The sequence below is a fragment of the Lissotriton helveticus genome (assembly GCF_964261635.1).
Source record: "Lissotriton helveticus chromosome 3_1 unlocalized genomic scaffold, aLisHel1.1 SUPER_3_unloc_1, whole genome shotgun sequence".
Lineage (NCBI taxonomy): Eukaryota > Metazoa > Chordata > Amphibia > Caudata > Salamandridae > Lissotriton > Lissotriton helveticus.
In genome coordinates this window covers 5,479,214-5,551,302 of record NW_027611740.1, presented here as the reverse complement: position 1 = coordinate 5,551,302, position 72,089 = coordinate 5,479,214, and positions in this window count along the sequence as shown.

Genomic DNA, 72,089 nt, shown 5'->3' with positions numbered 1-72,089 from the left:
AATGACGTAATGGGGGGTGTTATCTCTTTTGTCAAAAATCAGCCGTTTTTGCTTGAACATTAAATGCCTCCAAATGGTATTTAATTCACTTCCCGGGCCCCTGAAAGCATGAAAATGACTTTAAACATGCTAATTTTAGCTCTAAAACTAATAATCCACCTACAAATGTGAACTGACGTTCAAAAATAAAACATTTCAAAACAGACCATTTTTCACCTTTCTGAAGAATGACGTAATGGGGGGGTGTTATCTCTTTCGTCAAAAATCAGCTGTTTTTGCTTGAACATTAAATGCCTCCAAATGGTATTTAATTCACTTCCCGGGGTGAAGAAACACTTTTTGAGACCTCAGAGTGAGCAAATTGGCCATTTTCATGCACTTTTTACCATTCCACAAATCTTGTGTTTAGAGCCCCTGGAAGCATGAAAATCACTTTAAACATGCTAATTTTAGCTCTAAAACTAATAATCCACCTACAAATGTGAACTGACGTTCAAAAATAAAACATTTGAAAACGGATCATTTTTCACCTTTCTGAAGAATGACGTAATGGGGGGTGTCATCTCTTTTGTCAAAAATCAGCCGTTTTTGCTTTAACATTAAATGCCTCCAAATGGTATTTAATTCACTTCCCGGGCCCCTGAAAGCATGAAAATGACTTTAAACATGCTAATTTTAGCTCTAAAACTAATAATCCACCTACAAATGTGAACTGACGTTCAAAAATAAAACATTTGAAAACGGACCATTTTTCACTTTTCTGAAGAATGACGTAATGGGGGGGGTGTAATCTCTTTTGTCAAAAATCAGCTGTTTTTGCTTGAACATTAAATGCCTCCAAATGGTATTTAATTCACTTTCTGGGGTGAAGAAACACTTTTTGAGACCTCAGAGTGAGCAAATTGGCCATTTTCATGCACTTTTAACCATGCCACAAATCTTGTGTTTAGAGCCCCTGAAAGCATGAAAATCACTTTAAACATGCTAATTTTAGCTCTAAAACTAATTATCCACCTACAAATATGAACTGACATTCAAAAATAAAACATTTGAAAACGGACCATTTTTCACCTTTCTGAAGAATGACGTAATGGGGGGGTGTTATCTCTTTCGTCAAAAATCAGCTGTTTTTGCTTGAACATTAAATGCCTCCAAATGGTATTTAATTCACTTCCCGGGGTGAAGAAACACTTTTTGAGACCTCAGAGTGAGCAAATTGGCCATTTTCATGCACTTTTAACCATTCCACAAATCTTGTGTTTAGAGCCCCTGGAAGCATGAAAATCACTTTAAACATGCTAATTTTAGCTCTAAAACTAATAATCCACCTACAAATGTGAACTGACGTTAAAAAATAAAACATTTGAAAACGGACCATTTTTCACCTTTCTGAAGAATGACGTAATGGGGGGTGTTATCTCTTTTGTCAAAAATCAGCTGTTTTTGCTTGAACATTAAATGCCTCCAAATGGTATTTAATTCACTTCCCGGGCTCCTGGAAGCATGAAAATCACTTTAAACATGCTAATTTTAGCTCTAAAACTAATAATCCACCTACAAATGTGAACTGACGTTCAAAAATAAAACATTTGAAAAGGGACCATTTTTCACCTTTCTGAAGAATGACGTAATGGGGGGGTGTTATCTCTTTTGTCAAAAATCAGCTGTTTTTGCTTGAACATTAAATGCCTCCAAATGGTATTTAATTCACTTTCCCGGCCCCTGGAAGCATGAAAATCACTTTAAACATGATAATTTTAGCTCTAAAACTAATAATCCACCTACAAATGTGAACTGACGTTAAAAAATAAAACATTTGAAAACGGACAATTTTTCACCTTTCTGAAGAATGACGTAATGGGGGGGGTGTTATTTCTTTTGTCACAAATCAGCCGTTTTTGCTTGAACATTAAATGCCTCCAAATGGTATTTAATTCACTTCCCGGGGTGAAGAAACACTTTTTGCGACCTCAGAGCGAGCAAATTGGCCATTTTCATGCACTTTTAACCATTCCACAAATCTTGTGTTTAGAGCCCCTGGAAGCATGAAAATCACTTTAAACATGCTAATTTTAGCTCTAAAACTAACAATCCACCTACAAATGTGAAGTGACGTTCAAAAATAAAACATTTGAAAACGGACCATTTTTCACCTTTCTGAAGAATGACGTAATGGGGGGTGTTATCTCTTTTGTCAAAAATCAGCTGTTTTTGCTTGAACATTAAATGCCTCCAAATGGTATTTAATTCACTTCCCCGGCCCCTGGAAGCATGAAAATCACTTTAAACATGCTAATTTTAGCTCTGAAACTAATAATCCACCTACAAATGTGAACTGACGTTAAAAAATAAAACATTTGAAAACGGACCATTTTTTTCACCTTTCTGAAGAATGACGTAATGGGGGGGTGTTATCTCTTTTGTCAAAAATCAGCCGTTTTTGCTTGAACATTAAATGCCTCCAAATGGTATTTAATTCACTTCCCGGGCCCCTGAAAGCATGAAAATGACTTTAAACATGCTAATTTTAGCTCTAAAACTAATAATCCACCTACAAATGTGAACTGACGTTCAAAAATAAAACATTTCAAAACAGACCATTTTTCACCTTTCTGAAGAATGACGTAATGGGGGGGTGTTATCTCTTTCGTCAAAAATCAGCTGTTTTTGCTTGAACATTAAATGCCTCCAAATGGTATTTAATTCACTTCCCGGGGTGAAGAAACACTTTTTGAGACCTCAGAGTGAGCAAATTGGCCATTTTCATGCACTTTTTACCATTCCACAAATCTTGTGTTTAGAGCCCCTGGAAGCATGAAAATCACTTTAAACATGCTAATTTTAGCTCTAAAACTAATAATCCACCTACAAATGTGAACTGACGTTCAAAAATAAAACATTTGAAAACGGATCATTTTTCACCTTTCTGAAGAATGACGTAATGGGGGGTGTCATCTCTTTTGTCAAAAATCAGCTGTTTTTGCTTGAACATTAAATGCCTCCAAATGGTATTTAATTCACTTCCCCGGCCCCTGGAAGCATGAAAATCACTTTAAACATGCTAATTTTAGCTCTAAAACGAATAATCCACCTACAAATGTGAACTGACGTTCAAAAATAAAACATTTGAAAACGGACCATTTTTTTCACCTTTCTGAAGAATGACGTAATGGGGGGGTGTTATCTCTTTTGTCAAAAATCAGCCGTTTTTGCTTTAACATTAAATGCCTCCAAATGGTATTTAATTCACTTCCCGGGCCCCTGAAAGCATGAAAATGACTTTAAACATGCTAATTTTAGCTCTAAAACTAATAATCCACCTACAAATGTGAACTGACGTTCAAAAATAAAACATTTGAAAACGGACCATTTTTCACTTTTCTGAAGAATGACGTAATGGGGGGGGTGTTATCTCTTTTGTCAAAAATCAGCTGTTTTTGCTTGAACATTAAATGCCTCCAAATGGTATTTAATTCACTTTCTGGGGTGAAGAAACACTTTTTGAGACCTCAGAGTGAGCAAATTGGCCATTTTCATGCACTTTTAACCATGCCACAAATCTTGTGTTTAGAGCCCCTGAAAGCATGAAAATCACTTTAAACATGCTAATGTTAGCTCTAAAACTAATTATCCACCTACAAATATGAACTGACATTCAAAAATAAAACATTTGAAAACGGACCATTTTTCACCTTTCTGAAGAATGACGTAATGGGGGGGTGTTATCTCTTTCGTCAAAAATCAGCTGTTTTTGCTTGAACATTAAATGCCTCCAAATGGTATTTAATTCACTTCCCGGGGTGAAGAAACACTTTTTGAGACCTCAGAGTGAGCAAATTGGCCATTTTCATGCACTTTTAACCATTCCACAAATCTTGTGTTTAGAGCCCCTGGAAGCATGAAAATCACTTTAAACATGCTAATTTTAGCTCTAAAACTAACAATCCACCTACAAATGTGAAGTGACGTTCAAAAATAAAACATTTGAAAACGGACCATTTTTCACCTTTCTGAAGAATGACGTAATGGGGGGGTGTTATCTCTTTTGTCAAAAATCAGCTGTTTTTGCTTGAACATTAAATGCCTCCAAATGGTATTTAATTCACTTCCCCGGCCCCTGGAAGCATGAAAATCACTTTAAACATGATAATTTTAGCTCTGAAACTAATAATCCACCTACAAATGTGAACTGACGTTAAAAAAAAAAACATTTGAAAACGGACAATTTTTCACCTTTCTGAAGAATGACGTAATGGGGGGGTGTTATTTCTTTTGTCAAAAATCAGCCGTTTTTGCTTGAACATTAAATGCCTCCAAATGGTATTTAATTCACTTCCCGGGGTGAAGAAACACTTTTTGAGACCTCAGAGTGAGCAAATTGGCCATTTTCATGCACTTTTAACCATTCCACAAATCTTGTGTTTAGAGCCCCTGAAAGCATGAAAATCACTTTAAACATGCTAATTTTAGCTCTAAAACTAATTATCCACCTACAAATATGAACTGACATTCAAAAATAAAACATTTGAAAATGGACCATTTTTCACCTTTCTGAAGAATGACGTAATGGGGGGGTGTTATCTCTTTTGTCAAAAATCTGCTGTTTTTGCTTGAACATTAAATGCCTCCAAATGGTATTTAATTCACTTCCCCGGCCCCTGGAAGCATGAAAATCACTTTAAACATGATAATTTTAGCTCTGAAACTAATAATCCACCTACAAATGTGAACTGACGTTAAAAAAAAAAACATTTGAAAACGGACAATTTTTCACCTTTCTGAAGAATGACGTAATGGGGGGGTGTTATCTCTTTCGTCAAAAATCAGCCGTTTTTGCTTGAACATTAAATGCCTCCAAATGGTATTTAGTTCACTTCCCCGGCCCCTGGAAGCATGAAAATCACTTTAAACATGCTAATTTTAGCTCTAAAACTAATAATCCACCTACAAATGTGAACTGACGTTCAAAAATAAAACATTTGAAAACTGACCATTTTTCACCTTTCTGAAGAATGACGTAATGGGGGGGGTGTTATCTCTTTTGTCAAAAATCATCTGTTTTTGCTTGAACATTAAATGCCTCCAAATGGTATTTAATTCACTTCCCCGGCCCCTGGAAGCATGAAAATCACTTTAAACATGCTAATTTTAGCTCTAAAACTAATAATCCACCTACAAATGTGAACTGACGTTCAAAAATAAAACATTTGAAAACGGACCATTTTTTTCACCTTTCTGAAGAATGACGTAATGGGGGGGTGTTATCTCTTTTGTCAAAAATCAGCCGTTTTTGCTTGAACATTAAATGCCTCCAAATGGTATTTAATTCACTTCCCGGGCCCCTGAAAGCATGAAAATGACTTTAAACATGCTAATTTTAGCTCTAAAACTAATAATCCACCTACAAATGTGAACTGACGTTCAAAAATAAAACATTTGAAAACTGACCATTTTTCACTTTTCTGAAGAATGACGTAATGGGGGGGGTGTTATCTCTTTTGTCAAAAATCAGCTGTTTTTGCTTGAACATTAAATGCCTCCAAATGGTATTTAATTCACTTTCTAGGGTGAAGAAACACTTTTTGCGACCTCAGAGTGAGCAAATTGGCCATTTTCATGCACTTTTAACCATTCCACAAATCTTGTGTTTAGAGCCCCTGGAAGCATGAAAATCACTTTAAACATGCTAATTTTAGCTCTAAAACTAACAATCCACCTACAAATATGAACTGACATTCAAAAATAAAACATTTGAAAATGGACCATTTTTCACCTTTCTGAAGAATGACGTAATGGGGGGGTGTTATCTCTTTTGTCAAAAATCAGCTGTTTTTGCTTGAACATTAAATGCCTCCAAATGGTATTTAATTCACTTCCCCGGCCCCTGGAAGCATGAAAATCACTTTAAACATGATAATTTTAGCTCTGAAACTAATAATCCACCTACAAATGTGAACTGACGTTAAAAAAAAAAACATTTGAAAACGGACAATTTTTCACCTTTCTGAAGAATGACGTAATGGGGGGGTGTTATCTCTTTCGTCAAAAATCAGCCGTTTTTGCTTGAACATTAAATGCCTCCAAATGGTATTTAGTTCACTTCCCCGGCCCCTGGAAGCATGAAAATCACTTTAAACATGCTAATTTTAGCTCTAAAACTAATAATCCACCTACAAATGTGAACTGACGTTCAAAAATAAAACATTTGAAAACGGACCATTTTTTTCACCTTTCTGAAGAATGACGTAATGGGGGGGTGTTATCTCTTTTGTCAAAAATCAGCCGTTTTTGCTTGAACATTAAATGCCTCCAAATGGTATTTAATTCACTTCCCGGGCCCCTGAAAGCATGAAAATGACTTTAAACATGCTAATTTTAGCTCTAAAACTAATAATCCACCTACAAATGTGAACTGACGTTCAAAAATAAAACATTTGAAAACGGACCATTTTTCACTTTTCTGAAGAATGACGTAATGGGGGGGGTGTTATCTCTTTTGTCAAAAATCAGCTGTTTTTGCTTGAACATTAAATGCCTCCAAATGGTATTTAATTCACTTTCTAGGGTGAAGAAACACTTTTTGCGACCTCAGTGTGAGCAAATTGGCCATTTTCATGCACTTTTAACCATTCCACAAATCTTGTGTTTAGAGCCCCTGGAAGCATGAAAATCACTTTAAACATGCTAATTTTAGCTCTAAAACTAACAATCCACCTACAAATGTGAAGTGACGTTCAAAAATGAAACATTTGAAAACGGACCATTTTTCACCTTTCTGAAGAATGACGTAATGGGGGGGTGTTATCTCTTTTGTCAAAAATCAGCTGTTTTTGCTTGAACATTAAATGCCTCCAAATGGTATTTAATTCACTTCCCCGGCCCCTGGAAGCATGAAAATCACTTTAAACATGATAATTTTAGCTCTGAAACTAATAATCCACCTACAAATGTGAACTGACGTTAAAAAAAAAAGCATTTGAAAACGGACAATTTTTCACCTTTCTGAAGAATGACGTAATGGGGGGGTGTTATTTCTTTTGTCAAAAATCAGCCGTTTTTGCTTGAACATTAAATGCCTCCAAATGGTATTTAATTCACTTCCCGGGGTGAAGAAACACTTTTTGAGACCTCAGAGTGAGCAAATTGGCCATTTTCATGCACTTTTAACCATTCCACAAATCTTGTGTTTAGAGCCCCTGGAAGCATGAAAATCACTTTAAACATGCTCATTTTAGCTCTAAAACTAATAATCCACCTACAAATGTGAACTGACGTTTAAAAATAAAACATTTGAAAATGGACCATTTTTCACCTTTCTGAAGAATGACGTAATGGGGGGGTGTTATCTCTTTTGTCCAAAATCAGCCGTTTTTGCTTGAACATTAAATGCCTCCAAATGGTATTTAGTTCACTTCCCCGGCCCCTGGAAGCATGAAAATCACTTTAAACATGCTAATTTTAGCTCTAAAACTAATAATCCACCTACAAATGTGAACTGACGTTCAAAAATAAAACATTTGAAAACTGACCATTTTTCACCTTTCTGAAGAATGACGTAATGGGGGGGGGTGTTATCTCTTTTGTCAAAAATCAGCTGTTTTTGCTTGAACATTAAATGCCTCCAAATGGTATTTAATTCACTTCCCGGGCCCCTGGAAGCATGAAAATCACTTTAAACATGCTAATTTTAGCTCTAAAACTGATGATCCACCTACAAATGTGAACTGACATTCAAAAATAAAACATTTGAAAAAGGAAAATGTTTCACCTTTCTGAAGCATGACGTAATGGGGGGTGTTATCTCTTTTGTCAAAAATCAGCTGTTTTTGCTTGAACATTAAATGCCTCCAAATGGTATTTAATTCACTTCCCGGGTTGAAGAAACAATTTTTGAGACCTCAGAGTGAGTAAATTGGCCATTTTCATGCACTTTTAACCATTCCACAAATCTTGTGTTTAAGGTCCCTGGAAGCATGAAAATCACTTTAAACATGCTAATTTTAGCTGTAAAACTAATAATCCACCTGCAAATGTGAACTGACGTTCTAAAATAAAACATTTGAAAACGGATCATTTTTCACCTTTCTGAAGAATGACGTAATGGGGGGGTGTTATCTCTTTTGTCAAAAATCAGCTGTTTTTGCTTGAACATTAAATGCCTCCAAATGGTATTTAATTCACTTCCCGGGGTGAAGAAACACTTTTTGAGACCTCAGAGTGAGCAAATTGGCCATTTTCATGCACTTTTAACCATTCCACAAATCTTGTGTTTAAGGTCCCTGGAAGCATGAAAATCACTTTAAACATGCTAATTTTAGCTCTAAAACTGATGATCCACCTACAAATGTGAACTGACATTCAAAAATAAAACATTTGAAAACGGAAAAATTTTCACCTTTCTGAAGCATGACGTAATGGGGGGTGTTATGTCTTTTGTCAAAAATCAGCTGTTTTTGCTTGAACATTAAATGCCTCCAAATGGTATTTAATTCACTTCCCGGGATGAAGAAACACTTTTTGAGACCTCAGAGTGAGTAAATTGGCCATTTTCATGCACTTTTAACCATTCCACAAATCTTGTGTTTAAGGTCCCTGGAAGCATGAAAATCACTTTAAACATGCTAATTTTAGCTGTAAAACTAATAATCCACCTACAAATGTGAACTGACGTTAAAAAATAAAACATTTGAAAACGGATCATTTTTCACCTTTCTGAAGAATGACGTAATGGGGGGGTGTTATCTCTTTTGTCAAAAATCTGCTGTTTTTGCTTGAACATTAAATGCCTCCAAATGGTATTTAATTCACTTCCCCGGCCCCTGGAAGCATGAAAATCACTTTAAACATGCTAATTTTAGCTCCAAAACTAATAATCCACCTACAAATGTGAACTGACGTTCAAAAATAAAACATTTGAAAACAGACCATTTTTCACCTTTCTGAAGAATGACGTAATGGGGGGTGTTATCTCTTTTGTCAAAAATCAGCTGTTTTTGCTTGAACATTAAATGCCTCCAAATGGTATTTAATTCACTTCCCGGGCCCCTGGAAGCATGAAAATCACTTTAAACATGCTAATTTTAGCTCTAAAACTAATAATCCACCTACAAATGTGAACTGACGTTCAAAAATAAAACATTTGAAAACGGACCATTTTTCACCTTTCTGAAGAATGACGTAATGGGGGGTGTTATCTCTTTTGTCAAAAATCAGCTGTTTTTGCTTGAACATTAAATGCCTCCAAATGGTATTTAATTCACTTCCCCGGCCCCTGGAAGCATGAAAATCACTTTAAACATGCTAATTTTAGCTCTAAAACTAATAATCCACCTACAAATGTGAACTGACGTTCAAAAATAAAACATTTGAAAACGGACCATTTTTTCACCTTTCTGAAGAATGACGTAATGGGGGGGTGTTATCTCTTTTGTCAAAAATCAGCCGTTTTTGCTTGAACACTAAATGCCTCCAAATGGTATTTAATTCACTTCCCGGGCCCCTGAAAGCATGAAAATGACTTTAAACATGCTAATTTTAGCTCTAAAACTAATAATCCACCTACAAATGTGAACTGACGTTCAAAAATAAAACATTTCAAAACGGACCATTTTTCACCTTTCTGAAGAATGACGTAATGGGGGGGTGTTATCTATTTCGTCAAAAATCAGCTGTTTTTGCTTGAACATTAAATGCCTCCAAATGGTATTTAATTCACTTCCCGGGGTGAAGAAACACTTTTTGAGACCTCAGAGTGAGCAAATTGGCCATTTTCATGCACTTTTTACCATTCCACAAATCTTGTGTTTAGAGCCCCTGGAAGCATGAAAATCACTTTAAACATGCTAATTTTAGCTCTAAAACTAATAATCCACCTACAAATGTGAACTGACGTTCAAAAATAAAACATTTGAAAACGGATCATTTTTCACCTTTCTGAAGAATGACGTAATGGGGGGTGTCATCTCTTTTGTCAAAAATCAGCTGTTTTTGCTTGAACATTAAATGCCTCCAAATGGTATTTAATTCACTTCCCCGGCCCCTGGAAGCATGAAAATCACTTTAAACATGCTAATTTTAGCTCTAAAACTAATAATCCACCTACAAATGTGAACTGACGTTCAAAAATAAAACATTTGAAAACGGACCATTTTTTTCACCTTTCTGAAGAATGACGTAATGGGGGAGTGTTATCTCTTTTGTCAAAAATCAGCCGTTTTTGCTTGAACATTAAATGCCTCCAAATGGTATTTAATTCACTTCCCGGGCCCCTGAAAGCATGAAAATGACTTTAAACATGCTAATTTTAGCTCTAAAACTAATAATCCACCCACAAATGTGAACTGACGTTCAAAAATAAAACATTTGAAAACGGACCATTTTTCACTTTTCTGAAGAATGACGTAATGGGGGGGGGGTTATCTCTTTTGTCAAAAATCAGCTGTTTTTGCTTGAACTTTAAATGCCTCCAAATGGTATTTAATTCACTTTCTGGGGTGAAGAAACACTTTTTGAGACCTCAGAGTGAGCAAATTGGCCATTTTCATGCACTTTTAACCATGCCACAAATCTTGTGTTTAGAGCCCCTGAAAGCATGAAAATCACTTTAAACATGCTAATTTTAGCTCTAAAACTAATTATCCACCTACAAATATGAACTGACATTCAAAAATAAAACATTTGAAAACGGACCATTTTTCACCTTTCTGAAGAATGACGTAATGGAGGGGTGTTATCTCTTTCGTCAAAAATCAGCTGTTTTTGCTTGAACATTAAATGCCTCCAAATGGTATTTAATTCACTTCCCGGGGTGAAGAAACACTTTTTGAGACCTCAGAGTGAGCAAATTGGCCATTTTCATGCACTTTTAACCATTCCACAAATCTTGTGTTTAGAGCCCCTGCAAGCATGAAAATCACTTTAAACATGCTAATTTTAGCTCTAAAACTAATAATCCACCTACAAATGTGAACTGACGTTAAAAAATAAAACATTTGAAAACGGACCATTTTTCACCTTTCTGAAGAATGACGTAATGGGGGGGGGGGGTGTTATCTCTTTTGTCAAAAATCAGCTGTATTTGCTTGAACATTAAATGCCTCCAAATGGTATTTAATTCACTTCCCGGGCCCCTGGAAGCATGAAAATCACTTTAAACATGCTAATTTTAGCTCTAAAACTGATGATCCACCTACAAATGTGAACTGACATTCAAAAATAAAACATTTGAAAACGGAAAATGTTTCACCTTTCTGAAGCATGACGTAATGGGGGGTGTTATCTCTTTTGTCAAAAATCAGCTGTTTTTGCTTGAACATTAAATGCCTCCAAATGGTATTTAATTCACTTCCCGGGGTGAAGAAACACTTTTTGAGACCTCAGAGTGAGTAAATTGGCCATTTTCATGCACTTTTAACCATTCCACAAATCTTGTGTTTAAGGTCCCTGGAAGCATGAAAATCACTTTAAACATGCTAATTTTAGCTGTAAAACTAATAATCCACCTGCAAATGTGAACTGACGTTCTAAAATAAAACATTTGAAAACGGATAATTTTTCACCTTTCTGAAGAATGACGTAATGGGGGGGTGTTATCTCTTTTGTCAAAAATCAGCTGTTTTTGCTTGAACATTAAATGCCTCCAAATGGTATTTAATTCACTTCCCGGGGTGAAGAAACACTTTTTGAGACCTCAGAGTGAGTAAATTGGCCATTTTCATGCACTTTTAACCATTCCACAAATCTTGTGTTTAAGGTCCCTGGAAGCATGAAAATCACTTTAAACATGCTAATTTTAGCTCTAAAACTGATGATCCACCTACAAATGTGAACTGACATTCAAAAATAAAACATTTGAAAACGGAAAAATGTTCACCTTTCTGAAGCATGACGTAATGGGGGGTGTTATGTCTTTTGTCAAAAATCAGCTGTTTTTGCTTGAACATTAAATGCCTCCAAATGGTATTTAATTCACTTCCCGGGGTGAAGAAACACTTTTTGAGACCTCAGAGTGAGTAAATTGGCCATTTTCATGCACTTTTAACCATTCCACAAATCTTGTGTTTAAGGTCCCTGGAAGCATGAAAATCACTTTAAACATGCTAATTTTAGCTGTAAAACTAATAATCCACCTACAAATGTGAACTGACGTTAAAAAATAAAACATTTGAAAACGGATCATTTTTCACCTTTCTGAAGAATGACGTAATGGGGGGGTGTTATCTCTTTTGTCAAAAATCAGCTGTTTTTGCTTGAACATTAAATGCCTCCAAATGGTATTTAATTCACTTCCCCGGCCCCTGGAAGCATGAAAATCACTTTAAACATGCTAATTTTAGCTCTAAAACTAATAATCCACCTACAAATGTGAACTGACATTCAAAAATAAAACATTTGAAAACGGACCATTTTTCACCTTTCTGAAGAATGACGTAATGGGGGGTGTTATCTCTTTTGTCAAAAATCAGCTGTTTTTGCTTGAACATTAAATGCCTCCAAATGGTATTTAATTCACTTCCCGGGCCCCTGGAAGCATGAAAATCACTTTAAACATGCTAATTTTAGCTCTAAAACTAATAATCCACCTACAAATGTGAACTGACGTTCAAAAATAAAACATTTGAAAACGGACCATTTTTCACCTTTCTGAAGAATGACGTAATGGGGGTGTTATCTCTTTTGTCAAAAATCAGCTGTTTTTGCTTGAACATTAAATGCCTCCAAATGGTATTTAATTCACTTCCACGGCCCCTGGAAGCATGAAAATCACTTTAAACATGCTAATTTTAGCTCTAAAACTAATAATCCACCTACAAATGTGAACTGACGTTCAAAAATAAAACATTTGAAAACGGACCATTTTTTTCACCTTTCTGAAGAATGACGTAATGGGGGGGTGTTATCTCTTTTGTCAAAAATCAGCCGTTTTTGCTTGAACATTAAATGCCTCCAAATGGTATTTAATTCACTTCCCGGGCCCCTGAAAGCATGAAAATGACTTTAAACATGCTAATTTTAGCTCTAAAACTAATAATCCACCTACAAATGTGAACTGACGTTCAAAAATAAAACATTTCAAAACGGACCATTTTTCACCTTTCTGAAGAATGACGTAATGGGGGGGTGTTATCTCTTTCGTCAAAAATCAGCTGTTTTTGCTTGAACATTAAATGCCTCCAAATGGTATTTAATTCACTTCCCGGGGTGAAGAAACACTTTTTGAGACCTCAGAGTGAGCAAATTGGCCATTTTCATGCACTTTTTACCATTCCACAAATCTTGTGTTTAGAGCCCCTGGAAGCATGAAAATCACTTTAAACATGCTAATTTTAGCTCTAAAACTAATAATCCACCTACAAATGTGAACTGACGTTCAAAAATAAAACATTTGAAAACGGATCATTTTTCACCTTTCTGAAGAATGACGTAATGGGGGGTGTCATCTCTTTTGTCAAAAATCAGCTGTTTTTGCTTGAACATTAAATGCCTCCAAATGGTATTGAATTCACTTCCCCGGCCCCTGGAAGCATGAAAATCACTTTAAACATGCTAATTTTAGCTCTAAAACTAATAATCCACCTACAAATGTGAACTGACGTTCAAAAATAAAACATTTGAAAACGGACCATTTTTTTCACCTTTCTGAAGAATGACGTAATGGGGGGGTGTTATCTCTTTTGTCAAAAATCAGCCGTTTTTGCTTGAACATTAAATGCCTCCAAATGGTATTTAATTCACTTCCCGGGCCCCTGAAAGCATGAAAATGACTTTAAACATGCTAATTTTAGCTCTAAAACTAATAATCCACCTACAAATGTGAACTGACGTTCAAAAATAAAACATTTGAAAACGGACCATTTTTCACTTTTCTGAAGAATGACGTAATGGGGGGGGTGTTATCTCTTTTGTCAAAAATCAGCTGTTTTTGCTTGAACATTAAATGCCTCCAAATGGTATTTAATTCACTTTCTGGGGTGAAGAAACACTTTTTGAGACCTCAGAGTGAGCAAATTGGCCATTTTCATGCACTTTTAACCATGCCACAAATCTTGTGTTTAGAGCCCCTGAAAGCATGAAAATCACTTTAAACATGCTAATTTTAGCTCTAAAACGAATTATCCACCTACAAATATGAACTGACATTCAAAAATAAAACATTTGAAAACGGACCATTTTTCACCTTTCTGAAGAATGACGTAATGGGGGGGTGTTATCTCTTTCGTCAAAAATCAGCTGTTTTTGCTTGAACATTAAATGCCTCCAAATGGTATTTAATTCACTTCCCGGGGTGAAGAAACACTTTTTGAGACCTCAGAGTGAGCAAATTGGCCATTTTCATGCACTTTTAACCATTCCACAAATCTTGTGTTTAGAGCCCCTGGAAGCATGAAAATCACTTTAAACATGCTAATTTTAGCTCTAAAACTAATAATCCACCTACAAATGTGAACTGACGTTAAAAAATAAAACATTTGAAAATGGACCATTTTTCACCTCTCTGAAGAATGACGTAATGGGGGGTGTTATCTCTTTTGTCAAAAATCAGCTGTTTTTGCTTGAACATTAAATGCCTCCAAATGGTATTTAATTCACTTCCCGGGCCCCTGGAAGCATGAAAATCACTTTAAACATGCTAATTTTAGCTCTAAAACTAATAATCCACCTACAAATGTGAACTGACGTTCAAAAATAAAACATTTGAAAAGGGACCATTTTTCACCTTTCTGAAGAATGACGTAATGGGGGGGTGTTATCTCTTTTGTCAAAAATCAGCTGTTTTTGCTTGAACATTAAATGCCTCCAAATGGTATTTAATTCACTTTCCCGGCCCCTGGAAGCATGAAAATCACTTTAAACATGATAATTTTAGCTCTAAAACTAATAATCCACCTACAAATGTGAACTGACGTTCAAAAATAAAACATTTCAAAACGGACCATTTTTCACCTTTCTGAAGAATGACGTAATGGGGGGGTGTTATCTCTTTCGTCAAAAATCAGCTGTTTTTGCTTGAACATTAAATGCCTCCAAATGGTATTTAATTCACTTCCCGGGGTGAAGAAACACTTTTTGAGACCTCAGAGTGAGCAAATTGGCCATTTTCATGCACTTTTTACCATTCCACAAATCTTGTGTTTAGAGCCCCTGGAAGCATGAAAATCACTTTAAACATGCTAATTTTAGCACTAAAACTAATAATCCACCTACAAATGTGAACTGACGTTCAAAAATAAAACATTTGAATACGGATCATTTTTCACCTTTCTGAAGAATGACGTAATGGGGGGTGTCATCTCTTTTGTCAAAAATCAGCTGTTTTTGCTTGAACATTAAATGCCTCCAAATGGTATTTAATTCACTTCCCCGGCCCCTGGAAGCATGAAAATCACTTTAAACATGCTAATTTTAGCTCTAAAACTAATAATCCACCTACAAATGTGAACTGACGTTCAAAAATAAAACATTTGAAAAGGGACCATTTTTCACCTTTCTGAAGAATGACGTAATGGGGGGGTGTTATCTCTTTTGTCAAAAATCAGCTGTTTTTGCTTGAACATTAAATGCCTCCAAATGGTATTTAATTCACTTTCCCGGCCCCTGGAAGCATGAAAATCACTTTAAACATGATAATTTTAGCTCTAAAACTAATAATCCACCTACAAATGTGAACTGACGTTAAAAAATAAAACATTTGAAAACGGACAATTTTTCACCTTTCTGAAGAATGACGTAATGGGGGGGGTGTTATTTCTTTTGTCAAAAATCAGCCGTTTTTGCTTGAACATTAAATGCCTCCAAATGGTATTTAATTCACTTCCCGGGGTGAAGAAACACTTTTTGAGACCTCAGAGTGAGCAAATTGGCCATTTTCATGCACTTTTAACCATTCCACAAATCTTGTGTTTAGAGCCCCTGGAAGCATGAAAATCACTTTAAACATGCTAATTTTAGCTCTAAAACTAATAATCCACCTACAAATGTGAAGTGACGTTCAAAAATAAAACATTTGAAAACGGACCATTTTTCACCTTTCTGAAGAATGACGTAATGGGGGGGTGTTATCTCTTTTGTCAAAAATCAGCTGTTTTTGCTTGAACATTAAATGCCTCCAAATGGTATTTAATTCACTTCCCCGGCCCCTGGAAGCATGAAAATCACTTTAAACATGATAATTTTAGCTCTGAAACTAATAATCCACCTACAAATGTGAACTGACGTTAAAAAAAAAAACTTTTGAAAACGGACAATTTTTCACCTTTCTGAAGAATGACGTAATGGGGGGGTGTTATTTCTTTTGTCAAAAATCAGCCGTTTTTGCTTGAACATTAAATGCCTCCAAATGGTATTTAATTCACTTCCCGGGGTGAAGAAACACTTTTTGAGACCTCAGAGTGAGCAAATTGGCCATTTTCATGCACTTTTAACCATTCCACAAATCTTGTGTTTAGAGCCCCTGGAAGCATGAAAATCACTTTAAACATGCTCATTTTAGCTCTAAAACTAATAATCCACCTACAAATGTGAACTGACGTTCAAAAATAAAACATTTGAAAATGGACCATTTTTCACCTTTCTGAAGAATGACGTAATGGGGGGGTGTTATCTCTTTTGTCCAAAATCAGCCGTTTTTGCTTGAACATTAAATGCCTCCAAATGGTATTTAGTTCACTTCCCCGGCCCCTGGAAGCATGAAAATCACTTTAAACATGCTAATTTTAGCTCTAAAACTAATAATCCACCTACAAATGTGAACTGACGTTCAAAAATAAAACATTTGAAAACTGACCATTTTTCACCTTTCTGAAGAATGACGTAATGGGGGGGGTGTTATCTCTTTTGTCAAAAATCAGCTGTTTTTGCTTGAACATTAAATGCCTCCAAATGGTATTTAATTTACTTCCCGGGCCCCTGGAAGCATGAAAATCACTTTAAACATGCTAATTTTAGCTCTAAAACTGATGATCCACCTACAAATGTGAACTGACATTCAAAAATAAAACATTTGAAAACGGAAAATGTTTCACCTTTCTGAAGCATGACGTAATGGGGGGTGTTATCTCTTTTGTCAAAAATCAGCTGTTTTTGCTTGAACATTAAATGCCTCCAAATGGTATTTAATTCACTTCCCGGGGTGAAGAAACACTTTTTGAGACCTCAGAGTGAGTAAATTGGCCATTTTCATGCACTTTTAACCATTCCACAAATCTTGTGTTTAAGGTCCCTGGAAGCATGAAAATCACTTTAAACATGCTAATTTTAGCTGTAAAACTAATAATCCACCTGCAAATGTGAACTGACGTTCTAAAATAAAACATTTGAAAACGGATCATTTTTCACCTTTCTGAAGAATGACGTAATGGGGGGGTGTTATCTCTTTTGTCAAAAATCAGCTGTTTTTGCTTGAACATTAAATGCCTCCAAATGGTATTTAATTCACTTCCCGGGGTGAAAAAACACTTTTTGAGACCTCAGAGTGAGTAAATTGGCCATTTTCATGCACTTTTAACCATTCCACAAATCTTGTGTTTAAGGTCCCTGGAAGCATGAAAATCACTTTAAACATGCTAATTTTAGCTCTAAAACTGATGATCCACCTACAAATGTGAACTGACATTCAAAAATAAAACATTTGAAAACGGAAAAATTTTCACCTTTCTGAAGCATGACGTAATGGGGGGTGTTATGTCTTTTGTCAAAAATCAGCTGTTTTTGCTTGAACATTAAATGCCTCCAAATGGTATTTAATTCACTTCCCGGGGTGAAGAAACACTTTTTGAGACCTCAGAGTGAGTAAATTGGCAATTTTCATGCACTTTTAACCATTCCACAAATCTTGTGTTTAAGGTCCCTGGAAGCATGAAAATCACTTTAAACATGCTAATTTTAGCTGTAAAACTAATAATCCACCTACAAATGTGAACTGACGTTAAAAAATAAAACATTTGAAAACGGATCATTTTTCACCTTTCTGAAGAATGACGTAATGGGGGGGGTGTTATCTCTTTTGTCAAAAATCAGCTGTTTTTGCTTGAACATTAAATGCCTCCAAATGGTATTTAATTCACTTCCCCGGCCCCTGGAAGCATGAAAATCACTTTAAACATGCTAATTTTAGCTCTAAAACTAATAATCCACCTACAAATGTGAACTGACGTTCAAAAATAAAACATTTGAAAACGGACCATTTTTCACCTTTCTGAAGAATGACGTAATGGGGGGTGTTATCTCTTTTGTCAAAAATCAGCTGTTTTTGCTTGAACATTAAATGCCTCCAAATGGTATTTAATTCACTTCCCGGGCCCCTGGAAGCATGAAAATCACTTTAAACATGCTAATTTTAGCTCTAAAACTAATAATCCACCTACAAATGTGAACTGACCTTCAAAAATAAAACATTTGAAAACGGACCATTTTTCACCTTTCTGAAGAATGACGTAATGGGGGGTGTTATCTCTTTTGTCAAAAATCAGCTGTTTTTGCTTGAACATTAAATGCCTCCAAATGGTATTTAATTTACTTCCCCGGCCCCTGGAAGCATGAAAATCACTTTAAACATGCTAATTTTAGCTCTAAAACTAATAATCCACCTACAAATGTGAACTGACGTTCAAAAATAAAACATTTGAAAACGGACCATTTTTTTCACCTTTCTGAAGAATGACGTAATGAGGGGGTGTTATCTCTTTTGTCAAAAATCAGCCGTTTTTGCTTGAACATTAAATGCCTCCAAATGGTATTTAATTCACTTCCCGGGCCCCTGAAAGCATGAAAATGACTTTAAACATGCTAATTTTAGCTCTAAAACTAATAATCCACCTACAAATGTGAACTGACGTTCAAAAATAAAACATTTCAAAACGGACCATTTTTCACCTTTCTGAAGAATGACGTAATGGGGGGGTGTTATCTCTTTCGTCAAAAATCAGCTGTTTTTGCTTGAACATTAAATGCCTCCAAATGGTATTTAATTCACTTCCCGGGGTGAAGAAACACTTTTTGAGACCTCAGAGTGAGCAAATTGGCCATTTTCATGCACTTTTTACCATTCCACAAATCTTGTGTTTAGAGCCCCTGGAAGCATGAAAATCACTTTAAACATGCTAATTTTAGCACTAAAACTAATAATCCACCTACAAATGTGAACTGACGTTCAAAAATAAAACATTTGAAAACGGATCATTTTTCACCTTTCTGAAGAATGACGTAATGGGGGGTGTCATCTCTTTTGTCAAAAATCAGCTGTTTTTGCTTGAACATTAAATGCCTCCAAATGGTATTTAATTCACTTCCCCGGCCCCTGGAAGCATGAAAATCACTTTAAACATGCTAATTTTAGCTCTAAAACTAATAATCCACCTACAAATGTGAACTGACGTTCAAAAATAAAACATTTGAAAACGGACCATTTTTTTCACCTTTCTGAAGAATGACGTAATGGGGGAGTGTTATCTCTTTTGTCAAAAATCAGCCGTTTTTGCTTGAACATTAAATGCCTCCAAATGGTATTTAATTCACTTCCCGGGCCCCTGAAAGCATGAAAATGACTTTAAACATGCTAATTTTAGCTCTAAAACTAATAATCCACCCACAAATGTGAACTGACGTTCAAAAATAAAACATTTGAAAACGGACCATTTTTCACTTTTCTGAAGAATGACGTAATGGGGGGGGTGTTATCTCTTTTGTCAAAAATCAGCTGTTTTTGTTTGAACTTTAAATGCCTCCAAATGGTATTTAATTCACTTTCTGGGGTGAAGAAACACTTTTTGAGACCTCAGAGTGAGCAAATTGGCCATTTTCATGCACTTTTAACCATGCCACAAATCTTGTGTTTAGAGCCCCTGAAAGCATGAAAATCACTTTAAACATGCTAATTTTAGCTCTAAAACTAATTATCCAGCTACAAATATGAACTGACATTCAAAAATAAAACATTTGAAAACGGACCATTTTTCACCTTTCTGAAGAATGACGTAATGGAGGGGTGTTATCTCTTTCGTCAAAAATCAGCTGTTTTTGCTTGAACATTAAATGCCTCCAAATGGTATTTAATTCACTTCCCGGGGTGAAGAAACACTTTTTGAGACCTCATAGTGAGCAAATTGGCCATTTTCATGCACTTTTAACCATTCCACAAATCTTGTGTTTAGAGCCCCTGGAAGCATGAAAATCACTTTAAACATGCTAATTTTAGCTCTAAAACTAATAATCCACCTACAAATGTGAACTGACGTTAAAAAATAAAACATTTGAAAACGGACCATTTTTCACCTTTCTGAAGAATGACGTAATGGGGGGTGTTATCTCTTTTGTCAAAAATCAGCTGTTTTTGCTTGAACATTAAATGCCTCCAAATGGTATTTAATTCACTTCCCCGGCCCCTGGAAGCATGAAAATCACTTTAAACATGCTAATTTTAGCTCTAAAACTAATAATCCACCTACAAATGTGAACTGACGTTCAAAAATAAAACATTTGAAAACGGACCATTTTTTTCACCTTTCTGAAGAATGACGTAATGGGGGGGTGTTATCTCTTTTGTCAAAAATCTGCTGTTTTTGCTTGAACATTAAATGCCTCCAAATGGTATTTAATTCACTTCCCGGGCCCCTGAAAGCATGAAAATGACTTTAAACATGCTAATTTTAGCTCTAAAACTAATAATCCACCTACAAATGTGAACTGACGTTCAAAAATAAAACATTTGAAAACGGACCATTTTTCACTTTTCTGAAGAATGACGTAATGGGGGGGTGTTATCTCTTTTATCAAAAATCAGCTGTTTTTGCTTGAACATTAAATGCCTCCAAATGGTATTTAATTCACTTCCTGGGGTGAAGAAACACTTTTTGAGACCTCAGAGTGAGCAAATTGGCCATTTTCATGCACTTTCAACCATTCCACAAATCTTGTGTTTAGAGCCCCTGAAAGCATGAAAATCCCTTTAAACATGCTAATTTTAGCTCTAAAACTAATTATCCACCTACAAATATGAACTGACATTCAAAAATAAAACATTTGAAAACGGACCATTTTTCACCTTTCTGAAGAATGACGTAATGGGGGGGTGTTATCTCTTTCGTCAAAAATCAGCTGTTATTGCTTGAACATTAAATGCCTCCAAATGGTATTTAATTCACTTCCCGGGGTGAAGAAACACTTTTTGAGACCTCAGAGTGAGCAAATTGGCCATTTTCATGCACTTTCAACCATTCCACAAATCTTGTGTTTAGAGCCCCTGGAAGCATGAAAATCACTTTAAAAATGCTAATTTTAGCTCTAAAACTAGTAATGCACCTACATATGTGAACTGACGTTAAAAAATAAAACATTTGAAAACGGAAAAATTTTCACCTTTCTGAAGCATGACGTAATGGGGGGTGTTATGTCTTTTGTCAAAAATCAGCTGTTTTTGCTTGAACATTAAATGCCTCCAAATGGTATTTAATTCACTTCCCGGGGTGAAGAAACACTTTTTGAGACCTCAGAGTGAGTAAATTGGCAATTTTCATGCACTTTTAACCATTCCACAAATCTTGTGTTTAAGGTCCCTGGAAGCATGAAAATCACTTTAAACATGCTAATTTTAGCTGTAAAACTAATAATCCACCTACAAATGTGAACTGACGTTAAAAAATAAAACATTTGAAAACGGATCATTTTTCACCTTTCTGAAGAATGACGTAATGGGGGGGTGTTATCTCTTTTGTCAAAAATCAGCTGTTTTTGCTTGAACATTAAATGCCTCCAAATGGTATTTAATTCACTTCCCCGGCCCCTGGAAGCATGAAAATCACTTTAAACATGCTAATTTTAGCTCTAAAACTAATAATCCACCTACAAATGTGAACTGACGTTCAAAAATAAAACATTTGAAAACGGACCATTTTTCACCTTTCTGAAGAATGACGTAATGGGGGGTGTTATCTCTTTTGTCAAAAATCAGCTGTTTTTGCTTGAACATTAAATGCCTCCAAATGGTATTTAATTCACTTCCCGGGCCCCTGAAAGCATGAAAATGACTTTAAACATGCTAATTTTAGCTCTAAAACTAATAATCCACCTACAAATGTGAACTGACGTTCAAAAATAAAACATTTCAAAACGGACCATTTTTCACCTTTCTGAAGAATGACGTAATGGGGGGGTGTTATCTCTTTCGTCAAAAATCAGCTGTTTTTGCTTGAACATTAAATGCCTCCAAATGGTATTTAATTCACTTCCCGGGGTGAAGAAACACTTTTTGAGACCTCAGAGTGAGCAAATTGGCCATTTTCATGCACTTTTTACCATTCCACAAATCTTGTGTTTAGAGCCCCTGGAAGCATGAAAATCACTTTAAACATGCTAATTTTAGCACTAAAACTAATAATCCACCTACAAATGTGAACTGACGTTCAAAAATAAAACATTTGAATACAGATCATTTTTCACCTTTCTGAAGAATGACGTAATGGGGGGTGTCATCTCTTTTGTCAAAAATCAGCTGTTTTTGCTTGAACATTAAATGCCTCCAAATGGTATTTAATTCACTTCCCCGGCCCCTGGAAGCATGAAAATCACTTTAAACATGCTAATTTTAGCTCTAAAACTAATAATCCACCTACAAATGTGAACTGACGTTCAAAAATAAAACATTTGAAAAGGGACCATTTTTCACCTTTCTGAAGAATGACGTAATGGGGGGGTGTTATCTCTTTTGTCAAAAATCAGCTGTTTTTGCTTGAACATTAAATGCCTCCAAATGGTATTTAATTCACTTTCCCGGCCCCTGGAAGCATGAAAATCACTTTAAACATGATAATTTTAGCTCTAAAACTAATAATCCACCTACAAATGTGAACTGACGTTAAAAAATAAAACATTTGAAAACGGACAATTTTTCACCTTTCTGAAGAATGACGTAATGGGGGGGGTGTTATTTCTTTTGTCAAAAATCAGCCGTTTTTGCTTGAACATTAAATGCCTCCAAATGGTATTTAATTCACTTCCCGGGGTGAAGAAACACTTTTTGAGACCTCAGAGTGAGCAAATTGGCCATTTTCATGCACTTTTAACCATTCCACAAATCTTGTGTTTAGAGCCCCTGGAAGCATGAAAATCACTTTAAACATGCTAATTTTAGCTCTAAAACTAATAATCCACCTACAAATGTGAAGTGACGTTCAAAAATAAAACATTTGAAAACGGACCATTTTTCACCTTTCTGAAGAATGACGTAATGGGGGGGTGTTATCTCTTTTGTCAAAAATCAGCTGTTTTTGCTTGAACATTAAATGCCTCCAAATGGTATTTAATTCACTTCCCCGGCCCCTGGAAGCATGAAAATCACTTTAAACATGATAATTTTAGCTCTGAAACTAATAATCCACCTACAAATGTGAACTGACGTTAAAAAAAAAAACTTTTGAAAACGGACAATTTTTCACCTTTCTGAAGAATGACGTAATGGGGGGGTGTTATTTCTTTTGTCAAAAATCAGCCGTTTTTGCTTGAACATTAAATGCCTCCAAATGGTATTTAATTCACTTCCCGGGGTGAAGAAACACTTTTTGAGACCTCAGAGTGAGCAAATTGGCCATTTTCATGCACTTTTAACCATTCCACAAATCTTGTGTTTAGAGCCCCTGGAAGCATGAAAATCACTTTAAACATGCTCATTTTAGCTCTAAAACTAATAATCCACCTACAAATGTGAACTGACGTTCAAAAATAAAACATTTGAAAATGGACCATTTTTCACCTTTCTGAAGAATGACGTAATGGGGGGGTGTTATCTCTTTTGTCCAAAATCAGCCGTTTTTGCTTGAACATTAAATGCCTCCAAATGGTATTTAGTTCACTTCCCCGGCCCCTGGAAGCATGAAAATCACTTTAAACATGCTAATTTTAGCTCTAAAACTAATAATCCACCTACAAATGTGAACTGACGTTCAAAAATAAAACATTTGAAAACTGACCATTTTTCACCTTTCTGAAGAATGACGTAATGGGGGGGGTGTTATCTCTTTTGTCAAAAATCAGCTGTTTTTGCTTGAACATTAAATGCCTCCAAATGGTATTTAATTTACTTCCCGGGCCCCTGGAAGCATGAAAATCACTTTAAACATGCTAATTTTAGCTCTAAAACTGATGATCCACCTACAAATGTGAACTGACATTCAAAAATAAAACATTTGAAAACGGAAAATGTTTCACCTTTCTGAAGCATGACGTAATGGGGGGTGTTATCTCTTTTGTCAAAAATCAGCTGTTTTTGCTTGAACATTAAATGCCTCCAAATGGTATTTAATTCACTTCCCGGGGTGAAGAAACACTTTTTGAGACCTCAGAGTGAGTAAATTGGCCATTTTCATGCACTTTTAACCATTCCACAAATCTTGTGTTTAAGGTCCCTGGAAGCATGAAAATCACTTTAAACATGCTAATTTTAGCTGTAAAACTAATAATCCACCTGCAAATGTGAACTGACGTTCTAAAATAAAACATTTGAAAACGGATCATTTTTCACCTTTCTGAAGAATGACGTAATGGGGGGGTGTTATCTCTTTTGTCAAAAATCAGCTGTTTTTGCTTGAACATTAAATGCCTCCAAATGGTATTTAATTCACTTCCCGGGGTGAAAAAACACTTTTTGAGACCTCAGAGTGAGTAAATTGGCCATTTTCATGCACTTTTAACCATTCCACAAATCTTGTGTTTAAGGTCCCTGGAAGCATGAAAATCACTTTAAACATGCTAATTTTAGCTCTAAAACTGATGATCCACCTACAAATGTGAACTGACATTCAAAAATAAAACATTTGAAAACGGAAAAATTTTCACCTTTCTGAAGCATGACGTAATGGGGGGTGTTATGTCTTTTGTCAAAAATCAGCTGTTTTTGCTTGAACATTAAATGCCTCCAAATGGTATTTAATTCACTTCCCGGGGTGAAGAAACACTTTTTGAGACCTCAGAGTGAGTAAATTGGCAATTTTCATGCACTTTTAACCATTCCACAAATCTTGTGTTTAAGGTCCCTGGAAGCATGAAAATCACTTTAAACATGCTAATTTTAGCTGTAAAACTAATAATCCACCTACAAATGTGAACTGACGTTAAAAAATAAAACATTTGAAAACGGATCATTTTTCACCTTTCTGAAGAATGACGTAATGGGGGGGTGTTATCTCTTTTGTCAAAAATCAGCTGTTTTTGCTTGAACATTAAATGCCTCCAAATGGTATTTAATTCACTTCCCCGGCCCCTGGAAGCATGAAAATCACTTTAAACATGCTAATTTTAGCTCTAAAACTAATAATCCACCTACAAATGTGAACTGACGTTCAAAAATAAAACATTTGAAAACGGACCATTTTTCACCTTTCTGAAGAATGACGTAATGGGGGGTGTTATCTCTTTTGTCAAAAATCAGCTGTTTTTGCTTGAACATTAAATGCCTCCAAATGGTATTTAATTCACTTCCCGGGCCCCTGGAAGCATGAAAATCACTTTAAACATGCTAATTTTAGCTCTAAAACTAATAATCCACCTACAAATGTGAACTGACCTTCAAAAATAAAACATTTGAAAACGGACCATTTTTCACCTTTCTGAAGAATGACGTAATGGGGGGTGTTATCTCTTTTGTCAAAAATCAGCTGTTTTTGCTTGAACATTAAATGCCTCCAAATGGTATTTAATTTACTTCCCCGGCCCCTGGAAGCATGAAAATCACTTTAAACATGCTAATTTTAGGTCTAAAACTAATAATCCACCTACAAATGTGAACTGACGTTCAAAAATAAAACATTTGAAAACGGACCATTTTTTTCACCTTTCTGAAGAATGACGTAATGAGGGGGTGTTATCTCTTTTGTCAAAAATCAGCCGTTTTTGCTTGAACATTAAATGCCTCCAAATGGTATTTAATTCACTTCCCGGGCCCCTGAAAGCATGAAAATGACTTTAAACATGCTAATTTTAGCTCTAAAACTAATAATCCACCTACAAATGTGAACTGACGTTCAAAAATAAAACATTTCAAAACGGACCATTTTTCACCTTTCTGAAGAATGACGTAATGGGGGGGTGTTATCTCTTTCGTCAAAAATCTGCTGTTTTTGCTTGAACATTAAATGCCTCCAAATGGTATTTAATTCACTTCCCGGGGTGAAGAAACACTTTTTGAGACCTCAGAGTGAGCAAATTGGCCATTTTCATGCACTTTTTACCATTCCACAAATCTTGTGTTTAGAGCCCCTGGAAGCATGAAAATCACTTTAAACATGCTAATTTTAGCACTAAAACTAATAATCCACCTACAAATGTGAACTGACGTTCAAAAATAAAACATTTGAAAACGGATCATTTTTCACCTTTCTGAAGAATGACGTAATGGGGGGTGTCATCTCTTTTGTCAAAAATCAGCTGTTTTTGCTTGAACATTAAATGCCTCCAAATGGTATTTAATTCACTTCCCCGGCCCCTGGAAGCATGAAAATCACTTTAAACATGCTAATTTTAGCTCTAAAACTAATAATCCACCTACAAATGTGAACTGACGTTCAAAAATAAAACATTTGAAAACGGACCATTTTTTTCACCTTTCTGAAGAATGACGTAATGGGGGAGTGTTATCTCTTTTGTCAAAAATCAGCCGTTTTTGCTTGAACATTAAATGCCTCCAAATGGTATTTAATTCACTTCCCGGGCCCCTGAAAGCATGAAAATGACTTTAAACATGCTAATTTTAGCTCTAAAACTAATAATCCACCCACAAATGTGAACTGACGTTCAAAAATAAAACATTTGAAAACGGACCATTTTTCACTTTTCTGAAGAATGACGTAATGGGGGGGGTGTTATCTCTTTTGTCAAAAATCAGCTGTTTTTGTTTGAACTTTAAATGCCTCCAAATGGTATTTAATTCACTTTCTGGGGTGAAGAAACACTTTTTGAGACCTCAGAGTGAGCAAATTGGCCATTTTCATGCACTTTTAACCATGCCACAAATCTTGTGTTTAGAGCCCCTGAAAGCATGAAAATCACTTTAAACATGCTAATTTTAGCTCTAAAACTAATTATCCAGCTACAAATATGAACTGACATTCAAAAATAAAACATTTGAAAACGGACCATTTTTCACCTTTCTGAAGAATGACGTAATGGAGGGGTGTTATCTCTTTCGTCAAAAATCAGCTGTTTTTGCTTGAACATTAAATGCCTCCAAATGGTATTTAATTCACTTCCCGGGGTGAAGAAACACTTTTTGAGACCTCATAGTGAGCAAATTGGCCATTTTCATGCACTTTTAACCATTCCACAAATCTTGTGTTTAGAGCCCCTGGAAGCATGAAAATCACTTTAAACATGCTAATTTTAGCTCTAAAACTAATAATCCACCTACAAATGTGAACTGACGTTAAAAAATAAAACATTTGAAAACGGACCATTTTTCACCTTTCTGAAGAATGACGTAATGGGGGGTGTTATCTCTTTTGTCAAAAATCAGCTGTTTTTGCTTGAACATTAAATGCCTCCAAATGGTATTTAATTCACTTCCCCGGCCCCTGGAAGCATGAAAATCACTTTAAACATGCTAATTTTAGCTCTAAAACTAAATAATCCACCTACAAATGTGAACTGACGTTCAAAAATAAAACATTTGAAAACGGACCATTTTTTTCACCTTTCTGAAGAATGACGTAATGGGGGGTGTTATCTCTTTTGTCAAAAATCTGCTGTTTTTGCTTGAACATTAAATGCCTCCAAATGGTATTTAATTCACTTCCCGGGCCCCTGAAAGCATGAAAATGACTTTAAACATGCTAATTTTAGCTCTAAAACTAATAATCCACCTACAAATGTGAACTGACGTTCAAAAATAAAACATTTGAAAACGGACCATTTTTCACTTTTCTGAAGAATGACGTAATGGGGGGGTGTTATCTCTTTTATCAAAAATCAGCTGTTTTTGCTTGAACATTAAATGCCTCCAAATGGTATTTAATTCACTTCCTGGGGTGAAGAAACACTTTTTGAGACCTCAGAGTGAGCAAATTGGCCATTTTCATGCACTTTCAACCATTCCACAAATCTTGTGTTTAGAGCCCCTGAAAGCATGAAAATCCCTTTAAACATGCTAATTTTAGCTCTAAAACTAATTATCCACCTACAAATATGAACTGACATTCAAAAATAAAACATTTGAAAACGGACCATTTTTCACCTTTCTGAAGAATGACGTAATGGGGGGGTGTTATCTCTTTCGTCAAAAATCAGCTGTTATTGCTTGAACATTAAATGCCTCCAAATGGTATTTAATTCACTTCCCGGGGTGAAGAAACACTTTTTGAGACCTCAGAGTGAGCAAATTGGCCATTTTCATGCACTTTCAACCATTCCACAAATCTTGTGTTTAGAGCCCCTGGAAGCATGAAAATCACTTTAAAAATGCTAATTTTAGCTCTAAAACTAGTAATGCACCTACATATGTGAACTGACGTTAAAAAATAAAACATTTGAAAACGGAAAAATTTTCACCTTTCTGAAGCATGACGTAATGGGGGGTGTTATGTCTTTTGTCAAAAATCAGCTGTTTTTGCTTGAACATTAAATGCCTCCAAATGGTATTTAATTCACTTCCCGGGGTGAAGAAACACTTTTTGAGACCTCAGAGTGAGTAAATTGGCAATTTTCATGCACTTTTAACCATTCCACAAATCTTGTGTTTAAGGTCCCTGGAAGCATGAAAATCACTTTAAACATGCTAATTTTAGCTGTAAAACTAATAATCCACCTACAAATGTGAACTGACGTTAAAAAATAAAACATTTGAAAACGGATCATTTTTCACCTTTCTGAAGAATGACGTAATGGGGGGGTGTTATCTCTTTTGTCAAAAATCAGCTGTTTTTGCTTGAACATTAAATGCCTCCAAATGGTATTTAATTCACTTCCCCGGCCCCTGGAAGCATGAAAATCACTTTAAACATGCTAATTTTAGCTCTAAAACTAATAATCCACCTACAAATGTGAACTGACGTTCAAAAATAAAACATTTGAAAACGGACCATTTTTCACCTTTCTGAAGAATGACGTAATGGGGGGTGTTATCTCTTTTGTCAAAAATCAGCTGTTTTTGCTTGAACATTAAATGCCTCCAAATGGTATTTAATTCACTTCCCGGGCCCCTGAAAGCATGAAAATGACTTTAAACATGCTAATTTTAGCTCTAAAACTAATAATCCACCTACAAATGTGAACTGACGTTCAAAAATAAAACATTTCAAAACGGACCATTTTTCACCTTTCTGAAGAATGACGTAATGGGGGGGTGTTATCTCTTTCGTCAAAAATCAGCTGTTTTTGCTTGAACATTAAATGCCTCCAAATGGTATTTAATTCACTTCCCGGGGTGAAGAAACACTTTTTGAGACCTCAGAGTGAGCAAATTGGCCATTTTCATGCACTTTTTACCATTCCACAAATCTTGTGTTTAGAGCCCCTGGAAGCATGAAAATCACTTTAAACATGCTAATTTTAGCACTAAAACTAATAATCCACCTACAAATGTGAACTGACGTTCAAAAATAAAACATTTGAATACGGATCATTTTTCACCTTTCTGAAGAATGACGTAATGGGGGGTGTCATCTCTTTTGTCAAAAATCAGCTGTTTTTGCTTGAACATTAAATGCCTCCAAATGGTATTTAATTCACTTCCCCGGCCCCTGGAAGCATGAAAATCACTTTAAACATGCTAATTTTAGCTCTAAAACTAATAATCCACCTACAAATGTGAACTGACGTTCAAAAATAAAACATTTGAAAAGGGACCATTTTTCACCTTTCTGAAGAATGACGTAATGGGGGGGTGTTATCTCTTTTGTCAAAAATCAGCTGTTTTTGCTTGAACATTAAATGCCTCCAAATGGTATTTAATTCACTTTCCCGGCCCCTGGAAGCATGAAAATCACTTTAAACATGATAATTTTAGCTCTAAAACTAATAATCCACCTACAAATGTGAACTGACGTTAAAAAATAAAACATTTGAAAACGGACAATTTTTCACCTTTCTGAAGAATGACGTAATGGGGGGGGTGTTATTTCTTTTGTCAAAAATCAGCCGTTTTTGCTTGAACATTAAATGCCTCCAAATGGTATTTAATTCACTTCCCGGGGTGAAGAAACACTTTTTGAGACCTCAGAGTGAGCAAATTGGCCATTTTCATGCACTTTTAACCATTCCACAAATCTTGTGTTTAGAGCCCCTGGAAGCATGAAAATCACTTTAAACATGCTAATTTTAGCTCTAAAACTAATAATCCACCTACAAATGTGAAGTGACGTTCAAAAATAAAACATTTGAAAACGGACCATTTTTCACCTTTCTGAAGAATGACGTAATGGGGGGGTGTTATCTCTTTTGTCAAAAATCAGCTGTTTTTGCTTGAACATTAAATGCCTCCAAATGGTATTTAATTCACTTCCCCGGCCCCTGGAAGCATGAAAATCACTTTAAACATGATAATTTTAGCTCTGAAACTAATAATCCACCTACAAATGTGAACTGACGTTAAAAAAAAAAACTTTTGAAAACGGACAATTTTTCACCTTTCTGAAGAATGACGTAATGGGGGGGTGTTATTTCTTTTGTCAAAAATCAGCCGTTTTTGCTTGAACATTAAATGCCTCCAAATGGTATTTAATTCACTTCCCGGGGTGAAGAAACACTTTTTGAGACCTCAGAGTGAGCAAATTGGCCATTTTCATGCACTTTTAACCATTCCACAAATCTTGTGTTTAGAGCCCCTGGAAGCATGAAAATCACTTTAAACATGCTCATTTTAGCTCTAAAACTAATAATCCACCTACAAATGTGAACTGACGTTCAAAAATAAAACATTTGAAAATGGACCATTTTTCACCTTTCTGAAGAATGACGTAATGGGGGGGTGTTATCTCTTTTGTCCAAAATCAGCCGTTTTTGCTTGAACATTAAATGCCTCCAAATGGTATTTAGTTCACTTCCCCGGCCCCTGGAAGCATGAAAATCACTTTAAACATGCTAATTTTAGCTCTAAAACTAATAATCCACCTACAAATGTGAACTGACGTTCAAAAATAAAACATTTGAAAACTGACCATTTTTCACCTTTCTGAAGAATGACGTAATGGGGGGGGTGTTATCTCTTTTGTCAAAAATCAGCTGTTTTTGCTTGAACATTAAATGCCTCCAAATGGTATTTAATTTACTTCCCGGGCCCCTGGAAGCATGAAAATCACTTTAAACATGCTAATTTTAGCTCTAAAACTGATGATCCACCTACAAATGTGAACTGACATTCAAAAATAAAACATTTGAAAACGGAAAATGTTTCACCTTTCTGAAGCATGACGTAATGGGGGGTGTTATCTCTTTTGTCAAAAATCAGCTGTTTTTGCTTGAACATTAAATGCCTCCAAATGGTATTTAATTCACTTCCCGGGGTGAAGAAACACTTTTTGAGACCTCAGAGTGAGTAAATTGGCCATTTTCATGCACTTTTAACCATTCCACAAATCTTGTGTTTAAGGTCCCTGGAAGCATGAAAATCACTTTAAACATGCTAATTTTAGCTGTAAAACTAATAATCCACCTGCAAATGTGAACTGACGTTCTAAAATAAAACATTTGAAAACGGATCATTTTTCACCTTTCTGAAGAATGACGTAATGGGGGGGTGTTATCTCTTTTGTCAAAAATCAGCTGTTTTTGCTTGAACATTAAATGCCTCCAAATGGTATTTAATTCACTTCCCGGGGTGAAAAAACACTTTTTGAGACCTCAGAGTGAGTAAATTGGCCATTTTCATGCACTTTTAACCATTCCACAAATCTTGTGTTTAAGGTCCCTGGAAGCATGAAAATCACTTTAAACATGCTAATTTTAGCTCTAAAACTGATGATCCACCTACAAATGTGAACTGACATTCAAAAATAAAACATTTGAAAACGGAAAAATTTTCACCTTTCTGAAGCATGACGTAATGGGGGGTGTTATGTCTTTTGTCAAAAATCAGCTGTTTTTGCTTGAACATTAAATGCCTCCAAATGGTATTTAATTCACTTCCCGGGGTGAAGAAACACTTTTTGAGACCTCAGAGTGAGTAAATTGGCAATTTTCATGCACTTTTAACCATTCCACAAATCTTGTGTTTAAGGTCCCTGGAAGCATGAAAATCACTTTAAACATGCTAATTTTAGCTGTAAAACTAATAATCCACCTACAAATGTGAACTGACGTTAAAAAATAAAACATTTGAAAACGGATCATTTTTCACCTTTCTGAAGAATGACGTAATGGGGGGGTGTTATCTCTTTTGTCAAAAATCAGCTGTTTTTGCTTGAACATTAAATGCCTCCAAATGGTATTTAATTCACTTCCCCGGCCCCTGGAAGCATGAAAATCACTTTAAACATGCTAATTTTAGCTCTAAAACTAATAATCCACCTACAAATGTGAACTGACGTTCAAAAATAAAACATTTGAAAACGGACCATTTTTCACCTTTCTGAAGAATGACGTAATGGGGGGTGTTATCTCTTTTGTCAAAAATCAGCTGTTTTTGCTTGAACATTAAATGCCTCCAAATGGTATTTAATTCACTTCCCGGGCCCCTGGAAGCATGAAAATCACTTTAAACATGCTAATTTTAGCTCTAAAACTAATAATCCACCTACAAATGTGAACTGACCTTCAAAAATAAAACATTTGAAAACGGACCATTTTTCACCTTTCTGAAGAATGACGTAATGGGGGGTGTTATCTCTTTTGTCAAAAATCAGCTGTTTTTGCTTGAACATTAAATGCCTCCAAATGGTATTTAATTTACTTCCCCGGCCCCTGGAAGCATGAAAATCACTTTAAACATGCTAATTTTAGCTCTAAAACTAATAATCCACCTACAAATGTGAACTGACGTTCAAAAATAAAACATTTGAAAACGGACCATTTTTTTCACCTTTCTGAAGAATGACGTAATGAGGGGGTGTTATCTCTTTTGTCAAAAATCAGCCGTTTTTGCTTGAACATTAAATGCCTCCAAATGGTATTTAATTCACTTCCCGGGCCCCTGAAAGCATGAAAATGACTTTAAACATGCTAATTTTAGCTCTAAAACTAATAATCCACCTACAAATGTGAACTGACGTTCAAAAATAAAACATTTCAAAACGGACCATTTTTCACCTTTCTGAAGAATGACGTAATGGGGGGGTGTTATCTCTTTCGTCAAAAATCTGCTGTTTTTGCTTGAACATTAAATGCCTCCAAATGGTATTTAATTCACTTCCCGGGGTGAAGAAACACTTTTTGAGACCTCAGAGTGAGCAAATTGGCCATTTTCATGCACTTTTTACCATTCCACAAATCTTGTGTTTAGAGCCCCTGGAAGCATGAAAATCACTTTAAACATGCTAATTTTAGCACTAAAACTAATAATCCACCTACAAATGTGAACTGACGTTCAAAAATAAAACATTTGAAAACGGATCATTTTTCACCTTTCTGAAGAATGACGTAATGGGGGGTGTCATCTCTTTTGTCAAAAATCAGCTGTTTTTGCTTGAACATTAAATGCCTCCAAATGGTATTTAATTCAGTTCCCCGGCCCCTGGAAGCATGAAAATCACTTTAAACATGCTAATTTTAGCTCTAAAACTAATAATCCACCTACAAATGTGAACTGACGTTCAAAAATAAAACATTTGAAAACGGACCATTTTTTTCACCTTTCTGAAGAATGACGTAATGGGGGAGTGTTATCTCTTTTGTCAAAAATCAGCCGTTTTTGCTTGAACATTAAATGCCTCCAAATGGTATTTAATTCACTTCCCGGGCCCCTGAAAGCATGAAAATGACTTTAAACATGCTAATTTTAGCTCTAAAACTAATAATCCACCCACAAATGTGAACTGACGTTCAAAAATAAAACATTTGAAAACGGACCATTTTTCACTTTTCTGAAGAATGACGTAATGGGGGGGGTGTTATCTCTTTTGTCAAAAATCAGCTGTTTTTGTTTGAACTTTAAATGCCTCCAAATGGTATTTAATTCACTTTCTGGGGTGAAGAAACACTTTTTGAGACCTCAGAGTGAGCAAATTGGCCATTTTCATGCACTTTTAACCATGCCACAAATCTTGTGTTTAGAGCCCCTGAAAGCATGAAAATCACTTTAAACATGCTAATTTTAGCTCTAAAACTAATTATCCAGCTACAAATATGAACTGACATTCAAAAATAAAACATTTGAAAACGGACCATTTTTCACCTTTCTGAAGAATGACGTAATGGAGGGGTGTTATCTCTTTCGTCAAAAATCAGATGTTTTTGCTTGAACATTAAATGCCTCCAAATGGTATTTAATTCACTTCCCGGGGTGAAGAAACACTTTTTGAGACCTCATAGTGAGCAAATTGGCCATTTTCATGCACTTTTAACCATTCCACAAATCTTGTGTTTAGAGCCCCTGGAAGCATGAAAATCACTTTAAACATGCTAATTTTAGCTCTAAAACTAATAATCCACCTACAAATGTGAACTGACGTTAAAAAATAAAACATTTGAAAACGGACCATTTTTCACCTTTCTGAAGAATGACGTAATGGGGGGTGTTATCTCTTTTGTCAAAAATCAGCTGTTTTTGCTTGAACATTAAATGCCTCCAAATGGTATTTAATTCACTTCCCCGGCCCCTGGAAGCATGAAAATCACTTTAAACATGCTAATTTTAGCTCTAAAACTAATAATCCACCTACAAATGTGAACTGACGTTCAAAAATAAAACATTTGAAAACGGACCATTTTTTTCACCTTTCTGAAGAATGACGTAATGGGGGGGTGTTATCTCTTTTGTCAAAAATCTGCTGTTTTTGCTTGAACATTAAATGCCTCCAAATGGTATTTAATTCACTTCCCGGGCCCCTGAAAGCATGAAAATGACTTTAAACATGCTAATTTTAGCTCTAAAACTAATAATCCACCTACAAATGTGAACTGACGTTCAAAAATAAAACATTTGAAAACGGACCATTTTTCACTTTTCTGAAGAATGACGTAATGGGGGGGTGTTATCTCTTTTATCAAAAATCAGCTGTTTTTGCTTGAACATTAAATGCCTCCAAATGGTATTTAATTCACTTCCTGGGGTGAAGAAACACTTTTTGAGACCTCAGAGTGAGCAAATTGGCCATTTTCATGCACTTTCAACCATTCCACAAATCTTGTGTTTAGAGCCCCTGAAAGCATGAAAATCCCTTTAAACATGCTAATTTTAGCTCTAAAACTAATTATCCACCTACAAATATGAACTGACATTCAAAAATAAAACATTTGAAAACGGACCATTTTTCACCTTTCTGAAGAATGACGTAATGGGGGGGTGTTATCTCTTTCGTCAAAAATCAGCTGTTATTGCTTGAACATTAAATGCCTCCAAATGGTATTTAATTCACTTCCCGGGGTGAAGAAACACTTTTTGAGACCTCAGAGTGAGCAAATTGGCCATTTTCATGCACTTTCAACCATTCCACAAATCTTGTGTTTAGAGCCCCTGGAAGCATGAAAATCACTTTAAAAATGCTAATTTTAGCTCTAAAACTAGTAATGCACCTACATATGTGAACTGACGTTAAAAAATAAAACATTTGAAAACGGACCATTTTTCACCTTTCTGAAGAATGACGTAATGGGGGGTGTTATCTCTTTTGTCAAAAATCAGCTGTTTTTGCTTGAACATTAAATGCCTCCAAATGGTATTTAATTCACTTCCCGGGCCCCTGGAAGCATGAAAATCACTTTAAACATGCTAATTTTAGCTCTAAAACTAATAATCCACCTACAAATGTGAACTGACGTTCAAAAATAAAACATTTGAAAACGGACAATTTTTCACCTTTCTGAAGAATGACGTAATGGGGGGGGGGGGTGTTATTTCTTTTGTCAAAAATCAGCCGTTTTTGCTTGAACATTAAATGCCTCCAAATGGTATTTAATTCACTTCCCGGGGTGAAGAAACACTTTTTGAGACCTCAGAGTGAGCAAATTGGCCATTTTCATGCACTTTTAACCATTCCACAAATCTTGTGTTTAGAGCCCCTGGAAGCATGAAAATCACTTTAAACATGCTCATTTTAGCTCTAAAACTAATAATCCACCTACAAATGTGAACTGACGTTCAAAAATAAAACATTTGAAAATGGACCATTTTTCACCTTTCTGAAGAATGACGTAATGGGGGGGTGTTATCTCTTTTGTCAAAAATCAGCCGTTTTTGCTTGAACATTAAATGCCTCCAAATGGTATTTAATTCACTTCCCCGGCCCCTGGAAGCATGAAAATCACTTGAAACATGCTAATTTTAGCTCTAAAACTAATAATCCACCTACAAATGTGAACTGACGTTCAAAAATAAAACATTTGAAAACTGACCATTTTTCACCTTTCTGAAGAATGACGTAATGGGGGGGGGGGTGTTATCTCTTTTGTCAAAAATCAGCTGTTTTTGCTTGAACATTAAATGCCTCCAAATGGTATTTAATTCACTTCCCGGGCCCCTGGAAGCATGAAAATCACTTTAAACATGCTAATTTTAGCTCTAAAACTGATGATCCACCTACAAATGTGAACTGACATTCAAAAATAAAACATTTGAAAACGGAAAATTTTTCACCTTTCTGAAGCATGACGTAATGGGGGGTGTTATCTCTTTTGTCAAAAAATCAGCTGTTTTTGCTTGAACATTAAATGCCTCCAAATGGTATTTAATTCACTTCCCGGGGTGAAGAAACACTTTTTGAGACCTCAGAGTGAGTAAATTGGCCATTTTCATGCACTTTTAACCATTCCACAAATCTTGTGTTTAAGGTCCCTGGAAGCATGAAAATCACTTTAAACATGCTAATTTTAGCTGTAAAACTAATAATCCACCTACAAATGTGAACTGACGTTCAAAAATAAAACATTTGAAAACGGATCATTTTTCACCTTTCTGAAGAATGACGTAATGGAGGGGTGTTATCTCTTTTGTCAAAAATCAGCTGTTTTTGCTTGAACATTAAATGCCTCCAAATGGTATTTAATTCACTTCCCGGGGTGAAGAAACACTTTTTGAGACCTCAGAGTGAGTAAATTGGCCATTTTCATGCACTTTTACCCATTCCACAAATCTTGTGTTTAAGGTCCCTGGAAGCATGAAAATCACTTTAAACATGCTAATTTTAGCTCTAAAACTGATGATCCACCTACAAATGTGAACTGACATTCAAAAATAAAACATTTGAAAACGGAAAATTTTTCACCTTTCTGAAGCATGACGTAATGGGGGGTGTTATGTCTTTTGTCAAAAATCAGCTGTTTTTGCTTGAACATTAAATGCCTCCAAATGGTATTTAATTCACTTCCCGGGGTGAAGAAACACTTTTTGAGACCTCAGAGTGAGTAAATTGGCCATTTTCATGCACTTTTAACCATTCCACAAATCTTGTGTTTAAGGTCCCTGGAAGCATGAAAATCACTTTAAACATGCTAATTTTAGCTCTAAAACTAATAATCCAACTACAAATGTGAACTGACGTTCAAAAATAAAACATTTGAAAACGGACCATTTTTCACCTTTCTGAAGAATGACGTAATGGGGGGTGTTATCTCTTTTGTCAAAAATCAGCTGTTTTTGCTTGAACATTAAATGCCTCCAAATGGTATTTAATTCACTTACCCGGCCCCTGGAAGCATGAAAATCACTTTAAACATGCTAATTTTAGCTCTAAAACTAATAATCCACCTACAAATGTGAACTGACGTTCAAAAATAAAACATTTGAAAACGGACCATTTTTTTCACCTTTCTGAAGAATGACGTAATGGGGGGGTGTTATCTCTTTTGTCAAAAATCTTCCGTTTTTCCTTGAACATTAAATGCCTCCAAATGGTATTTAATTCACTTCCCGGGCCCCTGAAAGCATGAAAATGACTTTAAACATGCTAATTTTAGCTCTAAAACTAATAATCCACCTACAAATGTGAACTGACGTTCAAAAATAAAACATTTGAAAACGGACCATTTTTCACTTTTCTGAAGAATGACGTAATGGGGGGGTGTTATCTCTTTTGTCAAAAATCAGCTGTTTTTGCTTGAACATTAAATGCCTCCAAATGGTATTTAATTCACTTCCTGGGGTGAAGAAACACTTTTTGAGACCTCAGAGTGAGCAAATTGGCCATTTTCATGCACTTTCAACCATTCCACAAATCTTGTGTTTAGAGCCCCTGAAAGCATGAAAATCCCTTTAAACATGCTAATTTTAGCTCTAAAACTAATTATCCACCTACAAATATGAACTGACATTCAAAAATAAAACATTTGAAAACGGACCATTTTTCACCTTTCTGAAGAATGACGTAATGGGGGGGTGTTATCTCTTTCGTCAAAAATCAGCTGTTATTGCTTGAACATTAAATGCCTCCAAATGGTATTTAATTCACTTCCCGGGATGAAGAAACACTTTTTGAGACCTCAGAGTGAGCAAATTGGCCATTTTCATGCACTTTCAACCATTCCACAAATCTTGTGTTTAGAGCCCCTGGAAGCATGAAAATCACTTTAAAAATGCTAATTTTAGCTCTAAAACTAGTAATGCACCTACAAATGTGAACTGACGTTAAAAAATAAAACATTTGAAAACGGACCATTTTTCACCTTTCTGAAGAATGACGTAATGGGGGGTGTTATCTCTTTTGTCAAAAATCAGCTGTTTTTGCTTGAACATTAAATGCCTCCAAATGGTATTTAATTCACTTCCCGGGCCCCTGGAAGCATGAAAATCACTTTAAACATGCTAATTTTAGCTCTAAAACTAATAATCCACCTACAAATGTGAACTGACGTTCAAAAATAAAACATTTGAAAACGGACAATTTTTCACCTTTCTGAAGAATGACGTAATGGGGGGGGGGTGTTATTTCTTTTGTCAAAAATCAGCCGTTTTTGCTTGAACATTAAATGCCTCCAAATGGTATTTAATTCACTTCCCGGGGTGAAGAAACACTTTTTGAGACCTCAGAGTGAGCAAATTGGCCATTTTTATGCACTTTTAACCATTCCACAAATCTTGTGTTTAGAGCCCCTGGAAGCATGAAAATCACTTTAAACATGCTCATTTTAGCTCTAAAACTAATAATCCACCTACAAATGTGAACTGACGTTCAAAAATAAAACATTTGAAAATGGACCATTTTTCACCTTTCTGAAGAATGACGTAATGGGGGGGTGTTATCTCTTTTGTCAAAAATCAGCCGTTTTTGCTTGAACATTAAATGCCTCCAAATGGTATTTAATTCACTTCCCCGGCCCCTGGAAGCATGAAAATCACTTTAAACATGCTAATTTTAGCTCTAAAACTAATAATCTACCTACAAATGTGAACTGACGTTCAAAAATAAAACATTTGAAAACTGACCATTTTTCACCTTTCTGAAGAATGACGTAATGGGGGGGGGGTGTTATCTCTTTTGTCAAAAATCAGCTGTTTTTGCTTGAACATTAAATGCCTCCAAATGGTATTTAATTCACTTCCCGGGCCCCTGGAAGCATGAAAATCATTTTAAACATGCTAATTTTAGCTCTAAAACTGATGATCCACCTACAAATGTGAACTGACATTCAAAAATAAAACATTTGAAAACGGAAAATTTTTCACCTTTCTGAAGCATGACGTAATGGGGGGTGTTATCTCTTTTGTCAAAAAATCAGCTGTTTTTGCTTGAACATTAAATGCCTCCAAATGGTATTTAATTCACTTCCCGGGGTGAAGAAACACTTTTTGAGACCTCAGAGTGAGTAAATTGGCCATTTTCATGCACTTTTACCCATTCCACAAATCTTGTGTTTAAGGTCCCTGGAAGCATGAAAATCACTTTAAACATGCTAATTTTAGCTCTAAAACTGATGATCCACCTACAAATGTGAACTGACATTCAAAAATAAAACATTTGAAAACGGAAAATTTTTCACCTTTCTGAAGCATGACGTAATGGGGGGTGTTATGTCTTTTGTCAAAAATCAGCTGTTTTTGCTTGAACATTAAATGCCTCCAAATGGTATTTAATTCACTTCCCGGGGTGAAGAAACACTTTTTGAGACCTCAGAGTGAGTAAATTGGCCATTTTCATGCACTTTTAACCATTCCACAAATCTTGTGTTTAAGGTCCCTGGAAGCATGAAAATCACTTTAAACATGCTAATTTTAGCTCTAAAACTAATAATCCAACTACAAATGTGAACTGACGTTCAAAAATAAAACATTTGAAAACGGACCATTTTTCACCTTTCTGAAGAATGACGTAATGGGGGGTGTTATCTCTTTTGTCAAAAATCAGCTGTTTTTGCTTGAACATTAAATGCCTCCAAATGGTATTTAATTCACTTCCCCGGCCCCTGGAAGCATGAAAATCACTTTAAACATGCTAATTTTAGCTCTAAAACTAATAATCCACCTACAAATGTGAACTGACGTTCAAAAATAAAACATTTGAAAACGGACCATTTTTTTCACCTTTCTGAAGAATGACGTAATGGGGGGGTGTTATCTCTTTTGTCAAAAATCTGCTGTTTTTGCTTGAACATTAAATGCCTCCAAATGGTATTTAATTCACTTCCCGGGCCCCTGAAAGCATGAAAATGACTTTAAACATGCTAATTTTAGCTCCAAAACTAATAATCCACCTACAAATGTGAACTGACGTTCAAAAATAAAACATTTGAAAACGGACCATTTTTCACTTTTCTGAAGAATGACGTAATGGGGGGGTGTTATCTCTTTTGTCAAAAATCAGCTGTTTTTGCTTGAACATTAAATGCCTCCAAATGGTATTTAATTCACTTCCTGGGGTGAAGAAACACTTTTTGAGACCTCAGAGTGAGCAAATTGGCCATTTTCATGCACTTTCAACCATTCCACAAATCTTGTGTTTAGAGCCCCTGAAAGCATGAAAATCCCTTTAAACATGCTAATTTTAGCTCTAAAACTAATTATCCACCTACAAATATGAACTGACATTCAAAAATAAAACATTTGAAAACGGACCATTTTTCACCTTTCTGAAGAATGACGTAATGGGGGGTGTTATCTCTTTTGTCAAAAATCAGCTGTTTTTGCTTGAACATTAAATGCCTCCAAATGGTATTTAATTCACTTCCCGGGCCCCTGGAAGCATGAAAATCACTTTAAACATGCTAATTTTAGCTCTAAAACTAATAATCCACCTACAAATGTGAACTGACGTTCAAAAATAAAACATTTGAAAACGGACAATTTTTCACCTTTCTGAAGAATGACGTAATGGGGGGGGGGTGTTATTTCTTTTGTCAAAAATCAGCCGTTTTTGCTTGAACATTAAATGCCTCCAAATGGTATTTAATTCACTTCCCGGGGTGAAGAAACACTTTTTGAGACCTCAGAGTGAGCAAATTGGCCATTTTCATGCACTTTTAACCATTCCACAAATCTTGTGTTTAGAGCCCCTGGAAGCATGAAAATCACTTTAAACATGCTCATTTTAGCTCTAAAACTAATAATCCACCTACAAATGTGAACTGACGTTCAAAAATAAAACATTTGAAAATGGACCATTTTTCACCTTTCTGAAGAATGACGTAATGGGGGGGTGTTATCTCTTTTGTCAAAAATCAGCCGTTTTTGCTTGAACATTAAATGCCTCCAAATGGTATTTAATTCACTTCCCCGGCCCCTGGAAGCATGAAAATCACTTGAAACATGCTAATTTTAGCTCTAAAACTAATAATCCACCTACAAATGTGAACTGACGTTCAAAAATAAAACATTTGAAAACTGACCATTTTTCACCTTTCTGAAGAATGACGTAATGGGGGGGGGGGTGTTATCTCTTTTGTCAAAAATCAGCTGTTTTTGCTTGAACATTAAATGCCTCCAAATGGTATTTAATTCACTTCCCGGGCCCCTGGAAGCATGAAAATCACTTTAAACATGCTAATTTTAGCTCTAAAACTGATGATCCACCTACAAATGTGAACTGACATTCAAAAATAAAACATTTGAAAACGGAAAATTTTTCACCTTTCTGAAGCATGACGTAATGGGGGGTGTTATCTCTTTTGTCAAAAAATCAGCTGTTTTTGCTTGAACATTAAATGCCTCCAAATGGTATTTAATTCACTTCCCGGGGTGAAGAAACACTTTTTGAGACCTCAGAGTGAGTAAATTGGCCATTTTCATGCACTTTTAACCATTCCACAAATCTTGTGTTTAAGGTCCCTGGAAGCATGAAAATCACTTTAAACATGCTAATTTTAGCTGTAAAACTAATAATCCACCTACAAATGTGAACTGACGTTCAAAAATAAAACATTTGAAAACGGATCATTTTTCACCTTTCTGAAGAATGACGTAATGGAGGGGTGTTATCTCTTTTGTCAAAAATCAGCTGTTTTTGCTTGAACATTAAATGCCTCCAAATGGTATTTAATTCACTTCCCGGGGTGAAGAAACACTTTTTGAGACCTCAGAGTGAGTAAATTGGCCATTTTCATGCACTTTTACCCATTCCACAAATCTTGTGTTTAAGGTCCCTGGAAGCATGAAAATCACTTTAAACATGCTAATTTTAGCTCTAAAACTGATGATCCACCTACAAATGTGAACTGACATTCAAAAATAAAACATTTGAAAACGGAAAATTTTTCACCTTTCTGAAGCATGACGTAATGGGGGGTGTTATGTCTTTTGTCAAAAATCAGCTGTTTTTGCTTGAACATTAAATGCCTCCAAATGGTATTTAATTCACTTCCCGGGGTGAAGAAACACTTTTTGAGACCTCAGAGTGAGTAAATTGGCCATTTTCATGCACTTTTAACCATTCCACAAATCTTGTGTTTAAGGTCCCTGGAAGCATGAAAATCACTTTAAACATGCTAATTTTAGCTCTAAAACTAATAATCCAACTACAAATGTGAACTGACGTTCAAAAATAAAACATTTGAAAACGGACCATTTTTCACCTTTCTGAAGAATGACGTAATGGGGGGTGTTATCTCTTTTGTCAAAAATCAGCTGTTTTTGCTTGAACATTAAATGCCTCCAAATGGTATTTAATTCACTTACCCGGCCCCTGGAAGCATGAAAATCACTTTAAACATGCTAATTTTAGCTCTAAAACTAATAATCCACCTACAAATGTGAACTGACGTTCAAAAATAAAACATTTGAAAACGGACCATTTTTTTCACCTTTCTGAAGAATGACGTAATGGGGGGGTGTTATCTCTTTTGTCAAAAATCTGCCGTTTTTGCTTGAACATTAAATGCCTCCAAATGGTATTTAATTCACTTCCCGGGCCCCTGAAAGCATGAAAATGACTTTAAACATGCTAATTTTAGCTCTAAAACTAATAATCCACCTACAAATGTGAACTGACGTTCAAAAATAAAACATTTGAAAACGGACCATTTTTCACTTTTCTGAAGAATGACGTAATGGGGGGGTGTTATCTCTTTTGTCAAAAATCAGCTGTTTTTGCTTGAACATTAAATGCCTCCAAATGGTATTTAATTCACTTCCTGGGGTGAAGAAACACTTTTTGAGACCTCAGAGTGAGCAAATTGGCCATTTTCATGCACTTTCAACCATTCCACAAATCTTGTGTTTAGAGCCCCTGAAAGCATGAAAATCCCTTTAAACATGCTAATTTTAGCTCTAAAACTAATTATCCACCTACAAATATGAACTGACATTCAAAAATAAAACATTTGAAAACGGACCATTTTTCACCTTTCTGAAGAATGACGTAATGGGGGGGTGTTATCTCTTTCGTCAAAAATCAGCTGTTATTGCTTGAACATTAAATGCCTCCAAATGGTATTTAATTCACTTCCCGGGATGAAGAAACACTTTTTGAGACCTCAGAGTGAGCAAATTGGCCATTTTCATGCACTTTCAACCATTCCACAAATCTTGTGTTTAGAGCCCCTGGAAGCATGAAAATCACTTTAAAAATGCTAATTTTAGCTCTAAAACTAGTAATGCACCTACAAATGTGAACTGACGTTAAAAAATAAAACATTTGAAAACGGACCATTTTTCACCTTTCTGAAGAATGACGTAATGGGGGGTGTTATCTCTTTTGTCAAAAATCAGCTGTTTTTGCTTGAACATTAAATGCCTCCAAATGGTATTTAATTCACTTCCCGGGCCCCTGGAAGCATGAAAATCACTTTAAACATGCTAATTTTAGCTCTAAAACTAATAATCCACCTACAAATGTGAACTGACGTTCAAAAATAAAACATTTGAAAACGGACAATTTTTCACCTTTCTGAAGAATGACGTAATGGGGGGGGGTGTTATTTCTTTTGTCAAAAATCAGCCGTTTTTGCTTGAACATTAAATGCCTCCAAATGGTATTTAATTCACTTCCCGGGGTGAAGAAACACTTTTTGAGACCTCAGAGTGAGCAAATTGGCCATTTTCATGCACTTTTAACCATTCCACAAATCTTGTGTTTAGAGCCCCTGGAAGCATGAAAATCACTTTAAACATGCTCATTTTAGCTCTAAAACTAATAATCCACCTACAAATGTGAACTGACGTTCAAAAATAAAACATTTGAAAATGGACCATTTTTCACCTTTCTGAAGAATGACGTAATGGGGGGGTGTTATCTCTTTTGTCAAAAATCAGCCGTTTTTGCTTGAACATTAAATGCCTCCAAATGGTATTTAATTCACTTCCCCGGCCCCTGGAAGCATGAAAATCACTTTAAACATGCTAATTTTAGCTCTAAAACTAATAATCTACCTACAAATGTGAACTGACGTTCAAAAATAAAACATTTGAAAACTGACCATTTTTCACCTTTCTGAAGAATGACGTAATGGGGGGGGGGGGTGTTATCTCTTTTGTCAAAAATCAGCTGTTTTTGCTTGAACATTAAATGCCTCCAAATGGTATTTAATTCACTTCCCGGGCCCCTGGAAGCATGAAAATCACTTTAAACATGCTAATTTTAGCTCTAAAACTGATGATCCACCTACAAATGTGAACTGACATTCAAAAATAAAACATTTGAAAACGGAAAATTTTTCACCTTTCTGAAGCATGACGTAATGGGGGGTGTATCTCTTTTGTCAAAAAATCAGCTGTTTTTGCTTGAACATTAAATGCCTCCAAATGGTATTTAATTCACTTCCCGGGGTGAAGAAACACTTTTTGAGACCTCAGAGTGAGTAAATTGGCCATTTTCATGCACTTTTACCCATTCCACAAATCTTGTGTTTAAGGTCCCTGGAAGCATGAAAATCACTTTAAACATGCTAATTTTAGCTCTAAAACTGATGATCCACCTACAAATGTGAACTGACATTCAAAAATAAAACATTTGAAAACGGAAAATTTTTCACCTTTCTGAAGCATGACGTAATGGGGGGTGTTATGTCTTTTGTCAAAAATCAGCTGTTTTTGCTTGAACATTAAATGCCTCCAAATGGTATTTAATTCACTTCCCGGGGTGAAGAAACACTTTTTGAGACCTCAGAGTGAGTAAATTGGCCATTTTCATGCACTTTTAACCATTCCACAAATCTTGTGTTTAAGGTCCCTGGAAGCATGAAAATCACTTTAAACATGCTAATTTTAGCTCTAAAACTAATAATCCAACTACAAATGTGAACTGACGTTCAAAAATAAAACATTTGAAAACTGACCATTTTTCACCTTTCTGAAGAATGACGTAATGGGGGGTGTTATCTCTTTTGTCAAAAATCAGCTGTTTTTGCTTGAACATTAAATGCCTCCAAATGGTATTTAATTCACTTCCCCGGCCCCTGGAAGCATGAAAATCACTTTAAACATGCTAATTTTAGCTCTAAAACTAATAATCCACCTACAAATGTGAACTGACGTTCAAAAATAAAACATTTGAAAACGGACCATTTTTTTCACCTTTCTGAAGAATGACGTAATGGGGGGTGTTATCTCTTTTGTCAAAAATCTGCCGTTTTTGCTTGAACATTAAATGCCTCCAAATGGTATTTAATTCACTTCCCGGGCCCCTGAAAGCATGAAAATGACTTTAAACATGCTAATTTTAGCTCTAAAACTAATAATCCACCTACAAATGTGAACTGACGTTCAAAAATAAAACATTTGAAAACGGACCATTTTTCACTTTTCTGAAGAATGACGTAATGGGGGGGGTGTTATCTCTTTTGTCAAAAATCAGCTGTTTTTGCTTGAACATTAAATGCCTCCAAATGGTATTTAATTCACTTCCTGGGGTGAAGAAACACTTTTTGAGACCTCAGAGTGAGCAAATTGGCCATTTTCATGCACTTTCAACCATTCCACAAATCTTGTGTTTAGAGCCCCTGAAAGCATGAAAATCCCTTTAAACATGCTAATTTTAGCTCTAAAACTAATTATCCACCTACAAATATGAACTGACATTCAAAAATAAAACATTTGAAAACGGACCATTTTTCACCTTCCTGAAGAATGACGTAATGGGGGGGTGTTATCTCTTTCGTCAAAAATCAGCTGTTATTGCTTGAACATTAAATGCCTCCAAATGGTATTTAATTCACTTCCCGGGATGAAGAAACACTTTTTGAGACCTCAGAGTGAGCAAATTGGCCATTTTCATGCACTTTCAACCATTCCACAAATCTTGTGTTTAGAGCCCCTGGAAGCATGAAAATCACTTTAAAAATGCTAATTTTAGCTCTAAAACTAGTAATGCACCTACAAATGTGAACTGACGTTAAAAAATAAAACATTTGAAAACGGACCATTTTTCACCTTTCTGAAGAATGACGTAATGGGGGGTGTTATCTCTTTTGTCAAAAATCAGCTGTTTTTGCTTGAACATTAAATGCCTCCAAATGGTATTTAATTCACTTCCCGGGCCCCTGGAAGCATGAAAATCACTTTAAACATGCTAATTTTAGCTCTAAAACTAATAATCCACCTACAAATGTGAACTGACGTTCAAAAATAAAACATTTGAAAACGGACAATTTTTCACCTTTCTGAAGAATGACGTAATGGGGGGGGGGTGTTATTTCTTTTGTCAAAAATCAGCTGTTTTTGCTTGAACATTAAATGCCTCCAAATGGTATTTAATTCACTTCCCGGGGTGAAGAAACACTTTTTGAGACCTCAGAGTGAGCAAATTGGCCATTTTCATGCACTTTTAACCATTCCACAAATCTTGTGTTTAGAGCCCCTGGAAGCATGAAAATCACTTTAAACATGCTCATTTTAGCTCTAAAACTAATAATCCACCTACAAATGTGAACTGACGTTCAAAAATAAAACATTTGAAAATGGACCATTTTTCACCTTTCTGAAGAATGACGTAATGGGGGGGTGTTATCTCTTTTGTCAAAAATCAGCCGTTTTTGCTTGAACATTAAATGCCTCCAAATGGTATTTAATTCACTTCCCCGGCCCCTGGAAGCATGAAAATCACTTTAAACATGCTAATTTTAGCTCTAAAACTAATAATCCACCTACAAATGTGAACTGACGTTCAAAAATAAAACATTTGAAAACTGACCATTTTTCACCTTTCTGAAGAATGACGTAATGGGGGGGGGGTGTTATCTCTTTTGTCAAAAATCAGCTGTTTTTGCTTGAACATTAAATGCCTCCAAATGGTATTTAATTCACTTCCCGGGCCCCTGGAAGCATGAAAATCACTTTAAACATGCTAATTTTAGCTCTAAAACTGATGATCCACCTACAAATGTGAACTGACGTTCAAAAATAAAACATTTGAAAACGGAAAATTTTTCACCTTTCTGAAGCATGACGTAATGGGGGGTGTTATCTCTTTTGTCAAAAAATCAGCTGTTTTTGCTTGAACATTAAATGCCTCCAAATGGTATTTAATTCACTTCCCGGGGTGAAGAAACACTTTTTGAGACCTCAGAGTGAGTAAATTGGCCATTTTCATGCACTTTTAACCATTCCACAAATCTTGTGTTTAAGGTCCCTGGAAGCATGAAAATCACTTTAAACATGCTAATTTTAGCTGTAAAACTAATAATCCACCTACAAATGTGAACTGACGTTCAAAAATAAAACATTTGAAAACGGATCATTTTTCACCTTTCTGAAGAATGACGTAATGGAGGGGTGTTATCTCTTTTGTCAAAAATCAGCTGTTTTTGCTTGAACATTAAATGCCTCCAAATGGTATTTAATTCACTTCCCGGGGTGAAGAAACACTTTTTGAGACCTCAGAGTGAGTAAATTGGCCATTTTCATGCACTTTTACCCATTCCACAAATCTTGTGTTTAAGGTCCCTGGAAGCATGAAAATCACTTTAAACATGCTAATTTAACTGTAAAACTAATAATCCACCTACAAATGTGAACTGACGTTAAAAAATAAAACATTTGAAAACGGATCATTTTTCACCTTTCTCAAGAATGACGTAATGGGGGGGTGTTATCTTTTTTGTCAAAAATCAGCTGTTTTTGCTTGAACATTAAATGCCTCCAAATGGTATTTAATTCACTTCCCGGGCCCCTGGAAGCATGAAAATCACTTTAAACATGCTAATTTTAGCTCTAAAACTAATAATCCACCTACAAATGTGAACTGACATTCAAAAATAAAACATTTGAAAACGGACCATTTTTCACCTTTCTGAAGAATGACGTAATGGGGGGTGTTATCTCTTTTGTCAAAAATCAGCTGTTTTTGCTTGAACATTAAATGCCTCCAAATGGTATTTAATTCACTTCCCGGGCCCCTGGAAGCATGAAAATCACTTTAAACATGCTAATTTTAGCTCTAAAACGAATAATCCACCTACAAATGTGAACTGACGTTCAAAAATAAAACATTTGAAAACGGACCATTTTTCACCTTTCTGAAGAATGACGTAATGGGGGGTGTTATCTCATTTGTCAAAAATCAGCTGTTTTTGCTTGAACATTAAATGCCTCCAAATGGTATTTAATTCACTTCCCCGGCCCCTGGAAGCATGAAAATCACTTTAAACATGCTAATTGTAGCTCTAAAACTAATAATACACCTACAAATGTGAACTGACGTTCAAAAATAAAACATTTGAAAACGGACCATTTTTTTCACCTTTCTGAAGAATGACGTAATGGGGGGGTGTTATCTCTTTTGTCAAAAATCAGCCGTTTTTGCTTGAACATTAAATGCCTCCAAATGGTATTTAATTCACTTCCCGGGCCCCTGAAAGCATGAAAATGACTTTAAACATGCTAATTTTAGCTCTAAAACTAATAATCCACCTACAAATGTGAACTGACGTTCAAAAATAAAACATTTGAAAATGGACCATTTTTCACTTTTCTGAAGAATGACGTAATGGGGGGGGGTGTTATCTCTTTTGTCAAAAATCAGCTGTTTTTGCTTGAACATTAAATGCCTCCAAATGGTATTTAATTCACTTTCTGAGGTGAAGAAACACTTTTTGAGACCTCAGAGTGAGCAAATTGGCCATTTTCATGCACTTTTAACCATGCCACAAATCTTGTGTTTAGAGCCCCTGAAAGCATGAAAATCACTTTAAACATGCTAATTTTAGCTCTAAAACTAATTATCCACCTACAAATATGAACTGGCATTCAAAAATAAAACATTTGAAAACGGACCATTTTTCACCTTTCTGAAGAATGACGTAATGGGGGGTGTTATCTCTTTTGTCAAAAATCAGCTGTTTTTGCTTGAACATTAAATGCCTCCAAATGGTATTTAATTCACTTCCCGGGCCCCTGGAAGCATGAAAATCACTTTAAACATGCTAATTTTAGCTCTAAAACTAATAATCCACCTACAAATGTGAACTGACGTTCAAAAATAAAACATTTGAAAACGGACAATTTTTCACCTTTCTGAAGAATGATGTAATGGGGGGGTGTTATTTCTTTTGTCAAAAATCAGCCGTTTTTGCTTGAACATTAAATGCCTCCAAATGGTATTTAATTCACTTCCCGGGGTGAAGAAACACTTTTTGAGACCTCAGAGTGAGCAAATTGGCCATTTTCATGCACTTTTAACCATTCCACAAATCTTGTGTTTAGAGCCCCTGGAAGCATGAAAATCACTTTAAACATGCTCATTTTAGCTCTAAAACTAATAATCCACCTACAAATGTGAACTGACGTTCAAAAATAAAACATTTGAAAATGGACCATTTTTCACCTTTCTGAAGAATGACGTAATGGGGGGGTGTTATCTCTTTTGTCAAAAATCAGCCGTTTTTGCTTGAACATTAAATGCCTCCAAATGGTATTTAATTCACTTCCCCGGCCCCTGGAAGCATGAAAATCACTTTAAACATGCTAATTTTAGCTCTAAAACTAATAATCCACCTACAAATGTGAACTGACGTTCAAACATAAAACATTTGAAAACTGACCATTTTCCACCTTTCTGAAGAATGACGTAATGGGGGGGGGGTGTTATCTCTTTTGTCAAAAATCAGCTGTTTTTGCTTGAACATTAAATGCCTCCAAATGGTATTTAATTCACTTCCCGGGCCCCTGGAAGCATGAAAATCACTTTAAACATGCTAATTTTAGCTCTAAAACTGATGATCCACCTACAAATGTGAACTGACATTCAAAAATAAAACATTTGAAAACGGAAAATTTTTCACCTTTCTGAAGCATGACGTAATGGGGGGTGTTATCTCTTTTGTCAAAAAATCAGCTGTTTTTGCTTGAACATTAAATGCCTCCAAATGGTATTTAATTCACTTCCCGGGGTGAAGAAACACTTTTTGAGACCTCAGAGTGAGTAAATTGGCCATTTTCATGCACTTTTAACCATTCCACAAATCTTGTGTTTAAGGTCCCTGGAAGCATGAAAATCACTTTAAACATGCTAATTTTAGCTGTAAAACTAATAATCCACCTACAAATGTGAACTGACGTTCAAAAATAAAACATTTGAAAACGGATCATTTTTCACCTTTCTGAAGAATGACGTAATGGAGGGGTGTTATCTCTTTTGTCAAAAATCAGCTGTTTTTGCTTGAACATTAAATGCCTCCAAATGGTATTTAATTCACTTCCCGGGGTGAAGAAACACTTTTTGAGACCTCAGAGTGAGTAAATTGGCCATTTTCATGCACTTTTACCCATTCCACAAATCTTGTGTTTAAGGTCCCTGGAAGCATGAAAATCACTTTAAACATGCTAATTTTAGCTCTAAAACTGATGATCCACCTACAAATGTGAACTGACATTCAAAAATAAAACATTTGAAAACGGAAAATTTTTCACCTTTCTGAAGCATGACGTAATGGGGGGTGTTATGTCTTTTGTCAAAAATCAGCTGTTTTTGCTTGAACATTAAATGCCTCCAAATGGTATTTAATTCACTTCCCGGGGTGAAGAAACACTTTTTGAGACCTCAGAGTGAGTAAATTGGCCATTTTCATGCACTTTTAACCATTCCACAAATCTTGTGTTTAAGGTCCCTGGAAGCATGAAAATCACTTTAAACATGCTAATTTTAGCTCTAAAACTAATAATCCAACTACAAATGTGAACTGACGTTCAAAAATAAAACATTTGAAAACGGACCATTTTTCACCTTTCTGAAGAATGACGTAATGGGGGGTGTTATCTCTTTTGTCAAAAATCAGCTGTTTTTGCTTGAACATTAAATGCCTCCAAATGGTATTTAATTCACTTCCCCGGCCCCTGGAAGCATGAAAATCACTTTAAACATGCTAATTTTAGCTCTAAAACTAATAATCCACCTACAAATGTGAACTGACGTTCAAAAATAAAACATTTGAAAACGGACCATTTTTTTCACCTTTCTGAAGAATGACGTAATGGGGGGGTGTTATCTCTTTTGTCAAAAATCTGCCGTTTTTGCTTGAACATTAAATGCCTCCAAATGGTATTTAATTCACTTCCCAGGCCCCTGAAAGCATGAAAATGACTTTAAACATACTAATTTTAGCTCTAAAACTAATAATCCACCTACAAATGTGAACTGACGTTCAAAAATAAAACATTTGAAAACGGACCATTTTTCACTTTTCTGAAGAATGACGTAATGGGGGGGGGGGGTTATCTCTTTTGTCAAAAATCAGCTGTTTTTGCTTGAACATTAAATGCCTCCAAATGGTATTTAATTCACTTCCTGGGGTGAAGAAACACTTTTTGAGACCTCAGAGTGAGCAAATTGGCCATTTTCATGCACTTTCAACCATTCCACAAATCTTGTGTTTAGAGCCCCTGAAAGCATGAAAATCCCTTTAAACATGCTAATTTTAGCTCTAAAACTGATTATCCACCTACAAATATGAACTGACATTCAAAAATAAAACATTTGAAAACGGACCATTTTTCACCTTTCTGAAGAATGACGTAATGGGGGGTGTTATCTCTTTCGTCAAAAATCAGCTGTTATTGCTTGAACATTAAATGCCTCCAAATGGTATTTAATTCACTTCCCGGGGTGAAGAAACACTTTTTGAGACCTCAGAGTGAGCAAATTGGCCATTTTCATGCACTTTCAACCATTCCACAAATCTTGTGTTTAGAGCCCCTGGAAGCATGAAAATCACTTTAAAAATGCTAATTTTAGCTCTAAAACTAGTAATGCACCTACAAATGTGAACTGACGTTAAAAAATAAAACATTTGAAAACGGACCATTTTTCACCTTTCTGAAGAATGACGTAATGGGGGGTGTTATCTCTTTTGTCAAAAATCAGCTGTTTTTGCTTGAACATTAAATGCCTCCAAATGGTATTTAATTCACTTCCCGGGCTCCTGGAAGCATGAAAATCACTTTAAACATGCTAATTTTAGCTCTAAAACTAATAATCCACCTACAAATGTGAACTGACGTTCAAAAATAAAACATTTGAAAACGGACAATTTTTCACCTTTCTGAAGAATGACGTAATGGGGGGGGGTGTTATTTCTTTTGTCAAAAATCAGCCGTTTTTGCTTGAACATTAAATGCCTCCAAATGGTATTTAATTCACTTCCCGGGGTGAAGAAACACTTTTTGAGACCTCAGAGTGAGCAAATTGGCCATTTTCATGCACTTTTAACCATTCCACAAATCTTGTGTTTAGAGCCCCTGGAAGCATGAAAATCACTTTAAACATGCTCATTTTAGCTCTAAAACTAATAATCCACCTACAAATGTGAACTGACGTTCAAAAATAAAACATTTGAAAATGGACCATTTTTCACCTTTCTGAAGAATGACGTAATGGGGGGGTGTTATCTCTTTTGTCAAAAATCAGCCGTTTTTGCTTGAACATTAAATGCCTCCAAATGGTATTTAATTCACTTCCCCGGCCCCTGGAAGCATGAAAATCACTTTAAACATGCTAATTTTAGCTCTAAAACTAATAATCCACCTACAAATGTGAACTGACGTTCAAAAATAAAACATTTGAAAACGGATCATTTTTCACCTTTCTGAAGAATGACGTAATGGAGGGGTGTTATCTCTTTTGTCAAAAATCAGCTGTTTTTGCTTGAACATTAAATGCCTCCAAATGGTATTTAATTCACTTCCCGGGGTGAAGAAACACTTTTTGAGACCTCAGAGTGAGTAAATTGGCCATTTTCATGCACTTTTACCCATTCCACAAATCTTGTGTTTAAGGTCCCTGGAAGCATGAAAATCACTTTAAACATGCTAATTTTAGCTCTAAAACTGATGATCCACCTACAAATGTGAACTGACATTCAAAAATAAAACATTTGAAAACGGAAAATTTTTCACCTTTCTGAAGCATGACGTAATGGGGGGTGTTATGTCTTTTGTCAAAAATCAGCTGTTTTTGCTTGAACATTAAATGCCTCCAAATGGTATTTAATTCACTTCCCGGGGTGAAGAAACACTTTTTGAGACCTCAGAGTGAGTAAATTGGCCATTTTCATGCACTTTTAACCATTCCACAAATCTTGTGTTTAAGGTCCCTGGAAGCATGAAAATCACTTTAAACATGCTAATTTTAGCTCTAAAACTAATAATCCAACTACAAATGTGAACTGACGTTCAAAAATAAAACATTTGAAAACGGACCATTTTTCACCTTTCTGAAGAATGACGTAATGGGGGGTGTTATCTCTTTTGTCAAAAATCAGCTGTTTTTGCTTGAACATTAAATGCCTCCAAATGGTATTTAATTCACTTCCCCGGCCCCTGGAAGCATGAAAATCACTTTAAACATGCTAATTTTAGCTCTAAAACTAATAATCCACCTACAAATGTGAACTGACGTTCAAAAATAAAACATTTGAAAACGGACCATTTTTTTCACCTTTCTGAAGAATGACGTAATGGGGGGGTGTTATCTCTTTTGTCAAAAATCTGCCGTTTTTGCTTGAACATTAAATGCCTCCAAATGGTATTTAATTCACTTCCCGGGCCCCTGAAAGCATGAAAATGACTTTAAACATGCTAATTTTAGCTCTAAAACTAATAATCCACCTACAAATGTGAACTGACGTTCAAAAATAAAACATTTGAAAACGGACCATTTTTCACTTTTCTGAAGAATGACGTAATGGGGGGGGTGTTATCTCTTTTGTCAAAAATCAGCTGTTTTTGCTTGAACATTAAATGCCTCCAAATGGTATTTAATTCACTTCCTGGGGTGAAGAAACACTTTTTGAGACCTCAGAGTGAGCAAATTGGCCATTTTCATGCACTTTCAACCATTCCACAAATCTTGTGTTTAGAGCCCCTGAAAGCATGAAAATCCCTTTAAACATGCTAATTTTAGCTCTAAAACTGATTATCCACCTACAAATATGAACTGACATTCAAAAATAAAACATTTGAAAACGGACCATTTTTCACCTTTCTGAAGAATGACGTAATGGGGGGTGTTATCTCTTTCGTCAAAAATCAGCTGTTATTGCTTGAACATTAAATGCCTCCAAATGGTATTTAATTCACTTCCCGGGGTGAAGAAACACTTTTTGAGACCTCAGAGTGAGCAAATTGGCCATTTTCATGCACTTTCAACCATTCCACAAATCTTGTGTTTAGAGCCCCTGGAAGCATGAAAATCACTTTAAAAATGCTAATTTTAGCTCTAAAACTAGTAATGCACCTACAAATGTGAACTGACGTTAAAAAATAAAACATTTGAAAACGGACCATTTTTCACCTTTCTGAAGAATGACGTAATGGGGGGTGTTATCTCTTTTGTCAAAAATCAGCTGTTTTTGCTTGAACATTAAATGCCTCCAAATGGTATTTAATTCACTTCCCGGGCTCCTGGAAGCATGAAAATCACTTTAAACATGCTAATTTTAGCTCTAAAACTAATAATCCACCTACAAATGTGAACTGACGTTCAAAAATAAAACATTTGAAAACGGACAATTTTTCACCTTTCTGAAGAATGACGTAATGGGGGGGGGTGTTATTTCTTTTGTCAAAAATCAGCCGTTTTTGCTTGAACATTAAATGCCTCCAAATGGTATTTAATTCACTTCCCGGGGTGAAGAAACACTTTTTGAGACCTCAGAGTGAGCAAATTGGCCATTTTCATGCACTTTTAACCATTCCACAAATCTTGTGTTTAGAGCCCCTGGAAGCATGAAAATCACTTTAAACATGCTCATTTTAGCTCTAAAACTAATAATCCACCTACAAATGTGAACTGACGTTCAAAAATAAAACATTTGAAAATGGACCATTTTTCACCTTTCTGAAGAATGACGTAATGGGGGGGTGTTATCTCTTTTGTCAAAAATCAGCCGTTTTTGCTTGAACATTAAATGCCTCCAAATGGTATTTAATTCACTTCCCCGGCCCCTGGAAGCATGAAAATCACTTTAAACATGCTAATTTTAGCTCTAAAACTAATAATCCACCTACAAATGTGAACTGACGTTCAAAAATAAAACATTTGAAAACTGACCATTTTTCACCTTTCTGAAGAATGACGTAATGGGGGGGGGTGTTATCTCTTTTGTCAAAAATCAGCTGTTTTTGCTTGAACATTAAATGCCTCCAAATGGTATTTAATTCCCTTCCCGGGCCCCTGGAAGCATGAAAATCACTTTAAACATGCTAATTTTAGCTCTAAAACTGATGATCCACCTACAAATGTGAACTGACATTCAAAAATAAAACATTTGAAAACGGAAAATTTTTCACCTTTCTGAAGCATGACGTAATGGGGGGTGTTATCTCTTTTGTCAAAAAATCAGCTGTTTTTGCTTGAACATTAAATGCCTCCAAATGGTATTTAATTCACTTCCCGGGGTGAAGAAACACTTTTTGAGACCTCAGAGTGAGTAAATTGGCCATTTTCATGCACTTTTAACCATTCCACAAATCTTGTGTTTAAGGTCCCTGGAAGCATGAAAATCACTTTAAACATGCTAATTTTAGCTCTAAAACTGATGATCCACCTACAAATGTGAACTGACATTCAAAAATAAAACATTTGAAAACGGAAAATTTTTCACCTTTCTGAAGCATGACGTAATGGGGGGTGTTATGTCTTTTGTCAAAAATCAGCTGTTTTTGCTTGAACATTAAATGCCTCCAAATGGTATTTAATTCACTTCCCGGGGTGAAGAAACACTTTTTGAGACCTCAGAGTGAGTAAATTGGCCATTTTCATGCACTTTTAACCATTCCACAAATCTTGTGTTTAAGGTCCCTGGAAGCATGAAAATCACTTTAAACATGCTAATTTTAGCTGTAAAACTAATAATCCACCTACAAATGTGAACTGACGTTAAAAAATAAAACATTTGAAAACGGATCATTTTTCACCTTTCTCAAGAATGACGTAATGGGGGGGTGTTATCTTTTTTGTCAAAAATCAGCTGTTTTTGCTTGAACATTAAATGCCTCCAAATGGTATTTAATTCACTTCCCGGGCCCCTGGAAGCATGAAAATCACTTTAAACATGCTAATTTTAGCTCTAAAACTAATAATCCACCTACAAATGTGAACTGACATTCAAAAATAAAACATTTGAAAACGGACCATTTTTCACCTTTCTGAAGAATGACGTAATGGGGGGTGTTATCTCTTTTGTCAAAAATCAGCTGTTTTTGCTTGAACATTAAATGCCTCCAAATGGTATTTAATTCACTTCCCGGGCCCCTGGAAGCATGAAAATCACTTTAAACATGCTAATTTTAGCTCTAAAACTAATAATCCACCTACAAATGTGAACTGACGTTCAAAAATAAAACATTTGAAAACGGACCATTTTTCACCTTTCTGAAGAATGACGTAATGGGGGGTGTTATCTCTTTTGTCAAAAATCAGCTGTTTTTGCTTGAACATTAAATGCCTCCAAATGGTATTTAATTCACTTCCCCGGCCCCTGGAAGCATGAAAATCACTTTAAACATGCTAATTGTAGCTCTAAAACTAATAATCCACCTACAAATGTGAACTGACGTTCAAAAATAAAACATTTGAAAACGGACCATTTTTCACCTTTCTGAAGAATGACGTAATGGGGGTGTTATCTCTTTTGTCAAAAATCAGCTGTTTTTGCTTGAACATTAAATGCCTCCAAATGGTATTTAATTCACTTCCCGGGCCCCTGGAAGCATGAAAATCACTTTAAACATGCTAATTTTAGCTCTAAAACTAATATTCCACCTACAAATGTGAACTGACATTCAAAAATAAAACATTTGAAAACGGACCATTTTTCACCTTTCTGAAGAATGACGTAATGGGGGGTGTTATCTCTTTTGTCAAAAATCAGCTGTTTTTGCTTGAACATTAAATGCCTCCAAATGGTATTTAATTCACTTCCCGGGCCCCTGGAAGCATGAAAATCACTTTAAACATGCTAATTTTAGCTCTAAAACTAATAATCCACCTACAAATGTGAACTGACGTTCAAAAATAAAACATTTGAAAACGGACCATTTTTCACCTTTCTGAAGAATGACGTAATGGGGGGTGTTATCTCTTTTGTCAAAAATCAGCTGTTTTTGCTTGAACATTAAATGCCTCCAAATGGTATTTAATTCACTTCCCCGGCCCCTGGAAGCATGAAAATCACTTTAAACATGCTAATTGTAGCTCTAAAACTAATAATCCACCTACAAATGTGAACTGACGTTCAAAAATAAAACATTTGAAAACGGACCATTTTTTTACCTTTCTGAAGAATGACGTAATGGGGGGGTGTTATCTCTTTTGTCAAAAATCAGCCGTTTTTGCTTGAACATTAAATGCCTCCAAATGGTATTTAATTCACTTCCCGGGCCCCTGAAAGCATGAAAATGACTTTAAACATGCTAATTTTAGCTCTAAAACTAATAATCCACCTACAAATGTGAACTGACGTTCAAAAATAAAACATTTGAAAATGGACCATTTTTCACTTTTCTGAAGAATGACGTAATGGGGGGGGTGTTATCTCTTTTGTCAAAAATCAGCTGTTTTTGCTTGAACATTAAATGCCTCCAAATGGTATTTAATTCACTTTCTGAGGTGAAGAAACACTTTTTGAGACCTCAGAGTGAGCAAATTGGCCATTTTCATGCACTTTTAACCATGCCACAAATCTTGTGTTTAGAGCCCCTGAAAGCATGAAAATCACTTTAAACATGCTAATTTTAGCTCTAAAACTAATTATCCACCTACAAATATGAACTGGCATTCAAAAATAAAACATTTGAAAACTGACCATTTTTCACCTTTCTGAAGAATGACGTAATGGGGGGTGTTATCTCTTTTGTCAAAAATCAGCTGTTTTTGCTTGAACATTAAATGCCTCCAAATGGTATTTAATTCACTTCCCGGGCCCCTGGAAGCATGAAAATCACTTTAAACATGCTAATTTTAGCTCTAAAACTAATAATCCACCTACAAATGTGAACTGACGTTCAAAAATAAAACATTTGAAAACGGACAATTTTTCACCTTTCTGAAGAATGACGTAATGGGGGGGGGTGTTATTTCTTTTGTCAAAAATCAGCCGTTTTTGCTTGAACATTAAATGCCTCCAAATGGTATTTAATTCACTTCCCGGGGTGAAGAAACACTTTTTGAGACCTCAGAGTGAGCAAATTGGCCATTTTCATGCACTTTTAACCATTCCACAAATCTTGTGTTTAGAGCCCCTGGAAGCATGAAAATCACTTTAAACATGCTCATTTTAGCTCTAAAACTAATAATCCACCTACAAATGTGAACTGACGTTCAAAAATAAAACATTTGAAAATGGACCATTTTTCACCTTTCTGAAGAATGACGTAATGGGGGGGTGTTATCTCTTTTGTCAAAAATCAGCCGTTTTTGCTTGAACATTAAATGCCTCCAAATGGTATTTAATTCACTTCCCCGGCCCCTGGAAGCATGAAAATCACTTTAAACATGCTAATTTTAGCTCTAAAACTAATAATCCACCTACAAATGTGAACTGACGTTCAAAAATAAAACATTTGAAAACTGACAATTTTTCACCTTTCTGAAGAATGACGTAATGGGGGGGGGGGGTGTTATCTCTTTTGTCAAAAATCAGCTGTTTTTGCTTGAACATTAAATGCCTCCAAATGGTATTTAATTCACTTCCCGGGCCCCTGGAAGCATGAAAATCACTTTAAACATGCTAATTTTAGCTCTAAAACTGATGATCCACCTACAAATGTGAACTGACATTCAAAAATAAAACATTTGAAAACGGAAAATTTTTCACCTTTCTGAAGCATGACGTAATGGGGGGTGTTATCTCTTTTGTCAAAAATCAGCTGTTTTTGCTTGAACATTAAATGCCTCCAAATGGTATTTAATTCACTTCCCGGGGTGAAGAAACACTTTTTGAGACCTCAGAGTGAGTAAATTGGCCATTTTCATGCACTTTTAACCATTCCACAAATCTTGTGTTTAAGGTCCCTGGAAGCATGAAAATCACTTTAAACATGCTGATTTTAGCTGTAAAACTAATAATCCACCTACAAATGTGAACTGACGTTCAAAAATAAAACATTTGAAAACGGATCATTTTTCACCTTTCTGAAGAATGACGTAATGGAGGGGTGTTATCTCTTTTGTCAAAAATCAGCTGTTTTTGCTTGAACATTAAATGCCTCCAAATGGTATTTAATTCACTTCCCGGGGTGAAGAAACACTTTTTGAGACCTCAGAGTGAGTAAATTGGCCATTTTCATGCACTTTTACCCATTCCACAAATCTTGTGTTTAAGGTCCCTGGAAGCATGAAAATCACTTTAAACATGCTAATTTTAGCTCTAAAACTGATGATCCACCTACAAATGTGAACTGACATTCAAAAATAAAACATTTGAAAACGGAAAATTTTTCACCTTTCTGAAGCATGACGTAATGGGGGGTGTTATGTCTTTTGTCAAAAATCAGCTGTTTTTGCTTGAACATTAAATGCCTCCAAATGGTATTTAATTCACTTCCCGGGGTGAAGAAACACTTTTTGAGACCTCAGAGTGAGTAAATTGGCCATTTTCATGCACTTTTAACCATTCCACAAATCTTGTGTTTAAGGTCCCTGGAAGCATGAAAATCACTTTAAACATGCAAATTTTAGCTCTAAAACTAATAATCCAACTACAAATGTGAACTGACGTTCAAAAATAAAACATTTGAAAACGGACCATTTTTCACCTTTCTGAAGAATGACGTAATGGGGGGTGTTATCTCTTTTGTCAAAAATCAGCTGTTTTTGCTTGAACATTAAATGCCTCCAAATGGTATTTAATTCACTTCCCCGGCCCCTGGAAGCATGAAAATCACTTTAAACATGCTAATTTTAGCTCTAAAACTAATAATCCACCTACAAATGTGAACTGACGTTCAAAAATAAAACATTTGAAAACGGACCATTTTTTTCACCTTTCTGAAGAATGACGTAATGGGGGGGTGTTATCTCTTTTGTCAAAAATCTGCCGTTTTTGCTTGAACATTAAATGCCTCCAAATGGTATTTAATTCACTTCCCGGGCCCCTGAAAGCATGAAAATGACTTTAAACATGCTAATTTTAGCTCTAAAACTAATAATCCACCTACAAATGTGAACTGACGTTCAAAAATAAAACATTTGAAAACGGACCATTTTTCACTTTTCTGAAGAATGACGTAATGGGGGGGTGTTATCTCTTTTGTCAAAAATCAGCTGTTTTTGCTTGAACATTAAATGCCTCCAAATGGTATTTAATTCACTTCCTGGGGTGAAGAAACACTTTTTGAGACCTCAGAGTGAGCAAATTGGCCATTTTCATGCACTTTCAACCATTCCACAAATCTTGTGTTTAGAGCCCCTGAAAGCATGAAAATCCCTTTAAACATGCTAATTTTAGCTCTAAAACTAATTATCCACCTACAAATATGAACTGACATTCAAAAATAAAACATTTGAAAACGGACCATTTTTCACCTTTCTGAAGAATGACGTAATGGGGGGGTGTTATCTCTTTCGTCAAAAATCAGCTGTTATTGCTTGAACATTAAATGCCTCCAAATGGTATTTAATTCACTTCCCGGGGTGAAGAAACACTTTTTGAGACCTCAGAGTGAGCAAATTGGCCATTTTCATGCACTTTCAACCATTCCACAAATCTTGTGTTTAGAGCCCCTGGAAGCATGAAAATCACTTTAAAAATGCTAATTTTAGCTCTAAAACTAGTAATGCACCTACAAATGTGAACTGACGTTAAAAAATAAAACATTTGAAAACGGACCATTTTTCACCTTTCTGAAGAATGACGTAATGGGGGGTGTTATCTCTTTTGTCAAAAATCAGCTGTTTTTGCTTGAACATTAAATGCCTCCAAATGGTATTTAATTCACTTCCCGGGCCCCTGGAAGCATGAAAATCACTTTAAACATGCTAATTTTAGCTCTAAAACTAATAATCCACCTACAAATGTGAACTGACGTTCAAAAATAAAACATTTGAAAACGGACAATTTTTCACCTTTCTGAAGAATGACGTAATGGGGGGGGGTGTTATTTCTTTTGTCAAAAATCAGCCGTTTTTGCTTGAACATTAAATGCCTCCAAATGGTATTTAATTCACTTCCCGGGGTGAAGAAACACTTTTTGAGACCTCAGAGTGAGCAAATTGGCCATTTTCATGCACTTTTAACCATTCCACAAATCTTGTGTTTAGAGCCCCTGGAAGCATGAAAATCACTTTAAACATGCTCATTTTAGCTCTAAAACTAATAATCCACCTACAAATGTGAACTGACGTTCAAAAATAAAACATTTGAAAATGGACCATTTTTCACCTTTCTGAAGAATGACGTAATGGGGGGGTGTTATCTCTTTTGTCAAAAATCAGCCGTTTTTGCTTGAACATTAAATGCCTCCAAATGGTATTTAATTCACTTCCCCGGCCCCTGGAAGCATGAAAATCACTTTAAACATGCTAATTTTAGCTCTAAAACTAATAATCCACCTACAAATGTGAACTGACGTTCAAAAATAAAACATTTGAAAACTGACCATTTTTCACCTTTCTGAAGAATGACATAATGGGGGGGGGGGGTGTTATCTCTTTTGTCAAAAATCAGCTGTTTTTGCTTGAACAGTAAATGCCTCCAAATGGTATTTAATGCACTTCCCGGGCCCCTGGAAGCATGAAAATCACTTTAAACATGCTAATTTTAGCTCTAAAACTGATGATCCACCTACAAATGTGAACTGACATTCAAAAATAAAACATTTGAAAACGGAAAATTTTTCACCTTTCTGAAGCATGACGTAATGGGGGGTGTTATCTCTTTTGTCAAAAAATCAGCTGTTTTTGCTTGAACATTAAATGCCTCCAAATGGTATTTAATTCACTTCCCGGGGTGAAGAAACACTTTTTGAGACCTCAGAGTGAGTAAATTGGCCATTTTCATGCACTTTTAACCATTCCACAAATCTTGTGTTTAAGGTCCCTGGAAGCATGAAAATCACTTTAAACATGCTAATTTTAGCTCTAAAACTGATGATCCACCTACAAATGTGAACTGACATTCAAAAATAAAACATTTGAAAACGGAAAATTTTTCACCTTTCTGAAGCATGACGTAATGGGGGGTGTTATGTCTTTTGTCAAAAATCAGCTGTTTTTGCTTGAACATTAAATGCCTCCAAATGGTATTTAATTCACTTCCCGGGGTGAAGAAACACTTTTTGAGACCTCAGAGTGAGTAAATTGGCCATTTTCATGCACTTTTAACCATTCCACAAATCTTGTGTTTAAGGTCCCTGGAAGCATGAAAATCACTTTAAACATGCTAATTTTAGCTGTAAAACTAATAATCCACCTACAAATGTGAACTGACGTTAAAAAATAAAACATTTGAAAACGGATCATTTTTCACCTTTCTCAAGAATGACGTAATGGGGGGGTGTTATCTTTTTTGTCAAAAATCAGCTGTTTTTGCTTGAACATTAAATGCCTCCAAATGGTATTTAATTCACTTCCCGGGCCCCTGGAAGCATGAAAATCACTTTAAACATGCTAATTTTAGCTCTAAAACTAATAATCCACCTACAAATGTGAACTGACATTCAAAAATAAAACATTTGAAAACGGACCATTTTTCACCTTTCTGAAGAATGACGTAATGGGGGGTGTTATCTCTTTTGTCAAAAATCAGCTGTTTTTGCTTGAACATTAAATGCCTCCAAATGGTATTTAATTCACTTCCCGGGCCCCTGGAAGCATGAAAATCACTTTAAACATGCTAATTTTAGCTCTAAAACTAATAATCCACCTACAAATGTGAACTGACGTTCAAAAATAAAACATTTGAAAACGGACCATTTTTCACCTTTCTGAAGAATGACGTAATGGGGGGTGTTATCTCTTTTGTCAAAAATCAGCTGTTTTTGCTTGAACATTAAATGCCTCCAAATGGTATTTAATTCACTTCCCCGGCCCCTGGAAGCATGAAAATCACTTTAAACATGCTAATTGTAGCTCTAAAACTAATAATCCACCTACAAATGTGAACTGACGTTCAAAAATAAAACATTTGAAAACGGACCATTTTTCACCTTTCTGAAGAATGACGTAATGGGGGTGTTATCTCTTTTGTCAAAAATCAGCTGTTTTTGCTTGAACATTAAATGCCTCCAAATGGTATTTAATTCACTTCCCGGGCCCCTGGAAGCATGAAAATCACTTTAAACATGCTAATTTTAGCTCTAAAACTAATATTCCACCTACAAATGTGAACTGACATTCAAAAATAAAACATTTGAAAACGGACCATTTTTCACCTTTCTGAAGAATGACGTAATGGGGGGTGTTATCTCTTTTGTCAAAAATCAGCTGTTTTTGCTTGAACATTAAATGCCTCCAAATGGTATTTAATTCACTTCCCGGGCCCCTGGAAGCATGAAAATCACTTTAAACATGCTAATTTTAGCTCTAAAACTAATAATCCACCTACAAATGTGAACTGACGTTCAAAAATAAAACATTTGAAAACGGACCATTTTTCACCTTTCTGAAGAATGACGTAATGGGGGGTGTTATCTCTTTTGTCAAAAATCAGCTGTTTTTGCTTGAACATTAAATGCCTCCAAATGGTATTTAATTCACTTCCCCGGCCCCTGGAAGCATGAAAATCACTTTAAACATGCTAATTGTAGCTCTAAAACTAATAATCCACCTACAAATGTGAACTGACGTTCAAAAATAAAACATTTGAAAACGGACCATTTTTTTACCTTTCTGAAGAATGACGTAATGGGGGGGTGTTATCTCTTTTGTCAAAAATCAGCCGTTTTTGCTTGAACATTAAATGCCTCCAAATGGTATTTAATTCACTTCCCGGGCCCCTGAAAGCATGAAAATGACTTTAAACATGCTAATTTTAGCTCTAAAACTAATAATCCACCTACAAATGTGAACTGACGTTCAAAAATAAAACATTTGAAAATGGACCATTTTTCACTTTTCTGAAGAATGACGTAATGGGGGGGGTGTTATCTCTTTTGTCAAAAATCAGCTGTTTTTGCTTGAACATTAAATGCCTCCAAATGGTATTTAATTCACTTTCTGAGGTGAAGAAACACTTTTTGAGACCTCAGAGTGAGCAAATTGGCCATTTTCATGCACTTTTAACCATGCCACAAATCTTGTGTTTAGAGCCCCTGAAAGCATGAAAATCACTTTAAACATGCTAATTTTAGCTCTAAAACTAATTATCCACCTACAAATATGAACTGGCATTCAAAAATAAAACATTTGAAAACTGACCATTTTTCACCTTTCTGAAGAATGACGTAATGGGGGGTGTTATCTCTTTTGTCAAAAATCAGCTGTTTTTGCTTGAACATTAAATGCCTCCAAATGGTATTTAATTCACTTCCCGGGCCCCTGGAAGCATGAAAATCACTTTAAACATGCTAATTTTAGCTCTAAAACTAATAATCCACCTACAAATGTGAACTGACGTTCAAAAATAAAACATTTGAAAACGGACAATTTTTCACCTTTCTGAAGAATGACGTAATGGGGGGGGGTGTTATTTCTTTTGTCAAAAATCAGCCGTTTTTGCTTGAACATTAAATGCCTCCAAATGGTATTTAATTCACTTCCCGGGGTGAAGAAACACTTTTTGAGACCTCAGAGTGAGCAAATTGGCCATTTTCATGCACTTTTAACCATTCCACAAATCTTGTGTTTAGAGCCCCTGGAAGCATGAAAATCACTTTAAACATGCTCATTTTAGCTCTAAAACTAATAATCCACCTACAAATGTGAACTGACGTTCAAAAATAAAACATTTGAAAATGGACCATTTTTCACCTTTCTGAAGAATGACGTAATGGGGGGGTGTTATCTCTTTTGTCAAAAATCAGCCGTTTTTGCTTGAACATTAAATGCCTCCAAATGGTATTTAATTCACTTCCCCGGCCCCTGGAAGCATGAAAATCACTTTAAACATGCTAATTTTAGCTCTAAAACTAATAATCCACCTACAAATGTGAACTGACGTTCAAAAATAAAACATTTGAAAACTGACAATTTTTCACCTTTCTGAAGAATGACGTAATGGGGGGGGGGGGTGTTATCTCTTTTGTCAAAAATCAGCTGTTTTTGCTTGAACATTAAATGCCTCCAAATGGTATTTAATTCACTTCCCGGGCCCCTGGAAGCATGAAAATCACTTTAAACATGCTAATTTTAGCTCTAAAACTGATGATCCACCTACAAATGTGAACTGACATTCAAAAATAAAACATTTGAAAACGGAAAATTTTTCACCTTTCTGAAGCATGACGTAATGGGGGGTGTTATCTCTTTTGTCAAAAATCAGCTGTTTTTGCTTGAACATTAAATGCCTCCAAATGGTATTTAATTCACTTCCCGGGGTGAAGAAACACTTTTTGAGACCTCAGAGTGAGTAAATTGGCCATTTTCATGCACTTTTAACCATTCCACAAATCTTGTGTTTAAGGTCCCTGGAAGCATGAAAATCACTTTAAACATGCTGATTTTAGCTGTAAAACTAATAATCCACCTACAAATGTGAACTGACGTTCAAAAATAAAACATTTGAAAACGGATCATTTTTCACCTTTCTGAAGAATGACGTAATGGAGGGGTGTTATCTCTTTTGTCAAAAATCAGCTGTTTTTGCTTGAACATTAAATGCCTCCAAATGGTATTTAATTCACTTCCCGGGGTGAAGAAACACTTTTTGAGACCTCAGAGTGAGTAAATTGGCCATTTTCATGCACTTTTACCCATTCCACAAATCTTGTGTTTAAGGTCCCTGGAAGCATGAAAATCACTTTAAACATGCTAATTTTAGCTCTAAAACTGATGATCCACCTACAAATGTGAACTGACATTCAAAAATAAAACATTTGAAAACGGAAAATTTTTCACCTTTCTGAAGCATGACGTAATGGGGGGTGTTATGTCTTTTGTCAAAAATCAGCTGTTTTTGCTTGAACATTAAATGCCTCCAAATGGTATTTAATTCACTTCCCGGGGTGAAGAAACACTTTTTGAGACCTCAGAGTGAGTAAATTGGCCATTTTCATGCACTTTTAACCATTCCACAAATCTTGTGTTTAAGGTCCCTGGAAGCATGAAAATCACTTTAAACATGCAAATTTTAGCTCTAAAACTAATAATCCAACTACAAATGTGAACTGACGTTCAAAAATAAAACATTTGAAAACGGACCATTTTTCACCTTTCTGAAGAATGACGTAATGGGGGGTGTTATCTCTTTTGTCAAAAATCAGCTGTTTTTGCTTGAACATTAAATGCCTCCAAATGGTATTTAATTCACTTCCCCGGCCCCTGGAAGCATGAAAATCACTTTAAACATGCTAATTTTAGCTCTAAAACTAATAATCCACCTACAAATGTGAACTGACGTTCAAAAATAAAACATTTGAAAACGGACCATTTTTTTCACCTTTCTGAAGAATGACGTAATGGGGGGGTGTTATCTCTTTTGTCAAAAATCTGCCGTTTTTGCTTGAACATTAAATGCCTCCAAATGGTATTTAATTCACTTCCCGGGCCCCTGAAAGCATGAAAATGACTTTAAACATGCTAATTTTAGCTCTAAAACTAATAATCCACCTACAAATGTGAACTGACGTTCAAAAATAAAACATTTGAAAACGGACCATTTTTCACTTTTCTGAAGAATGACGTAATGGGGGGGTGTTATCTCTTTTGTCAAAAATCAGCTGTTTTTGCTTGAACATTAAATGCCTCCAAATGGTATTTAATTCACTTCCTGGGGTGAAGAAACACTTTTTGAGACCTCAGAGTGAGCAAATTGGCCATTTTCATGCACTTTCAACCATTCCACAAATCTTGTGTTTAGAGCCCCTGAAAGCATGAAAATCCCTTTAAACATGCTAATTTTAGCTCTAAAACTAATTATCCACCTACAAATATGAACTGACATTCAAAAATAAAACATTTGAAAACGGACCATTTTTCACCTTTCTGAAGAATGACGTAATGGGGGGGTGTTATCTCTTTCGTCAAAAATCAGCTGTTATTGCTTGAACATTAAATGCCTCCAAATGGTATTTAATTCACTTCCCGGGGTGAAGAAACACTTTTTGAGACCTCAGAGTGAGCAAATTGGCCATTTTCATGCACTTTCAACCATTCCACAAATCTTGTGTTTAGAGCCCCTGGAAGCATGAAAATCACTTTAAAAATGCTAATTTTAGCTCTAAAACTAGTAATGCACCTACAAATGTGAACTGACGTTAAAAAATAAAACATTTGAAAACGGACCATTTTTCACCTTTCTGAAGAATGACGTAATGGGGGGTGTTATCTCTTTTGTCAAAAATCAGCTGTTTTTGCTTGAACATTAAATGCCTCCAAATGGTATTTAATTCACTTCCCGGGCCCCTGGAAGCATGAAAATCACTTTAAACATGCTAATTTTAGCTCTAAAACTAATAATCCACCTACAAATGTGAACTGACGTTCAAAAATAAAACATTTGAAAACGGACAATTTTTCACCTTTCTGAAGAATGACGTAATGGGGGGGGGTGTTATTTCTTTTGTCAAAAATCAGCCGTTTTTGCTTGAACATTAAATGCCTCCAAATGGTATTTAATTCACTTCCCGGGGTGAAGAAACACTTTTTGAGACCTCAGAGTGAGCAAATTGGCCATTTTCATGCACTTTTAACCATTCCACAAATCTTGTGTTTAGAGCCCCTGGAAGCATGAAAATCACTTTAAACATGCTCATTTTAGCTCTAAAACTAATAATCCACCTACAAATGTGAACTGACGTTCAAAAATAAAACATTTGAAAATGGACCATTTTTCACCTTTCTGAAGAATGACGTAATGGGGGGGTGTTATCTCTTTTGTCAAAAATCAGCCGTTTTTGCTTGAACATTAAATGCCTCCAAATGGTATTTAATTCACTTCCCCGGCCCCTGGAAGCATGAAAATCACTTTAAACATGCTAATTTTAGCTCTAAAACTAATAATCCACCTACAAATGTGAACTGACGTTCAAAAATAAAACATTTGAAAACTGACCATTTTTCACCTTTCTGAAGAATGACATAATGGGGGGGGGGGGTGTTATCTCTTTTGTCAAAAATCAGCTGTTTTTGCTTGAACAGTAAATGCCTCCAAATGGTATTTAATGCACTTCCCGGGCCCCTGGAAGCATGAAAATCACTTTAAACATGCTAATTTTAGCTCTAAAACTGATGATCCACCTACAAATGTGAACTGACATTCAAAAATAAAACATTTGAAAACGGAAAATTTTTCACCTTTCTGAAGCATGACGTAATGGGGGGTGTTATCTCTTTTGTCAAAAAATCAGCTGTTTTTGCTTGAACATTAAATGCCTCCAAATGGTATTTAATTCACTTCCCGGGGTGAAGAAACACTTTTTGAGACCTCAGAGTGAGTAAATTGGCCATTTTCATGCACTTTTAACCATTCCACAAATCTTGTGTTTAAGGTCCCTGGAAGCATGAAAATCACTTTAAACATGCTAATTTTAGCTGTAAAACTAATAATCCACCTACAAATGTGAACTGACGTTCAAAAATAAAACATTTGAAAACGGATAATTTTTCACCTTTCTGAAGAATGACGTAATGGAGGGGTGTTATCTCTTTTGTCAAAAATCAGCTGTTTTTGCTTGAACATTAAATGCCTCCAAATGGTATTTAATTCACTTCCCGGGGTGAAGAAACACTTTTTGAGACCTCAGAGTGAGTAAATTGGCCATTTTCATGCACTTTTACCCATTCCACAAATCTTGTGTTTAAGGTCCCTGGAAGCATGAAAATCACTTTAAACATGCTAATTTTAGCTCTAAAACTGATGATCCACCTACAAATGTGAACTGACATTCAAAAATAAAACATTTGAAAACGGAAAATTTTTCACCTTTCTGAAGCATGACGTAATGGGGGGTGTTATGTCTTTTGTCAAAAATCATCTGTTTTTGCTTGAACATTAAATGCCTCCAAATGGTATTTAATTCACTTCCCGGGGTGAAGAAACACTTTTTGAGACCTCAGAGTGAGCAAATTGGCCATTTTCATGCACTTTTAACCATGCCACAAATCTTGTGTTTAGAGCCCCTGAAAGCATGAAAATCACTTTAAACATGCTAATTTTAGCTCTAAAACTAATTATCCACCTACAAATATGAACTGGCATTCAAAAATAAAACATTTGAAAACTGACCATTTTTCACCTTTCTGAAGAATGACGTAATGGGGGGTGTTATCTCTTTTGTCAAAAATCAGCTGTTTTTGCTTGAACATTAAATGCCTCCAAATGGTATTTAATTCACTTCCCGGGCCCCTGGAAGCATGAAAATCACTTTAAACATGCTAATTTTAGCTCTAAAACTAATAATCCACCTACAAATGTGAACTGACGTTCAAAAATAAAACATTTGAAAACGGACAATTTTTCACCTTTCTGAAGAATGACGTAATGGGGGGGGGTGTTATTTCTTTTGTCAAAAATCAGCCGTTTTTGCTTGAACATTAAATGCCTCCAAATGGTATTTAATTCACTTCCCGGGGTGCAGAAACACTTTTTGAGACCTCAGAGTGAGCAAATTGGCCATTTTCATGCACTTTTAACCATTCCACAAATCTTGTGTTTAGAGCCCCTGGAAGCATGAAAATCACTTTAAACATGCTCATTTTAGCTCTAAAACTAATAATCCACCTACAAATGTGAACTGACGTTCAAAAATAAAACATTTGAAAATGGACCATTTTTCACCTTTCTGAAGAATGACGTAATGGGGGGGTGTTATCTCTTTTGTCAAAAATCAGCCGTTTTTGCTTGAACATTAAATGCCTCCAAATGGTATTTAATTCACTTCCCCGGCCCCTGGAAGCATGAAAATCACTTTAAACATGCTAATTTTAGCTCTAAAACTAATAATCCACCTACAAATGTGAACTGACGTTCAAAAATAAAACATTTGAAAACTGACCATTTTTCACCTTTCTGAAGAATGACGTAATGGGGGGGGGGGTGTTATCTCTTTTGTCAAAAATCAGCTGTTTTTGCTTGAACATTAAATGCCTCCAAATGGTATTTAATTCACTTCCCGGGCCCCTGGAAGCATGAAAATCACTTTAAACATGCTAATTTTAGCTCTAAAACTGATGATCCACCTACAAATGTGAACTGACATTCAAAAATAAAACATTTGAAAACGGAAAATTTTTCACCTTTCTGAAGCATGACGTAATGGGGGGTGTTATCTCTTTTGTCAAAAATCAGCTGTTTTTGCTTGAACATTAAATGCCTCCAAATGGTATTTAATTCACTTCCCGGGGTGAAGAAACACTTTTTGAGACCTCAGAGTGAGTAAATTGGCCATTTTCATGCACTTTTAACCATTCCACAAATCTTGTGTTTAAGGTCCCTGGAAGCATGAAAATCACTTTAAACATGCTGATTTTAGCTGTAAAACTAATAATCCACCTACAAATGTGAACTGACGTTCAAAAATAAAACATTTGAAAACGGATCATTTTTCACCTTTCTGAAGAATGACGTAATGGAGGGGTGTTATCTCTTTTGTCAAAAATCAGCTGTTTTTGCTTGAACATTAAATGCCTCCAAATGGTATTTAATTCACTTCCCGGGGTGAAGAAACACTTTTTGAGACCTCAGAGTGAGTAAATTGGCCATTTTCATGCACTTTTACCCATTCCACAAATCTTGTGTTTAAGGTCCCTGGAAGCATGAAAATCACTTTAAACATGCTAATTTTAGCTCTAAAACTGATGATCCACCTACAAATGTGAACTGACATTCAAAAATAAAACATTTGAAAACGGAAAATTTTTCACCTTTCTGAAGCATGACGTAATGGGGGGTGTTATGTCTTTTGTCAAAAATCAGCTGTTTTTGCTTGAACATTAAATGCCTCCAAATGGTATTTAATTCACTTCCCGGGGTGAAGAAACACTTTTTGAGACCTCAGAGTGAGTAAATTGGCCATTTTCATGCACTTTTAACCATTCCACAAATCTTGTGTTTAAGGTCCCTGGAAGCATGAAAAT